This window comes from Alnus glutinosa, chromosome 6 (assembly GCF_958979055.1).
Source record: "Alnus glutinosa chromosome 6, dhAlnGlut1.1, whole genome shotgun sequence".
NCBI lineage: Eukaryota > Viridiplantae > Streptophyta > Magnoliopsida > Fagales > Betulaceae > Alnus > Alnus glutinosa.
In genome coordinates this window covers 10276060-10348148 of record NC_084891.1, presented here as the reverse complement: position 1 = coordinate 10348148, position 72089 = coordinate 10276060, and the positions used below count along the sequence as shown (strand labels likewise).

General features: G+C 38.7%; 2 protein-coding genes across 6 annotated transcripts; both read right to left on the bottom strand.

The window, feature by feature from the left end:
• Positions 1-30610: 30610 nt before the first annotated feature.
• Positions 30611-57971, bottom strand: LOC133871830 (uncharacterized). Of its 5 annotated transcripts, none has more exons than XM_062309266.1 (20): positions 57786-57971; positions 57376-57500; positions 42963-43090; positions 42655-42882; positions 42010-42096; positions 41767-41856; positions 41553-41679; positions 40933-41036; positions 40078-40246; positions 39208-39329; positions 38578-38706; positions 38370-38468; positions 38218-38275; positions 38063-38138; positions 37846-37975; positions 34443-34600; positions 33391-33463; positions 33101-33295; positions 31927-32020; positions 30611-31683 (listed from the first exon to the last, which is right to left on the bottom strand). In XM_062309266.1, exons 3-20 carry the CDS (start codon positions 43035-43037, stop codon positions 30788-30790), a joined length of 2910 nt encoding a protein of 969 aa, XP_062165250.1. In that variant the 5' UTR covers positions 43038-43090; positions 57376-57500; positions 57786-57971; the 3' UTR covers positions 30611-30787. The 5 variants fall into 5 exon arrangements, with proteins under 5 accessions (XP_062165250.1, XP_062165251.1, XP_062165249.1 ...); XM_062309267.1 differs by having other exon boundaries at positions 42963-43093; positions 57430-57500; XM_062309265.1 differs by having other exon boundaries at positions 57430-57500.
• Positions 49661-52911, bottom strand: LOC133871509 (uncharacterized). Its single transcript, XM_062308948.1, has 7 exons — positions 52523-52911; positions 52171-52320; positions 51894-52020; positions 51420-51739; positions 50496-50691; positions 49970-50453; positions 49661-49917 (listed from the first exon to the last, which is right to left on the bottom strand). The coding sequence occupies exons 1-7, from the start codon at positions 52909-52911 to the stop codon at positions 49661-49663; spliced, it is 1923 nt and encodes a 640-aa protein (XP_062164932.1).
• Positions 57972-72089: the final 14118 nt, after the last annotated feature.

Sequence of the window (72089 nt, the reverse complement as noted above, 5' to 3'; positions counted from 1 at the left end):
AAAAGCATGCTGTGTATTCATTCAGATATTTCGAACAAGCCTGATTTGACTGCTGATTTAAATACTTCTACTTCACATGCTTCTGATTCTGAATTAAACTCTGTTGGTATTAAGCATGTGATAGTAGATGCAGCTTGTTTTAAAAATTCTTGCTTAGATAAATGTACGATGCCTAACTCCAAGGATTCAGGAACACAAGGTAAGTTTGTTCCTATTTATCATAATTGTGGGAAAATTGGTCATATTAGACCAAATTGTGTTGTGTTTAAATCTCACAGACCTTGGAAGAAGCAGGAGGACTCCAAAAAGGGCGTTATTGAGAAAACCTCTTCAGATAAATATGTCCCGCCCTATAGGAGGCATATATCTCAAAGAGGTAAGGATTTTTTTGTTTGTGAAAATGCTAATCTTAAATTTGCAGAGCCCTTCAAGAAGCATTTCAGCAAACGAAATCAGCCTACCTGCTATCATTGTGCTGGCTCTGGACACATCAGGCCACACTGTCCTCAAATCTGACATCAGCAGCCTCGGATCAGGAAAACAAAGCAAAAGACAGTTAAGTCTAGCTCTAAACCTTCTAAGCCTCATCATGTTTTTCGGCAACAACGACATTATCCTCAAAGGGATTCTCCCTCATGCTATCACTGTGGTAAGTATGGCCACATAAAGCCGAATGCTTCAAAGTGAAGCCTCACAAGCCCAAGAAGAATCAGACCAATGAAGGGCTTGTCAACATGATGAAGAATGTCCTAGTCAGACTGATCAATTGGGACATGGCTCACACCCCTGCCTCATAGGTAAAGAAGGTATGGGTAAGGAAGGATGAGACAATTCACCCCTTAAGGGGGAGTGGACTCACCTAGTAGGTAAGGTCTCCCATGCCTATGATTTTGGTTCCTAAATCCTAGTGCATGTCAGGTATGTTTGCATTGCATTGTTTATCTTATCATATCGTACTCATGCCTTGCATTCTGTTTGAGGAACCGTTTATTTTATCCCCATATTTTCTCTTGTTGTCTTGAGAAACATCTGCAGATATTTTCTTTTGGGGATGACAGTTGAAGCACGTAGGGCAGCTGCTTTTCTGTCTTGGTATTTCTTAAACCTCTCTCCATGAGGACAGGTTTGGTTTACCTTATATGCTGGGATTAGATGTTATTTCCTTTTCTGAGAATGTGTTTGTTGTTTTTCTGTTTATCAGTTTTGAACAAAAAAAAAATATTGGGGAGAAGATGCGGAACTTTATTTCTTTCTTTTGATAGCTTTTCAGATATTGCATGTGTTTTTGCCTGATATCTCAATTCATTGTGCATTGATTAAATATGCTTATATATGATTGAGAGTTTATGCATGATATCTACTAAGTTTTCATGTTGCATCTTAATGATAGATAGTTACTTTCCTCATGCAATGAAAATGTGCACTATCTAAGACTCCCCTAAGGTACATCTTTTCCTTCTCTAACTTTTTGCTTCTAGAAATTCTAGATAAGAGAAAAGGTCTTTGATTAAGATGGTCAAATTGAGCACATGCTAGTTGAACCTAGAGCCTAAAAATTCTGGCACTCTCTAGGTTGTAGCACCATAAGAATCAAGCAGTAAATCATATGCATTATGCGCTTTTAAATTGTATATTCACTGCTTATGTGCTGAATTTACTATATGCCTTGCCCTCTACGTGCAAGTAAAAATTTTACTTTGTCCTTCATGGTACAAGTAAAACAATTAGGTGCTGCATCTTAAGGGGAGTGTATCAGATGAGGGTGGCTAGGCCCTAGTAAGATAAGGTTTGACTTTTGGCTGATCTTTCATTGATTTTCTCTCTTGTTTAGAAAATCTGGTTGCTTTTTGTCATATCAGTTGAATTCATACCTTTTGGGAAAAGTCTTCACACACACACACACACTCATTGCATGAGTTGAGTAATCTATTTAAAATTTCTATCTGCAAGGAAATTTGTGCTTATTGAATACTTAACTCTCATTTATATCTTTGCATATTTTTGCAATGCTATTTGACTGTTTTATTAGTTGATTATACATGCGTGTTCGGAAGCTAACTTTTGAGAAAAATATTTTTCTGCAAATTTTTCTCCAGTTTCAGATTTTCAGTGTGAAGCGTCCGGATTGACCTACTCTTACATCCGGACGAGCGCAGTCTTGCCATTTGCTGATCTAGCAGTTGTCATCCGGATGGTTAAGTGACACATCCGAATAGGATCTCTACAGGTTTAAGACTTGCGTCTCTTTTTCTGCCATACACACATCTTTTCATTTTTATTGATTTATCATGGCATGTTGTGTGGATTTCTCCCGAGATTTTGGCATTCTTTGTACATCTCTTCTCATGCCATGATCTTCATTGTGTTTTCCATTATTCATTTAAGTTTTTGTGCTTTTAGAATATTGAAATATTTGTTGGGATCTTTTCTTGAGATAGTGTGCATGAAAATCCTTCTATGTCGTTGGGCTGATCATGATATATTTATGCCTTATGAGTAGCTGTATTGCTTATATTTCTCTTTGGCATCCATTTGACAGCCGTGTTAAATACCACATTATGTTTGGAACTAACAGGATCTAATGGTATTTTTGGAGATATTTCTGATTGGTTTTTTTGGAATACGACATCCAGCGGCTCCTAGGACAGTGGTTGACAGATGCATCCTTTGTAAAAGTGACTATTGTTGAAATCGGATGTTCAATTTCCAAAGGTCTTGGGATTTGATACTTGGAGGATTTTTGTTCCTCTCTTTTGGGCCACTTGCAGACTTTTCTCTATTCTCCTATTGTTTTGGATTTTAGAAAGTTTTTGTCTGTGAATATTATTACTATATTTACCCTTGTACTTCTGAGACATTGAGGGGGAGTAATTGTTGTGTGGTTTTTCTCATTACTCTGTTTTACCCTTTGTCCCTTTGTGACAAAAAGGGGGAGTAATTTTTGATTTAGACCGGGATTGTATTTCCAAACCGGTTAAGTGATTTTTGTCCCAGAATGGCCAAAGGGGGAGTTTTTTAATATTTTGGCCTTATTCTATGTTTGGACAAAATCACTTATGTGTAATGATGCGGTTAATAGGGATTCCACTTTCAGAGTGATGTCAGAAGATTATGCCTGCAAGTCAAAATAATTTCAAGTTCCCTGTCAGCAGTCCGGACGATGTGTAATCTCGTCCGGACGCCCTTCTGTCTACTGTTCCATCCGTCCGGACGACGTGCCATTCCGTCCGAACATCAGATAGACAAGCATCATCTGTCAGGACGACGTGTTTCTTCCGTCCAGACACCTACATCGTATCAAGAAGCTTATGTGCCAGCTTGCTCCGTCCAGACGTTTCAGCAGCACGTCCGGACGCCTATCAATTCTCGAACAGTTCACTAATTCTTTCCAAGTTCAAGAAAGGGAAGATCAATCAACCGTCCGGACGGCTCCCAGGCATATTTTGCCTTACGCCCATTCTGACCCCCAGCCTATAAATAGGGGCCCTTGGGCACTTAGAGCTGCAAGAATTCAGTGTGAATTCCATTAGAGCTCAGAGACGTGATATTTCCTCTGAAGCCGTTTTTCAAGTGTGTTGTGCTGTAAACTGAAGTCTATCTTAGAGGTCGGCTCTAAGGTAAGGAGTTCCATTGCAGACCCCTTTCAGGTAGGTGAACCTGGTTGGGAAGCGTTCGTGTTGGGTTACACGTCAGAGATCAAGGTACGACCACTGCATCGGTACATGTGAGTGTTACTGTCTTGTATCTAGCTTTGTCTTCGGAATAGTGGAATTCCTGGGTTTGGCTGCCCCGGAGTGGTTTTTCTCTTAACCTAGTTTCCACTTCGTTAACAAAAATCTCTGTGTCATTTACTTTCCGCTGTGCTTTAATTTTTGTTGACACTTGTTGCACACACTTTACTTTTAGAAGTCATTTCAATTTTTCAAAGTGTGTGCACAAGTGTCAACAAAAATTAAGCGCAGCGGAAAATAAAAGGCACACAGATTTTTGTTGACGAAGTGGAAACTCAATCAAGAGAAAAACCACTCCGGGGCAGCCGAACCCAGGAATTCCACTATTCAGAAGACAAAGCTAGATACAAGATAGTAACACTCACATTTATCCGATGCAGTGGTCGTACCTTGCTCTCTGACGGGTAACCCAACACGAACACTTCCCAACCAGGTCTCCTACCTGAAGGGGTCTTCAATGGAATCCTTTACCTTAAAGCCGACCTCTAAGATAGACTTCAGATGTAGCGCAGCACAGTTGTAACAGCTTCAAAGGGATCTTGAACTTATCTAAGCTCTTGTGGAATTCAATACCGAATTCTTGCAGTTCTCAATGCCCAGGTTCCTCTATTTATAGGCTGAGGTGCAGAATGGGCGACTGCTGTAATATGTACGGACGCTGTCCGGACGGTGAACCTGGGCCGTCCGGATGGACAACAGTGCGACACAATTTTCTAAGATTTTCGCTGAAAATCTTTCCTGTTTAAGAGTCGCATCCGGACGGTGAGACACTGACGTCCGAACGGTCGTACATCCGCTGCAAGTAATTTCCATATAAGGCTTTGCGTGCCCGAGCGACAATTCTTCGACACACAATTTCCATATCTGTTATGCGTGCGTCCGGACCATGAGAGACAGACGTCTAGACGGTTGAAGTCGAATTGGCAATTTCCTTAACTGATGAGCGCGCGTCCGGATCAATGCTGACTGACGTCCGAACGGTGATATTTCAATTGCGATTCTTGCTTTATTTATGAGCGCGTCCAGACAGGAAACCACGTCGTCCGGATGGTGTATCAATCTTCCCATATTCTGAAATTGGAAAGAATCTGAAGTTGATCGATCACTGATGGACGTCTGGACGGTCTGCTGAGATGTCCGGACGGTCTGATAGGATGTTCGGATGGATGCAAGCTGAAACAGAAGCTTCTTGATACAGTGGAGGGTCCGAACAGAAAGATACGTCGTCCAGACGGGTGATGCTAGTCTGTCTGGCGTCCGATCGAGAAAGACACGTCGTCCGGATGGATGGAACAGTTGACAGATGGGTGTCTGGACGAGTGACACGTCGACCGGATGGCTGACAGGGAATCTAAAATCTTCTATCTTTTTCGTTATGTAGTCTTCTGAAAATGCTCTAACAAGTGGAATCCCTGTTTACAGCATCTTTACACATAAGTGATTTTGTCCAAACACCGAATGAGGCCAAAATACTAACAAACTCCCCATTTGGCCATTCTGGGACAAAAATCACTTGACCGGTTTGGAAATACATTCCCGGTCCAATAATAAAAATTAATCAAAAATTACTCCCCCTTTTTGTCACAAAGGGACAAAGGGTAAAACAGAGTAATAAATCAGTGACAGATTAGCCAAAAGTCAAACCTTATAACTTGCTAAGGCCTAGCCACCCTCATCTGATACACTCCCCCTGAGATGCAAGGCCTAAGTGATTTACTTGTACCATGAAGGACAACGTAAATGTTTTACTTTCACGTAGAGGGCAAGGCATAAAGCAAATGTAGCACATAAGCAGTGAATATATACTTTAAAGCATAGATTTCATACGATTAACTGCTTGTTTCTTATGGTGCTGCAAACTATAGGGAGTGCCAGAGTTTTTAGGCTCTAGGTTCAACTAGCATGAGGTCAATTTGGTCATCTTATCAAGGACTTCTTCTCTTATCCAAAATTTCTAAAAGCAAAAGGTCAGAGAAGGAAAGATGTACCTTTAGGGGAGCCTGGGATAGTGCACTTTTTCATCGCGTGAGGAAAGAAGCTATCCTACTTTTGCATAAATAGGAAAAACACTAGGCCAATATAGTCATAAACTCTTAATTATATCTAAGCAGAGTATATTAATGCTTACAGAATTGAGATATCAGGCAAAAATACATGCAATATCTAATAAGCCAAGAGAAAAAAATATCCTGCAAATTCTCCCCATTTTTTTTTTATTATTATTAAACAAAAACAACAAGCAATATGGAAATGACATCATATGCAAAGGCAAGATCAAACCTGTGGATGCTCAATGATGCCAATACAGAAAAACAGTCTCTCGACCTGCTTTTTCTGTCTTTCCCAAAAAAAAATACCTGCAAAGTTCTCTCAAGAGACATAGGGGGCAAACACAACTTGTTCCCAGATTGCTTATAAAGATGTATCAAGTTAAGATAAGCAATTAAACCTGATGCCATAGGATTAGGAACCAAATCCTAGGCATAAACACCTGAATCTGCTAGGTGCGTCGGTTCCCCCTCATGGGGTGACTGTCCTTCTCGACCCAAGCCTGCCTTTCAGTGGGTGGTTGCTGGCAGGACTGCATCATCCACTCCATCATGTTCTGCATCCAGATAGGAGGCTCACTAGAGTACTGCTCTTCTTTCATCTTCTGAGGCCTTCTAAACTGCTTGGGTTTGCTCTTGTAGGTGCCACTATGATTGGCTGGTACAAACCGTTGCTAAGGCCGCTGATGCTGAGGAGCATGAGACAAAGGAGCTTGATACTGATGCCATGGTGCTTGTCCCCATGGTACTTGGTAAGACGCCTGATGCCATGGAGTCTAATGCTGGACTACAGGTCTAGTGCCATAATGAGCTTGTCTGGGCACTTCTTTCTTGGCTTTGGCCTTTTATGCTTTCAGGAGGGAGCACTGAGGGCGAACATGCCCACTGAGACCGCAGTGATGGCAAATGGGAGGTCTTCTGATGGAATGAGGCTCCTAAGTGCCTGGAACATCATTGTTGACCTTTCCCTTCTTTTTATCTTCAACAGTGGGAGGAGGCTCTGGGAATGTAGGTTTCACAAACACAGTCTTTGAGGAAAAAGAAACATCAGAAGAGGGAGCTACATACCCGAGACCAGTCTTGTCATTTGGGCTCTTCTAGATAGACAACATATGAGTCAGCTTCTCATCAGTGACTCTCTCTAGCTGGAGTTGCATCTTAAGTAGCTTTTCCTCGAGCTCTTGTACTTTGAGCAGCAATGAACTCTTCTCGGTCTGCAAACTAATCAGATCATTAAGGTGCTGCTTTCGGCTTTCCTTTAGCTTCTCATACTTTATGTAGAGTGTCTTGTAGGCCTTCTTGAGCTCTTCCTCATTATCGCTATGCTCCGAGTAATACGAGTCTTCTTCTTCAACATGTGGGGCTACAAAGGCCAGAAATTTTTCAGACTCTGGAGCTTCTTCTTCTGACTTATCACTAAGAGTCACATTGTATGCTTTCCCCTTGCACTTTTTAAGATTCCCGCAATCGGCCCGGATATGCCCAAAGCCTGAGCATTCAAAACATCGGGGTCCTCTGGGATCTTTCTTATCTTCTTCCTCCGGTTTAGCTTCTCTAGGAGATTTCTGTACTCTTTCAGAAAACTTCTTCTTGAACCGATCATCTTTCATCAGTCTTTTGAAATTTTTGGCTAACATAGCCACAGCCTTTTCTTCATCCTCAGAGTCATCTTCAGATGATGCTTTTACCTTCTTTGTGGAAGCCTTTAGAGCAATGGTCTTCAATTTCTTGACCGGGGGCAGAGACAGCTCATATGTTTGAAGAGATCCCACCAGCTCTTCAATCTTCATCTCCTCAAGATCCTTGCTTTCTTCAATGGTGGTCACCTTGATTCTAAAATGCTCAAGCAAAGATCTTAGAATCTTTCAGATGAGTTTTACATCCGAGATAGGTTTCCCCAGACTCACCATGGAGTTCCTCAGGTAACTCATCTTGGAGTAAAACTCTCCAAAGATCTCTTCTTCAAACATCTTAATTTCTTCAAATCTTGAAATCAACATTTGAAGTTTGGCAAATTTAACAAGTTTCGTGGAATTCAATACCGAATTTCTTCAAATCGTGGAATTCGTGGAATTCAATACCGAATTCTTGCAGTTCTCAATGCCCAGGGGCCTCTATTTATAGGCTGAGGTGCAGAATGGGCGACTGCTGTAATATGTACGGACGCCGTCCGGACGGTGAACCTGGGCCGTCCGGAAGAACAACTGTGCGACAGAATTTTTCGAGATTTTCGCTGAAAATCTTTCTTGTTTAAGAGCCGCGTCTGGACGGTGAGACACTGACATCCGGACAGTCGCACGTCCGCAACAAGTAATTTCCATATAAGGCTTCGCGCATCCAGACCACAGGGGATGAACGTCCGGACGACAATTCTTCAACACGCAATTTCCATATCTGTTATGCGTGCGTCCGGACCATGAGAAACAGACGTCCGGACGGTTGAAGTCGAGTTGGCAATTTCCTTAACTGATGAGCGCGCGTTTGGACCAATGCTGACTGACGTCCGGACGGTGATATTTCAATTGCGATTCTTACCTTATTTATGAGCGCGTCCAGACGGTGTATCAATCTTCCCATATTCTGAATTTGGAAAGAATCTGAAGCTGATCGATCACTGATGGACGTCCAGACGGGCTGCTGAGATGTCCGGACGGATGCAAGCTGGAACAGAAGCTTCTCGATACAGTGGAGGGTCCGGACAGATGATGCTGGTTTGTCTGGCGTCCGGTCGGGAAAGACACGTCGTGCGGACGGATGGAACAGTTGACAGATGGGCGTCCGGACGGGATGACACGTCGTCCAGACGGCTAACAGGGAATCCAAAATCTTCTACCTTTTTCGCAGTGCAGAGTCTTCTGAAAATGCTCTGACAAGTGGAATCCCTGTTTACAGTATCTTTACACATAAGTGATTTTGTCCAAACACAAAATGAGGCCAAAATACTAACAGTGTTCTTTAAATTCTGCTTTTACAATATTTTGTTACACATTGTGCACACACACACGGTTAAATTAGAAGTCTCTTTATTTTTCAGGTTTATGAAAATCCTTGGAGATGTTGGATTAAAAATCCAACACAAACAATATAGCATAAAGCTGAAAAACATGAAGAACATGTATAAAATCTAAACCAAGTTTTCTTGAAATTTGCTCTGATAACACTTGTTTGGGATCATACATGTACAGAGTAGGCGCAGCGAAAACCGATCATAGGAAAAGTTTTTCTTCAAGATAAAGAAGGCTAGGTAAATCAAATACACAAGTTCATGGTACTTACAATCGAATTCAGACTCCTCGACATATAGGACAATTTAACTTTGGTTATGATTCACTTGCATGTTGAATGATCAAGAACACGGTTTTGATGTTCTTCGTGTTCTTGATTAAACCTCCAGATATTCTCTTTGACGACTGAATATGACCATGAATATGGATTCACAAACTATTGATACAGTGAATTGGTAAATTATGCTTCACTATGGTCCTCTATTTATATACTTGGGTTTACAATCATAATATGGTTAAGAGATAAACTTGAGCTATAGCGGAGATAGGACTGGAGTCATAGTAGAACTAGAACTCCAAGTCCTACTTTAAAGGGTGCACAACCAAGGGGAGTGAAACACTCCCATTGGCCCTGCACCACATGGCCATGGGGAGAATATTTTCTCCCCGTGCGTCTAGGGCTATGGTTTTAACTCTAGCTCACTATTACTAACTATTAAGCATGGGCTTAGGTTTTAACACTAATAGTCATCCTTAGAGAAAATAAGACTGAGACGAATGGGCTCAGTGCTTTTTTAACTCCATTTAAGTCTTGGAATTAATTCCAAGAGCCTAAAGCTCTTTAATTGCTTAAACCCTTAAGAAATATATTCATAAGCCCAATCTTCTCTAAGTAGTACGCCACTTAGGACTCATATTCCTTTGGCCCATGTATTATCAAATAAAACACTCCAAATAAATAAATGCATAACCGAGGCCAAAATCAAATGGTCAATTTACATCAGCTCAAATAGGGACCTAAAGGGAAAAATACAATTAGCTCCAATAAGTCTGTGGAAATACCACACGACACTATTAATCACAATTAATTCTACTAAATAAATGTGACTGCACTCTAATATATATTTTCAAATTAATGAATTAGTCCCAATGACATACATATTTATTACATATTACTCCTCCATGGAATCATTTCGTAGTTGAACCAAAGTCAAAACACTGCAACTTTGTTCACTACTTCTTTTCCTTGATAACCTGATTTAATTACATGATATATCCTTTTTGTACCTTTTGAGATTTCATCTCACTTTGAACAAAACAAAGTTTTAGTAAATACCACTGAAACACTCAGTCTAGAGCTTTACAATAATCATTCCCATTAAATCTAAATCAAGGGGAATATTCCTTATCGCTTTGTTCCATGACAAATGATTGGATTCCTTCTTGAAGAAAGTGTTCCCACAATGCTACATGCGATCACTGAACTCACAGAAGTGTTGACCAGTGATTTGATCTCATTCTTATGCATCAAAGTGACCTACACTTTACATCTGAGTTCACAATTTTCTCAGGATTGAGAGTAACTATTATAAGTCGTCGTGTACGTACATTATTCTTAATCACAGTGTTGAAAGAATGATGACGTGCATAATCAGTTCAGTGCATAACACTACCTTACTCTTACACCAACATATCAATCTGAATCCCTTCCTGTTTCTCCTAATCAAGATAGATAGTTAATGTTGATATGTTATAGTCTAAATAGATTTTACAGTTCCATTTACGACAATGAACAATCTTTTATAAGTTACAAGGACCTATGGTTATGATCTTCTGCGTGATAATCTCATTACTCACACCATAATGAAATACAATGTAACTTAGGGACCTTAAACATATATAATATGAAAATATTCAAACATATTTGTACATATAAAAAAATAATGTAGCGCCCCAAATTTTAAGTAATAAAATAAAATGTCTAAAATTAGGATTTAAGACTAAATAAAATAGACAAGTCTAGAATTGACGTTCGATTCCCAAGACTCGGCATTCGAACGGCTTAATACTGTAGGAAATAGTATTCACATCCAGTTGTTGATAAAAATATGTGGCTTCTGGCACATTAATAAATTCCTAATAAATAATAAGCAATATATGAATATTTATGAAAATAAATATTCCCTTGTCCTATTATTTATAAACCATGATTTTATAAATAAAGAATAATATTATTAGACTCTAATAATATTACAAGATTAATAAATAGACAAACTGAATTATTCAGTGGACTAATTAATATAATAATATTGAGGAATAATATTATTGTATAATATTTACTGTGTGTAATATTATTGTGTAAATTATATATATATATATATATGATAAATTAAAATGACTTCTAATATAAATAAGTATGTGTGTGCACAAAGTGTCAACAAAATAGTATCAATGCGAAATTTAGAAGACACAAGAATTTTGTTAATGAAGTAGAAACTCAATATGAGAAAAACCACTCCGGGGTGGCCAAACCCAGGATATCCACTATTCAGAAGACAAGACTAGTTACAAAGTAGTAACACTCACATACCCCTGATGCAGTGGTCGTACCTTGCACTATAACGTGTAGCCTAACACGAACGCCTCCCAACCAGGTCTCCTACCTGAAGGGGTCTTCAATGGAATCCTTTACCTTAGGGCCAACCCCTAAGATAGACTTCGGATCAGTGCAACAACAGCACACACAACAATGGCTTCAGAGAGACTAACTTAGCACAATAAATTTACAATATAACTCTCTAAGCACTAAGAAATTCAATACCGAATTCTTGTTGTTCTCTAGCCTAGGGACCTCTATTTATGGGCTGTAGGTTCAAATGAGCATCTGGCTTGATAAAACCTAGGCGTCGTCTGGACGATAGTCATAGGGCGTCCGAATGGACAACTGTATGATTGGCTTTCCAAAATTTCGCTCAAATTCTTTCATGATTTGAGCCGCCTCTAGACGGTGGTGCCTTGTCGTCCGGACAGTCGCACTTCCGCTGCACGCAATTTCCATATCAAGGCTTCCCGTGTCCGGACCAATGGAATGGTCCTCCGGACGGTTGATCTGATGCACACAATTTCCATATTTGATGCTCGCGCGTCCGGACCATGAGGACTGGCGTCTTGACTTCTGGATTTTGAATGCGATACTTGCCTTATGGATGAGCGCGTCCGGACGGTTTCAGCGATCTTCCCATATCTGTGTTTTGGAAGGAAATCTCATAGCTAGTATAACACTGAGTGGCGTCCAGACAAGTGCAAGCTGGAGCAGTTCGAAGCTTCTCGACATAGAGGAAGGTCTGGTCGGAAAGATCTCGCCGTCTAGACGAATGATGCTTTGGACAGTTGGGCGTCCAGATGGTATATCATGTCATCCGGACGGCTGCAAGGGATCCGATTTTTCTGACTTGTAGACTGTGTAGAATCTTCTGGAAGCACTCTGAATAGCGGAATCCCTGTTAAAAAGCATCATTACAAAGAAGTGATTTTGTCCAACATAATGTGGCCAATTACAAATTAACAATATATATATATATATATATATGGTGCTATAATATTATCAATGAAACGAACTAGACTCAAAACGGACTTATGTTATAATTTTAATGAGTTAGATTAAGATGGTAAAAATCCGATGTGAAAATATCTACGGTAAAAATGTAAATAGTAAGTTTTGAATAAATATCTATAAATTAACTCAGGTTAATTAACTAAGATAGAACTTAATCGTAGGTTAATCAAAATATCTACTGATATTTTATAAAGTCATCATTTCATTTGATGACTCAACCTATGACTCACCCCCCATGCTCCGTCTACAAACCAACGCACCACTCTTCTTCTTCTTTCTTATTTCTCTTCACTTCTTTCTCCTTCTTATCTTCTTCCTTCTTGTTCATCCGAATACAGAACAGAGAGAGTCAGAGAGATTAGGTGAAAGAGAGAGATTCATGGATGAGGGAGAGAGACTTGAGGGATCAAGAGAGAGAGAAGTAGAGATCGAGAGAGAGATCGGGAGAGTTGAGGGAGATGGAGACCGATTCTCCAGTGGCTCAGCAACGATGGAGCCAGAGGACACGATTTCTGAACGATCTTCCGGTAGTGGTGCTGAGTCATCGTCGGTGAGCCAAGGGTGCAATTTTCCAGTGGAGCCGTGAGACCCATGACCCGTTGAACCCGAGAGGAAGACCTAGTCCTCCGTGTGCATTTTCCAGTTGCTTGTGATGCGATTTTCAGCAGTTCTTGGGTGACTTTTCCAGTGGATTTATAAGAAATCCCCAAAGTGAGTGATTTTGTGAATTAAGCTTAAATTAGTGTTATCCTATGATGATTTAGTAGGATTGACAACATGAATGTTATTCGTTTAAATTTATGCTGAAATTTTATTGTGGGAACCGAATGGGTGATCGAGTGTTCAATTGCTGTGAGTGTGTGTGGATTTCAGTTTTTGGCCTGCTACTTTGATATGGGTGTTTTGGGTCCCTATTTTAGATTATGTTAAATTCTAGAATTTAGTTGATTGGTTTTGAGGTTGGAATTGTCCCCTGTTTTGGGTGTGTCGGCTGTGTTCATTGTTGATGGAGATTTTGGCTGAGTTTCTATGTGTGTTGATCTTGGCTGTTGTGTTGATGAGTATTCTAATTTGGGAATTATTGTGGATTTGGGTTCCCTATTTAGCAATGCTAACCAATTGCTTGTGTTCCCCTGATTTTGTGTGTTTTAGATAATTGGGTAGTTTGGTTGTTGATGAAGGGTTAGAGAAATATTATTTTAACGCCCCGCCTTTTACAAAAAGGCGTAAGTGAAATTTTTCAAATTTCACATGACATTACTACAACCTCTTCAGAGTTAAGATTTAGCAGCGGAATAAAAAGGTATCCAATTGGTTTGGAATAAATAACACGACAGAGCTTCTAACTGAAATACTTCTAGATGTTCATAAAGAAAATGTTTAGACAAATACATGTAAACATGTGTCAACAGTGACACAAGAAAATACATGGAAATTATTAGCAATCTTGTCAACATAAAACATTATAAACATAGAAAACTATAAACAAATGCAAACTATGCATCCTTAGCTTTAAAACGTCTTGAGCTTTATTCCTTGTCTATAAACCTGCACCAGTATACATATATATATATAGAAACAAAACACAAAACACTAAAGTGAGTTCACTATTTCCAATAATAATATGAGTGCTGGTTTATTTAATATATGCAACATAATGCAATAACTTTATAATCACATCTATGCGCAATATATGAACCATGGTAGCTAATCATAGTCATATATTGAATATAAACATAACCATAGAGCAATAATGTGATAGTTTTAAATGTAGAGTTTTAGGTATTTTCCTTTTCCACTCCTCTGTTGGCCTAGGCACGGTTAACGTGTTATTTGAAGCCTGGGCTTCCTCCCTTTAACTTTTAATTATTTTCTTTGGGAGCCTAGGCTCCTGAAAAACTTCGGAATCCCTGGTGACTTAGGTACACCAGTTTTTGTATTTATTATTCTCTTTTCAGGTACCTCCTCATTCACTAGGAACCTAGGAACTCACGTGAAGCCTCGCGTACCCACTGTGGATCTAGATCCAACAGCTTGTTATTAGACAGATTATTAAAATAATAAAATATGCAAAGCCACATGCACAAACAAGTAAATAAAACAGTAAACATAATATTATAAGAAAAGTCAACCAACTTCGTCCTCAGTAAGTATAGAGATACTTACAGCCTTTTGGTGCAGTTCTCATAATAGCTTATTCTCTGCAATAAATATATATTTATATACAAAGTGTTAACATCGTTACTTGTGATTATGCGCTTAGGTACACTTAATCATTTTAGTTTGGAAAACCACTTAACATAATATACTTTAATAAGACAATTACCAAAATACCCGATTCTAGACCTAACCAAATCACTCAATATTCACAACACCATTGTAACAGACCGGTCAAGACCCAAAATCACAAACACACAGCCACAATCAGTTTAAAACAGAAATTCAATCTCAATGCTCCATAAAATATCCCATGACTAAAACATCCACAGAACACTTGCCTTAAACTACATGGTTCCATTTAAAACATTAAACTCCAAACATCCAAAACACAAGACACAAACTACTCCAACCCATAAAGCTATCTTCAATTTAACACAATCCGTAACCCACACGGCTTCTACATTATCAAATCCAACTCAAACAAAACCACCCACATACGGCCAAATCCACAACAGAGAACATGGCCAAAGACTACTACAGCTCAAAATCGTCAATAAACCCAACAAGAAACCCATTCGGTTGAACCCACAAAAATACCCATTGATCAATTTAAATCAATAATTCACAATAGGATCTTAAGAAATCACCTTGAAGATCTACTCAGAAACTACCGAAAATTCCCCATCGGAATTGCACCTCTGCTTGCCGGAAACGGACTCGGGTCACCGGAAATCGTGTCCCCTGTTCCACCGGAGTCAACTCGCCGGAAATTGCCACTAAGACCGGCCAGAATCGCGCCTCTGGCCCATTGCCGATGCCCAGTACCACCCACCGGAGGATCGGCCTCCAATCAGCCTTCTACCCCATCGATGACAATCACCGGAAGCCCATCGAGAATCGGCCTCTCTCGGCTTCTTCTCTGGGTTTTCACTCTCGGCTCCTCCATCTAGTGCTCTCTCAATCTCTCGATCTCTTATTCTCTCTCTCTCTCACGATCTCTCCCTCTCTTCTCTGATCTCTCTGTCTCAGTCGGCTTCTCTCTGGCCTCTCGGTCTCAAAAAAGAAGGAGAAGGAAGAAGAACAGAAAAGAAGAAGAAAGAAAGAAGGGAAAGAAGAAAGAACAATAAAGGGGAAAAAGGATCGGGTCTTTCCTTTTTGGCTCTCCTCTCTGTCTTCCTCACTTTCTAGCTCTCCTTTCTCCCACGATCATCTCTTACTGAGAGACTCAGATGGAAAAAGTAAGAGAAAGAGCAAGAGGAAGAAAAGAGAAAAGAGGAGGAAGAAAGAACAAATAGAGAAGGAAAAAGAATCTCAGTAACTATAACTGAGTGGTGCAAATTTTGTTGAAAGAGAAGTGGGTTTAATTTATAGAGGTAGTAAACTATGGTTAATTTTTAACTCAGTTAAATTAACACGAGTTAAAAGTAAAATATCGAATTTAACTCATGGTTAAATTTACCTTAGTTAGACTAACTTTAGTTAACCTTAAAAATATCTAGTTAACCAATGGTTAACTTTTATCTAGTTAAATTAACTAGAGTTACTTTTTAATAAAAACTAATAATTAATAATCATGAGTATCTTTCTATAAAATCTTTTTCATTAATGACTCACTAGGGTGTAATTTTAAATCCGTTTTGAGTCCAGTTCATTTCATAAATAATGTTAATTTTTGAATAACATCATTAAACTAATAATATTATTATACTAAATAATATTAGGCTAAAATAATATTATATGTCAATAATATTATTACAAAAAATAATAATATTAGGAATGTTATTATTCCAATTAATTTACCAAATATTTAGGTTTTGGAACAAATGGCACATAAAGATACAATTATCGGAATAATGTCGATCGAGCGATTTTAAAGTCGATCGAGCGATTATCAATTGACAAGTCGATCGAGCGATGACAGAGAACTAAGTCGATCGATCGGCAGAAGTGGTCGATCGAGCGATTGATCACCTCGGGTCTTAAATTCTATTTAAGGCGTCCTGTCTTAAAATCTAGGGTATTACAATTATACTCTATCAATGTTATGGATCATGTTTAATTGTTAGTAATTAAAACGTGATGTTGTACCCGGTTTCTTGAGATGTTCTAGAATTGCATATTATTCTAAGGTATTGATTTTACTAATTGGGTTAATTGATTTGTGGTATAAATACTATGTATTCATGCTCTAAATGATTTTAATTGACTGGATATTTATGTGTGATATATTTGGTTAAATTGTAATGGGTTAAATTTAGTTCTAATGGATTGGTAATTGAATTTAAGTCCCTAGGTGGCATTTGTGTTTCAATATCTATCCTAGGATTGTGGTTTGGTTTTAAACTAATCAAAGGGATAGATTTGGATTGTTATATAGTTTAATATGAAGATATATTTATATGTTGAGTACTCTTTAATTATAAGTATGTTCATAAAGTAATGATGAAACTTCCTTTGACTAAAGTCATAACTATAGTATTGAGTTATTTAAAACTCATGTTAATAAATGTAAATGATTTTCCAATTAAAGAGATAATTGTTTCTATGTGTGATTAGGGCTCATGTTTAGGCATAAGTTTCTAAAAGTAATGATATTAACCTTCTATACACATGTATATGTATTTGATGCAGATGATGAACTGAGACTGGACAAAAGGGTTGTAAGTATAAGTTACTTACTGAGGGTAGTACTAGATTTCAATAGTGTTGTGATTATGTTTTATTTTAATTGGATGTGTGTGAATGATTATTGCATACTGTGAATAATCAACCTATTAATATTGGGAGCCACGTGTCCCAAAGGTTCAGGATGGGAATAGTGCTTGAACCGAAAACCCTAATAATCATATTGATTGGTACAACTCTCAAAGTGCTAGTAGAGTGACGTGGAACGTACTCTGCTAGTGCAAAAATAAGCTAATCAAAATGTAATGTAGAGGGTACAGCCTCGAGGTAAATCGCATTGAAGGGTGATGGCTCTAAACGAGTGGAGTGCAATGACTATATTGAACTGTTTAACACTTTGCATAGAAAACTGTCATCTCACCATTATATTATATTTGTTCCTTAAATAACACATAAATCATGATATTGTTGAATGACCATTAGCTCACTTATGGAACTATGGGGTTGTGGTGATAACCACCGTCTCATAGATGTTTGCACAGGTTCTGAAGGTTATGGATTGGATTAACTACTAGCTTATGAAGTAGATTTCAATGCTTTGTACCTATCAATGTTTGTACTCTTTTGTCTGTAACATATTTTGAATTCACTTGTACTCTTTTGTGTCATTTGTGACACGTATTTCATTGTAATTAGTGTAAAGAACATTATAGGACTTTTAATGTATGTCTAGAGGAATTTTAGTTAAGGCTCTGAATGTATTGTAAGGGAATTGTCCCTGATGTTTGAAAAGAAAAAAAAAAGAAAAAGATATTCGTATTTTTCCGCTGCAAGATTTATCGTCTCTGAAGTAGTAATGACACATAATTATCCAGATATAATTACTTACACCTTTTTGTAAAAAGTGGGTCATTACAAATAATGTATATGTCCAATGTTCAATATTATATAATTATAGAAAAGCATCATCAATGCAATTGAAATTTTGGACACCAGTCCCAACAGTGGAGATGCGGTTGAATTTGTGGTGGTCGGTGGGACACTGTTTGGATTTGCTGGGGATTGTAACGCCCCGCCTTTCACAAAAAAGCGTAAGTAATTAAATCTAATTAATTACATGACATTACGACATCAGAGATGAAAAATCTCACAGCGGAATATTTTTTCGACTTAGGAATTGACATAATAACACTTTGAGCTAAATGAATTACTTCTAGTCATTATTATAAGTTATTTAATTTCTTTATGCTAATTACATCGAAATATGCGTCACAAAGACACAAAAGCATAGACAGTGAAATATACTGATTACAAGCAATTCTCTAAACATTTTAGATACAAAGGAATTTAAACACAAATGAATACAATTAATTATAACCAGCTACACAAATGTTAGCTTTAAATTTTTACTGCTAGCAAATAATCTCTTCCATCATCTTCTAAACCTGCCACAGCAAATATGTGATTGCGGATACTTCCAAAATCCCATACTGTATTTGTTTGAGTAAGTTGACTCAGTAATGTGATGTTCACAAATTTATTTAGAAAATGAAAATAAACTATGACTTCTAATTAAGCGTGTGTGTGTGACAGTGTGCAACAAAATATCAAAATGCGGAAATTAAAGGAGACAAATATTTTCTTAAAGAAGTGAAAACTCAGTAAAGAGAAAAACTACTTCGGGGAAGCCAAACCCAGGATGCCAAATCCAAATACTTGAAGGACGGTGTTTTCCTATCGTCCGAACGGATGCACTAGCATAAGCTTCTCGACACTTGGGAGAGTCCAGACGCCTTCAATGGCCCATAAGGACAGTTACATGGGATCCGACTTGTCTGAATGGGATCTTGTGTAGAATCTTCATGGACATCTTCTAGAAGCATGTGAACTGTCACTTGTTTTGTCCATAACACCTAATGACTCTAAAATAAAACGACATCCCTGTGAAATAATGCAACCTTACAAACATAGTGTTTTTGTCAACAGAATGTAGCCAATCAAAAACTAACAAACTCCCCCTTTGTCCATTCTGGAACAAAAAACACTTGACAGGTTAAAAATACAATTCCGGTCCAAATATTACAAATACTCCCCCTTTTTGTCTCAAAATGACAAAGGGTAAACATAGCATATATAGAAAAACCACAATTTCTAAAATCCAAAACAACAAGGATAATAGTAAAGTGTCTCAACAAAAACTCAAATAACCAAAAGAGGAAAACAAAACCTCAAGACACCAAATCTTCTGAATTAGAGCCACTTTGGCTTCTTGCTCCTGAAGCTAGGAAACCATAGACTGAAAATTTTCAGTTACATGAGTCTTCTAGCCCGATCATCCACAAAATGAAATCCTCTAAATAACTGGTCTGCAGGATGATAAAAAAGATTCACCATTGAAACTCTAGCTGGTGCAGATCTGGAGGAAGAGGTTACGGAAGACTCTACATGAGCTGGGGGAAAAGTTCATCTAAATCCTGAGACCTTTGGAATTTGAACATAAGACTTCAACAACAGTCAGTTTTCCAAAGGATCCATCTATCAGATATTATGCTGGGAGCTGCTGGACAACATATTCCTGAAAAGATTTAACATAAATCTATCTAAAAATAACACCATAAAGAAATATTTGTTCCTGTTAGTTCCAAAAAGAATGTGATATTATGACAGCTTGCAAATTGGATGCGCAATAATTACAAAAGCAAATATAGCAATCCAAATGACCCAGATATATCAATATCAACCCAACACACAGACAAAAAAGGATTTTCAAGCACAATATCTCAAGAAAATATTCCAATCAACAAATATTCTAATATTCTTAAAAAGTACAAAAACTTAAAAAAACAAAGGAAGACACAGCAAATACCATGGAATGAGAAGAGATGTACAAAGAATGCCAAAATCTCGGGAGAAATCCACGAGAAAAACACACAACATGCCATGATAAATCAATACAAATGCAGTGGTGTGCGGATGGCAAAGAAAGCAAAGAGACAGATTAAAACTTGTAAGGATCGCGTCCGAACGTGATACCAATGCGTCCAAACGGTCCACTTGCCAAACTAGCAATTGACAGGACCGCATGCATCCAGACTCTAAGCCAAGTCCGTCCGGACACTTCACACTGAAAAGCTGAAAACAAAGGAAAATTTGCAGAAATAATAATTTTCCCTAAAGTTAGCTTCAGAACACGCATGTATAAAACACTAATAAGACAATCAAATAGCAAATCAAAAATATGCAAAGATATAATTGAGAGTCAAGTATTCAATAAGCACAAATTTTCTTGCAGATAGAAATTTAAAATAGATTACTTAACTCATGCAATGCATGTGTGTGTGAAAGCTTTCTCAATAAGGTATGATGTTTGCTGATATGATTTAAAGCAACTGAATTTTATAAATAAGAGAGAAATTCAATGTTGTATCAGTCAAAAGTCAAACCTTATTTTACTAGGGTCTAGCCACCCTCATCTGATACACCCCCCCTAAGATGTAGCACCTTTTCTTTTACTTAGTCCTTTAGTGACCATCTATTTCCGCAATGAATTGGTCACTGACTGTTTCTATAGGAACAAGTTTAAGAACAAATTTATAGCACAAAGCAGTGAATCTTTTTATTTATCCATATTTTTTGAATTTTAAATGCTTTTGATCACTTGGTGCTGCAACCTAGAAAGAATGCCAGGATTTTTAGGTTCTAGGTTCAACTAGTGAGTTGGTTAATTTGACCATCCTAGCACAAAAAATCTCTCTAATCAGAATTTTCAAAAGCCAAAAATCAGAGAGAGAAAAAATGTACCTTAGGGGAGCTTGGGATAGCGCATAATTTTTCATCGCATGAGAAAAGCAACTATCAAGCATTAAAATACACAGGAAAAATTGGCAGATATCAATCATAAACTCTCAATCATATATAAGCATATTCAATCAATGCACAATGAACTGAGGTATTAGGCAAAAAGACATGCAATATCTGAAAAGCTATCAAAAGAAAATATAAAATTTCTGTATCTTCTCCTTCAATTTTTTTTTTATGTTAAAAAATACGACAGAAAAACAACAAAAACATGCTAGATGAAAATAAATGCACAAACACTTCCTAGCATGTGTGATAAAATCAAACCTGTTCACACGAAAGGTTTAGAATTTACCAAGATAGAAAAAACAACAACCTAATGTGCTTTTTATGTCATCCCCAAATAGTACCTACAAAAAGTTCTCAAGAAAACAAGAGAAAATATGGGAGATAAAATAAATGGTTCCTCAAACAGAATGCAAGGCATGAATAAGATGCGACATATTAAACAATGCAATGCAAACATACCTAACATGCACTAGGATTTAGGAATCAAAATCCTAGGCATGGTGAGACTTCACCTTCACTAGGTGAGTCCACTCCCCCTCAAGGGGTGAATGGTCTCATCATTCGTAACCCATACCTGCTTAACCCGTGGAGGTGGTTTGCAGGTCTTGTCCATATTGGCCATTCTCATTAGCTTACCTTGCATCAAGCTTAGCAACTCCTCATAGCCATGGTTGCTATTGGGCTTCTGTGGCTTTCTCTTGTAGTGTCTTAATTTGTTCTTCTTTGGTTTGCCACTTTGATTGGCAGGAACAAACTTCTGCTGATGCCGTGGAGCCTGATGTGCCGTCGAAGGTAGAGTGCTTGATGTTGCTTTTGTTGGCAGCTTCCTTTGAACCTTCGTCTTGTGAGCCTGGAGCTGTGTACACTTGGGCTGGATGTGACCGGTGATGCCGCAGTGATGACAGGTGGGTAGGCTTCTATTGTTGGAATGTTTTTTGACAGTCTCTGCAGGTTTAAGGTTAGCATTCTCACAAATAATATTGCCTTTACCTTTTATATGTCTCCTATGCGAAGGGACATATTTAGATGAGGAGGAATTTTCAACTTTACATTTCCTCAGATCATCTTGCTTAATCCAAGGCCTGTAGGATTTCAACAAATAACAATTTGGTCTAATATGACCAATCTTCCTACAATTATGACAAGTAGGAACAAACTTACCTTGTGTTCTTGATTCCTTGGACTTTGGCATCACATGATTGTTTAAGCAAGAATTTTCTAAACAAACTGTATCTACTATCATAAGCTTAATATCTACTATCACAGGCTTAATAACACTAGAATCTGATTCAGAATTAGAAGCATGTGAAATAGAAGCACTTAAATCATCAATAATTAAATCAGGCTTGTTAGAAATATCTGTATGAATGCAAAGCATGTTTTTCGAATTATCACTATAGAATTTTTCCAATTTATTCTCAAGTGCATCAATAGTATTAAGCAACATGGTATTCTCAGATTTCAAATAGTTAATCAAAACATGTGATTCAGATAATTGAACAATCAAAGACTCTTTTTCTTGCTTCACATTTTTAAGCTCTTTATGAGAAACTTTAGAATTTTTAACATTCGTCAATTTATCAAAAACCTTAAAGAGGTTAATATCAGAATTCTCTTTAGATAACTGAGAAGAAGTCATGATAAAAGGTGTAATAAAAAAAATAGAAGTCACAAAAGACAAGGATCACACTTAGGAATTAAATCCTTTAAACGGAGTGTACCCGCTTTGATACCAATTTAAAATAAACTATGACTTCTAATTAACCATGTATGTGTGATAGTGTGCAACAAAATAACAAAATGCGAAAATTAAAGGAGATAGATATTTTGTTAACGAAGTGGAAACTCAATTAAGAGAAAAACCATTCCAGAGCAGCCAAACCCAGGATATACACTATTCAGAAGACAAAGCTAGTACATAGATAATAATGCTCACATACCCCGATGCAACGATCGCACCTATTACTCTGAGACGTAGCTATATGTGAACGCTTCCCAACAAGGTCTCCTACCTGAAAGGATTTTCAATAGATTCCTTTACATTAGGGCTCCTCCTAAGATAGACTTCACACGAACCAAAGAGTACACAACGGCAATGGCTAGAGAGCTAGCAGATCTTTAATATCTCCCTAAACACCCTCTTTGAGCTACAAGGAATTCACTACTAAATTCATGATTTAATACATGCCTATAGCCTCTTATTTATAGGTTTTACAAGTCCTAATTCTAGTCAAAATCGGAGTCTCTGGCACACGGGTTAGGACGGCAGTCTTAAGAGTCCAGACGATCAACTGTTTCCGTGTCTAAAGAGGAATTCCAAAACTTTTCAAATTATGGAGAGCGTCCAGACGCTTGATCTTTCTGTTCAGACGCTGGGCCGTTTGGAAATTTTTATTGGCCAACCGAATATTCAAGTGGTATCATTTTTTGTTAGCTTTCCAACAACACCAATTTTGTCTCAATCCGATACTTGAGCAAAATGTTATAATAAAAATACTGAGACGTGTTCATAAGCCTCCAAACACTGAGGGGCGTCCAGACGGCTTGACCGAGCATCCGGACGGTCAACTGCAACTGCCTTTCCAAAATAGTACTGAAAGCTTCCCATATCAAAACCTCATCCAGACGTGTTGCCCTAGCGTTTGGGCGGTCTAAGCTATAATTCCTTTCCGCATCAGTAAAGGAAAACTGGAATCTTCTAGAACACTAAAGAGTGTCCGAACGGTTGTAGAATACTTTCCCAATCAATGTCTTCTCAGAAATCCAAACACGTGAAGGACTCGGGAAGCTTGACCTAGCGTCTGGACGGTGTTGCCTTGTCGTTCGGACAGTTGTAGAATACTTTTCCAATCAGTGTCTTCTCAGAAATCCGAATACTTGAAGGACTCAAAAAGCTTGAATTAGCTTCCGGACGGTGTTGCCTTGTCGTCCGGGCGGATGCACTGGCATAAGCTTCTTGACAATTGGGAGAGTCCAGACGCCATCAAAGGCCTGTCCGGACGATTGCATAGGATCTAACTTGTCTGAGTGGAATCTTATGTAGAATCTTCATGGACATCTTCTAGAAGCATGTAAACTATCACTTGTCATAATATAAGGCACTGTCCAAAACACGTAAAGACTATGAAATAAAACGACATCCCTGTGAAATAATGCAACCTTACAAACATAGTGTTTTTGTCAACAGAATGTAGCCAATCAAAAACTAACAGAAAAGAAAAGCATAATGCAATATAACTTTATGTCTATATTGTTAGTATTTTGGCCTCATTCTGTGTTTGGACAAAATCACTTATGTGTAAAGATGTTGTAAACAGGGATTCCACTTGTTAGAGCATTTTCAGAAGACTCTGTACTACGAAAAAGATAGAAGATTTCAGATTCCCTATCAGCCGTTCGGACGCCATGTCATCCCGTCCGGACGTCCATCTGTTCACTATTCCATCCATCCGGACGACGTGTTCATCTCAACCAGACGCAACACAGATCAGCATCATCCGTCCGGACGACATATCTTTCCATCCGGACCCTCCACTGTATCGAGAAGCTTCTGTTCTAGCTTGCATCCGTCCGGACCTCTCTGCAGCCCGTCCGAACGTCCATCAGTGATCGATCAGCTTTAGATTCTTTCGAAGTTCAAAATATGGGAAGATTGATACACCGTCCGGACGACGCAGTTTCCCGTCCGGACGCGCTCATAAATAAGTCAAGAATCGCAGTTCAAATATCACCGTTCGGACGTTAGTCAGCCTTGGTCCGGACGCGCGTGCAACTAATATGGAAATTGCCGATTCGACTTCAACTGTCCGGACGTCTGCCTCTCATGGTCTGAACGCACGCATAGCAGATATGGAAATTGCGTGTTGAAGAATTGCCGTCCGGACGTTCATCCCCCTTGGTTCGGACTCGCGAAGCCTTATATGGAAATTACTTGCAGCGGACGTGCGACCGTCCGGACGTTAGTGTCTCACTGTCCGGACACGGCTCTTAAACAGGAAAGATTTTCAGCGAAATTTTCAGAAAATCCTGTCGCACAGTTGTCCGTCTGGACGGCTCAGGTTCACCGTCTAGACGGTGTCCGTACATATTATAGGAGTCGTCCATTCTGCACCTCAGCCTATAAATAGAGGCCCCTGGGCATTGAGAACTGCTGGAATTCAGTATTGAATTCCACAAGAGCTCAGAGAAGTTCAAGATCCCTCTGAAGCCGTTACAAGTGTGCTGCGCTACATCTGAAGTCTATCTTAGAGGTCGGCGCTAAGGTAAAGGATTCCATTGAAGATCCCTTTAGGTATGAGTCCTGGTTGGGAAGCATTCGTGTTGGGTTACACGTCAGAGAGCAAGGTACGACCACTGCATCGGGTTAATGTGAGTGTTACTATCTTGTATCTAGCTTTGTCTTCTGAATAGTGGAATTCCTGGGCTTGGCTGCCCCGGAGTGGTTTTTCTCTTGATTGAGTTTCCACTTCATCAACAAAAATCTGTGTCTTTTATTTTCCGCTGTGCTTAATTTTTTTTTGACACTTGTGCACACATTTTACTTTTAGAGCTCAATTTCAATTTTCAATTGGTATCAGAGCAGGAGTGTATTTATTTCCTGAGTGTGATCCTCATCTCTTTGTGGCTTCTATTTTTTTATTACACCTTTTATCATGGATTTTTCTAAGTCATCTGAAGAAAATTATGATATTGAGCTCTCTAAAGTTTTTGCAAAATTCGATAAACTTATTTCTCCAAAAGAGCTCAAAAAGGTGAAGCAAGAAAAAAAGTCTTTGATTGTTCAGTTGTCTAATCACATGCTTTGATTGACTGTTTGAAATATGAGAATACCATGCTCTTTGACATTATTGATAAACTTGAGAATAAATTAAAAGAATCTGAAGATCTCTTGAAAAAATTCTCTAGTGCTAATTTGAAGAGCATGATTTGTATTCATTCAGATGTTCCTAACAAGCCTAGTTTAATTGTTGATGATTTGAGTGCTTCTACTTCACATGCTTCTGATTCTGAATTAGATTCCACTATTATTAAGCCTGTGATAGTAGCGTCCAGACGGACAACTATGCGATCAGCTTTTCAAATTTCACAGAAATTCTTTCTTGAATTGAGCCGCGTTCGGACGGTGTTGCCCTGTTGTCCGGACGGTCGCACTTTAGCTGCACGCAATTTCCATATCAAGGCTTGGCGCGTTCGAACCATGACATATGTCGTCCTGACGATGAATCTGATGCAGGCAATTTCCATATATGAAGCTCGCGAGTCTAGACCATGAAGACCGTCGTCCGAACGTCTAAATTTTGAATGCACAACTTGCCTTATGGATGAATGCGTCCGGACAGGAATCCACATCGTCCGGACGGTTGCAGCTGTCTTCCCATATCTATGTTTTGGAAAGAAATTCCATAGTTGATCGAGCACTGAGTGGCGTCCGGACGTGCTGCTGAAACGTCCGAACAGATGCAAGTTGAAACAATTTGAAGCTTCTCGACATAGGAGAAGGTCTAGACGAAAAGTTCTCGTCATCTGGATGAAATATCACGTCGTCCGGATGGATGCAAGGGATCCAATTTCTTTGACTTGGAATCTGTGTAGAATCTTCTAGAAACATATCTCTGAAGAAGACTTCTGAAAACTGACTGAACCCTTGATTGAAAGCATCATTGTTTATGTTGCTGATTGATGAGTGTCCAGGTGTTTCACTAGGTCGTTCAGACGATAAGCTCGGGATCCGACTTTTGCTGAGCTATAGACTTTGCAGAGTCTTCTTGGAGTCCAAAAATTCCTTCTTGACACTTGTGACACTAATCTTGTCATAATAAGGCCCTTTCCATATCAGAGAAATAAACTCTGAATATTTGAAGACTCTGAACTGATACGGCATCCCTGTGAAATCAACAACAGTACATGATAGTGATTTTGTCCAACAGAATGCAGCCAACACAAAAACTAACACTGCTAAAGCCAATGTGGTAGCTGATGCGTTGAGTCGAAAGTATTGTGAGGATGAGACTGATCCAAAAAAGCTTATGGGCCAGCTGTCGCAGCAGTTTGCCACCGTACAAATTGATAATGTGATGACTAGAGGCCCTGTTATTGTAGTAGAACTAGTAGTTGAGCCTACGAGCGTTGACAAAATCAGAGTGCCACAAGGGGATTATCTTGAGCTGCAAGATCTCATGGATATAGCCAGACATGGAGAACCAACTGGATTCTATCTCACTGAGGTGGGACTTTGAAGACTAGTAGTGGGAGGATAGTTATTCCTAGTGATGTTGAGTTGATGAGAGATATCCTTAATAAAGCTCACTAGACACAATACATTGTTCACCCAGGTAATAACAAGATGTATCAAGACCTGAAGAAGAAACTTTGGTGGTGTGGCATAAATAGAGATATTGCTGAATATGTCGCACAATGTCATTCTTGCCAGCTTGTTAAAGCTGAACATCAGAAGCCTGCAGGGCTACTCGAGCCACTTGAAGTGTCTATGTGAAAATGGGATCAAATTGCTATGGATTTTGTCGTTGGTTTTCCAAAAGCACCAAGCGGACAAGATGCCATATGGGTTGTAGTAGGCAAGTTGACGAAGAGTGCCCATTTCCTCCCTATCAGAATCACGGACTCCATGGACAAGCTAGTAGAGTTGTATGTGTGGGAGATTGTGAGGTTACATGGAGTGCCTATCTGTATTGTGTCGGACTGTGATCCACGGTTCACTTCGAGGTTTTGGGAGAAGTTAGAGAGTGCTATGGGAACCAAACTGAATTTAAGCACTGCTTAACATTCGCAAACCAATGGCCAATCTGATAGAACCATTCAGACTCTCAAAGATATGCTTAGGTTGTGCGTGGTGGATTTCAAGGGGAGTTGGATACGTTATTTGCCTTTAGTTGAATTTGCCTATAATAACAGTTTTCAGACAACTATCGTCATGATACCGTACCGTATGGGCGTAAGTGTCGATTGTCATTGTATTGGGATGAAGTTGGCGAGAGGCAGTTATTAGTGCTAGAATTAGTGCAAGAAATGAAAGAGAAGATTGCACTAATTCAAAAGCGTATGCTCACCGCTCAAAGTTGACAAAACAGCTATGCGGATAAGCATCGCCTTGAGCTCGAGTTCGCAGTTGGTGACCTTGTGTACCTCAAGGTGTCGCCAATGCAGAATGTTTGGGGTTTTGGTAACATAGGCAAGCTTAGTCCAAGGTATGTTGGACCGTTCCAAGTGTTGAAACGAGTGAGTCCATTAGCGTACAAAATCGAGATGCCTCTTAATTTGGCAAGCATTCACGACGTTTTTCACGTCTCTTAGCTGCAAAAGTGTGTTCGTGATCCTTCGCACATAATCAACTACGAACCTCTTGATATTCAGCCTAATTTGGCATATGAAGAGTTGCCCGTGCAAGTGTTGGATCGCAAGGAACAACAATTGAGAACCAAGTCCATCCCTCTTGTGAAAATTTTATGGTGGAATCACGGTGTTGAGGAAGCCTCATGGGAGCTTGAGCAGTAGATGCGGGATAGATATCCCTACTTGTTCGAGTGAGCCCAGGTATGTTTATTTGATTCATACCTATGTGTGTTAAATTTGTGGTGAAAATTGCATATTTGCATGTTGGTATAACAGTTTAATGTTTAAATTTTAAGGATAAAAGTTTTAAAAGGAGGGAGGGATGTAATGTCCAGAATGTTATTTAATGTTTTAAGTGTAAAATCTAAGTAAATAAACTGTTAGGATTAATTAGAAGTGTAGAAAATGCAAGAAAACACTTAAAATGGTACTTCTAGCACTGGCGTTTGGACGGCATGGACTGGTGTCCGGACGGTCAGCAGACGCCCATCGAACGGGTGAGCGAACACCAACCACCGAGAGCAATTTTTGCTCTCGGGAATTGAACAGCCATTGAAAAAGTGCAATAGTGGACTAGCGTTTGGACGGTAGCAAATTCCATCCGAATGGTGTGTCATTTTAAATGGAAAGGCAACAATGTCGTTTTGTGTTTAGTTGTATGCGTTTTGTTTTAAGGTTGAGTGTATGGCAACTATATAAGGCCCAGTTTGTAGAATAACCTAGCTTTTGAATTGTATTGTTTGAGAAGCTTGGAGGGAAGGCACCCTCGAATTTGCCAACAATTTGCAATTAGATTTCTTTCCTTAATTTACTCGATCTCAATTGTTCATTCCATTTCCATTCCATAATCAATCCTAAATCCAAATACAGATGATCAAACTGTTACAACAGGCAACAAAATAATGGAACTCACGATGTGGGGAAGCTCAACAGCGGAGCCCAGCGATGGAGGACCGATGCATGCAAGTCCGAAATGGGTCGCAAGCCCAACCACTCCACCCTCTCTGTCTCATAGACTCTCGAATCTTTCTTCTTCTTTTTTGGGTTAGATTTTGGCAGATTCATTGAAATTTTGAATTTTAAATTTCAAATACTTGGCATTCTTTGGACTCTTAGATAACATGGATGGCCTAGATTTTAGAATTTGAGAAACTCTGATTTTAGAATAATATTTGGGGGATTCAAATCCTTATTATTCGACGGCAAATGATATTTGTACACACACACACACTCGCATTTGGTGTCTGACCCATTCAACATGCATGGGTCCCACACCAAATATGAGTGTGTACAAAAAAGTGTGGACAAATAACACATCTCTTATTCTATTTCTCCTGCATGCACTGTGACTTACATCATGTGGATCGACCCACTATAAATGGTTTTTTTTTTTTCCTGCAAATTTGGTATGGATGAAAAATCCGCAGGTTCCACGTGACTAATAATTTTAGAGTCTAGAGAATTCTGCTCTGTTCAACAAGATATGCAATAAAAAAAAGTTGGTTTAAATTATGTATATTATTGTATGGAACAAAACATACAAAATATGAACGTAAAATATATAGATCCTCTCCATTTCACTTTTCCATTGAAATTGAGAGATCATGTTCTAACAAGAGAAATGCTACATATTACTCTTATCTTACTTCGCTGATATAAATCAGCCATTGTTAAAACATTAAAAATCAGCCCAATAAAATAAAGGTGAGATGAAAGTGTAGTATGTAATATATAACATTACTCTTCCAACAATCACTCTGGAGGTTAGCTTCATAATTAACGCCTCTCCACAAAAGGGGAAACATGACAATTAGGCATCTTCATTACAACATTGACATGTGAGACATAATGCTAATTATTCATTTCAGAAGGCAAATTTGAAAAAAGGTTTTAGTAAATGTATTTTTGAATCTTTTATAATTTGGATTAAAAAAAAAACAAATGAGCCAATATTCACTGATGAATGTATTTTAGTAGATCTATTCTCGACGCATTAATTTGGCAAAGGATGAGTCCCATTTTATTGTTACACTGTATATTACACATTTCCAGGATTTAGCTTTCTAGTGAAACTTTTTAGTTATGAGAATTAGGTAAGAAGAAAAAAAAACCAGGTGCATGAATTTTTTAAGAAATGGTGCCCAACGGTTCTCACCCCGAAAAAAAAAAAAAACCATAAAAATCTGTACTGAAAGGAGAAAAGGGCTCTGATGTACACATTCTTTTCATTTTCTTGAATCCAGTGTATATATGTATATATTGTATCAATTAAGAACTGTGACATCTACAATTTCCTTTGGAGTAGCAATGGGCAGGAAAAACCTTTCCAGATCAGTTTGAATGTGAAGATAAATATATATATATTGGGAAAAAGTTTTCTCATCCTTAATTAATCAAAGGTCTCCCAATATTTAGCTGTGCATCGGGTCCGCTCTCACCGAATCTCGAGAATTCCTCCGGCACTGGGATATTCAACTCCGAACAAACTAACTGGATGATTTTTCCAGTTACACCGCCAAAAGACATTTTGTTCAGAGTCACAGCAATAGCAAACCTATTATTCATGTCAGCAAAGCCTGTTGATCCGCCCATTCCTGAATGCCCAAAGCCAATAAGGGACCCTTCCTTTGAATTAAACCTCCTAAACCCTAAGCCGAATTTCCCATTTGGCAAAACCAAGTTCTCATATTCACCAACACCCAAGAATACATCATGAATTCTAGGGTTGCTAAAAATTCTACTTGCAGTACCCTTTTGAAGATTACTATTTTCAATTCTGTCAGTCACACTGATACTATTGCTATTGCTACTACTACTATCATCGACAAGCCTCGTACAACCATTGCTGTTGGCATTGCTAATATGGCTAACATCATTGTAATCCGGTTTCTGCTCATATTCATTAGCTCTCTTCATTGAAGCAGCAGGTTGCTCCTTAGTTTTGCTACCTTTTTGCTTTTTCAAGGCATTTTCAGAAGAAAATTTGGGGATATGGGGATGGCTGCCAAGTGGAGGCTTGGAAGAAGAGGAATGAGGTTGCGGAACCACACCAGCATCAGCTAGGGCTGCATAGTAACGTGCAAGAGCACGGGCTGAGCAATGTCCATTAGCAGCAGGTAAGATGGCACGACGAACGTTGAGCATGTTAAATAGAGAGGGCAGGGTGGTTGCCATTTTGGAAATATCGAATGTGGAGGGCATGTCAGGACGACTGCTGATCCCTGAGAGCTTTTGCAGATCATCCGTATCTGGTGTGAGTGTTGCAAGTCGAGATTCCACACCTGGACAGGAGCAATAGTGAATGGTGATAAGGAAAATCATAAACCAATAATTAGCCACCAACACTAGTTTTCCCAAACTATCATTACCATAAATCCAAGTATCAGTAACACAGTTTCAAATTCATGACAAAATATAGAGTGAATTATAGTTCTACATAAACGAGAATGCAATACAATCATGTCTACAAATATATTTGTACATAATATATCAAGAAAATTAGCATAGCATAGTTAAACACTTGCCTGGAGGAATTCCAATATATAGCTCGCCTTCAATTTGGAGCGGATGAATGAACGCTTCCTCAAGAATCTCCTGGAATTTTTTCCCAGATGCATGCTGTGATATACAAACAGAATGTCAGAGCATGAGACAAGGTAGGTTCAAGAAGGAAGTTCACAAGAATAACAAAGCTCTTTGACCTCTCCTATAGTCCTGTCAATACAGATCATATTGACAATCAAAATACATTAGGAATGCCAGAAATCACAGGATCTGACAGATGCACCATCCACTGCTGATAGAATGAGGGAAGACATCATCACATGGGAGAGAGAGAGAGAGAGAGAGAGAGCTAAAATCTATCAGAACAAATGAAGTGGGGACCATTTATCGTGTAGAAAGCAGCGAAAGGAAATACTATCAAGCCTCAAGCCTCTTCTTTATCATCAAGGAAGTCTGACTAAATACTCTAGTTTCACGATGTCTAGGCATATTAGACCATGCTACTTAATTGAGGTGGTAAGACTACACTGTCTTGCAGAAATCAATTCAAATCTTCGTGTTGGGCCCAAGCCCCGATCATTCCAGAAAATTTCCAACCGGAGAACACCACTATAACACAGGATCCCTCCACCTGCCACCTCAACAACTGTCCCCTTTATTCCCGGCATAAGGTAAGGGGCACGAAGAGGGTGAAGGGAACGTGGGATTTCCGGTTGCAGGGAAATCTCCAATGGCAGGATGACACGTGACAAACGATTAGAGGCAATCCAATATAAGAAGTGGCAAACCTCAGGTAAAATGAGACTTTCATCTCCTTCCTTCTCGCTCAATATTTTGTTTTAGCCTTTACCTCTCTCTCATATGCTCACTTAAGCATCAAAGCGATCCTCCACCGACCCACTCCGGCAAGCTCTTACTCTTTTTCTCCCTTGCAGGTGCTCATGGTCGGTTTTTTGGCACATGGGTTACTGTATCAACACTTTATATTTGAGCCAGGTTAAAAGTTAGCAGGAAGGAACAAACAACTTCAAGCACCACTTCAGGGGAAAAAATGCCAGCATTAACAATTATTATGAATAACTTGAATAACCTAGATCACTCTGAGATCCATACAGGGAATAAAAAGCTCAGGAGAGAGTTTAGATAAATTGACACAGCATAAAGTTATTCTGACATGTTGGTAAGGAATTATACCTCAATAATGCCACCACATAACCAGCCAAAAGACAGATAGTGATACAATTGCTGCTGGCCAGGTTCGGTTTCAGGTACTGACATAGCAATACGATTCAAACATTCATCCCAGTCTGACATTAGTAGAGGATTTTCTCTAGTAATGTCGGCTAAAGCATTGTGAAGACCAGATGTATGGTTAAGCACATGATGGACCTAAAAGTAAAAATGAAAAAAAAATAAAAAATGATAAAAGAAATTAAAAATTTCAGTTGATACTAGATTATTAGGACTTGAGATAAAATTCAAACCTTGATGAGATCTTTCCTATTTGATCCAAATTCTCGCCAAATACTTGATACATTTTCCTCGAGCTCCAGCTTCCTGCACAATAAAATGTTCAGAAACAAATATTAAAGGCAGAAAATATGGCCAGAAAACAAATTTCGAAAACATTTCTTAATTTACGGTTTACATAGAAACAAAATTTTAGGTTTCAAACTTGTATACATTTGTTAGTGTCCAAGGTGGCATCAATATGTATATCATGAGAGAGAGAGAGAGAGAGAGAGAGAGAGAGAGGAAAGAACTCTGCCAAGTCTGACATGGGTCATGAAGCTGACGTGGGATAAGCTAGTAGCCCACAGATTTTTTTTTTTTTTTTTTTTAACAAAGGTTGATCCAAGGACTTCTAGCTCATGCCACATCAGCATATAGTGTGATTGTGGTGTGAAGAATAGCATTTCTCTTGAAGAAATGGTCAGTTATGTTCCCTGAAAATTTTGCAACTATTAAAGAAGTTTTGTTGTGGAAGAATATTTTACAAAATTTGTCATCCCAAGGTTTTTGTTTCTTCCTAAAGAGAAGGAATAGGAACCCCCCCCCCCCCCCCCCCCCCCAAATCCCCTCCCCACTTTTAAATATATTCCAATTATTTTGAGTACTATGGTTCAGATGATTGAGCATGCATGCTATAATTTTAAAAAATAAATAAATAAAATTGTGCGAATCATGCTATTATTATGACTGTCATGGACATTGGATACAATTCTCCATAATTCATCGAATTTCTGAGTGAACCAATACAGCCATCCACATTCAGACACAAATACATGTGGCTGCATCCCAAATCCAGATATTAGGCAAGAGTGCCACCTATACTGGCGTCTATATATCCAAAAGAAAACACTAGGTTTCATGCCAAGCTCAATATTAGAGTATGGAATGGACTAACAAAACCACTTGTGTAATGAAACATTGGTAGCTAGGCCATTTGTACATGAAAATAGAAAATGAGCAGATTATTGTCTTTGATTTATATGAAAAGGTAAAACTTTGAAGTTCACAAAATTCAATAACGCACTCATTGTCGACCAGCCAATGTAACATTCCCGCTGTGATGCCCTTTGTCACAGAAAAAACTGGAAAAAGGCTATCAGGCTGGACTGGACGAGGATCATATCTACCAAGCACTCCAGCAGCAGTGTCAATGATAACCTCTCCATCTTTGTAGGCACATACCTTTAGACAAAATTATGAATTTCATCATAAAAAAGCAAAATAGAAAATAATCGTAAGGGTAAATGCATTGAAAATCCAAATCACCAACCTCAATAACATTTTTAACAAAATACTTAATCAACAACAAATATAAACTGACAAACGATATAAAGGTTAGAGAAACACTAAGATATGTTGGTAATACTACCCAATTTCCTTTGTTAGCCATGGTAAATCTCTTGTTTCATTCACCAAATAGAAACATTTACCTAGGTCCATTTGTACATAGTAAATATACATACATTAGATTTTATACACATAGAGCTCTTTTGATTTTAACCGTACCACAGAATCCTCCGAAGGAAAGGAACTCAAATGAGGATTCTCCTTTTTTCATGTATTTTAAAGGGAAAACTTCTGCTTTCAGCCAAAGAGCTGAAAAAAGGATTCTCACATTTTGAAGAGTCTAACATACAATTACAAATAACCATTAGGGATGCTGGTGAATTTAACATAATCAAAACCAATGCTTCTATTCAGAACTTAGAAAGTTCAAGCACAAAAAATGAATATTGAAACCTGCAGCATAACCTAACTTTGTTCTTAACACCTAATCACCTGTATGCTTTTGAAGTTTTTCCTCACTTCTAGCTCATTCATATCAACTATCCTTATCACTAATTTCTATTTGCTACAAACCTACAAGACTTCCACGCTCATCAATTTCCATTCATCCTTCATAACTTATACGCTAAAACAGATAGATAGTAGCATACACCCAGTACAGATATCAAGCAACTATATACTGGCAGTGCAAGAACTCCTCATGACCTAATCTGCCTACAGGGCCCTATTCCAAATTCCAAGGCATGAATTAATAGCTTTTGTTGTTGAGTGTGCTCCCAGGAAACAAAACAGTCTCACAGATCTGTGATTCTTGGAAGACATTGATGAAGCAGTAGTAAGCTATAAAGGTAAAGGAAAAGGGCTCATGATATAAGTTTAGCATTTACTACAACCACCTTCAGTAATCATAGCTCCTTTCAAACGATGTAAATAATTAATAAATTCTGGCATTTCCAAAATGCCTCAAACGTTCCTAGCAGTTACTACAGCACCAAAATTCTGCCAGCAGTTAAAACTGATACTGAGCCCTCCAGCATGCCATAATGGAAGTCATGGAAATGACATACAAAAAGAAGTAGATGGCGAAACTTGATAAACTAAATAGAGGAAGGAAAAATGACCATAGCAATAAGGAAAGCATGCCTAACATGAAAAGCTCGTAATCCATGTAACAAGCATACTAAAAAGAAGTATGGAAAAATTCAAAAGGAACATAAATTCATGTGTCTACAATCTCAAATCCATCAAAATAGCTGATTACCACAAAACCAGTCATTTCATCTTAATTTTTTGTGGTGCGCAAGCCGAGCATGTTCGAAATTTGAGGTGTACCTTCTTATGTTTCAAAGCGGTTTCAGGGTTGAAGATGAACTTAGGCAAATCCGAATTGGTCCCCATTGGCGAGGTGGAAGATGTGGAGTCATTGGCACATATTCTGGGTAGTAGAATTGGGTCTTTGTTGATGACTTATTTGGGTTTGTCGTTGGGGGCGTTTAAATCTATTTCTATTTGGAATGGAGTTATTGAGAAGGTGGAACGAAGGTTGGCTAGTTGAAAGAAACTTTATTTATCCAAGGGTGGTAGGGTGACATTGATTCATAGTACTCTTTCTAGCATTCCTACTTATTATTTATCTCTGTTCCCTATTCCTGTGAGTGTAGCTAAGAAACTGGAGCGGCTTCAAAGGGAGTTTCTGTGGAGTGGTACAGGGGATGAGACTAAATTTCATTTAATCAATTAGCATCGAGTTTGTACTCCAATCAAGGCTGGTGGACTAGGAGTTCGTAATGTTATGAATTTTAATCAAGCCTTATTGGAGAAATGGATGTAGAGGTTTTCTCAGGAGTGCGATGCTTTGTGGAGATCGGTGATTGATGTGAAGTATGGGAGTGTGAGGGGAGGTTAGTGTTCATTACCGGTGGTGGGGTCTTATGGTGTGAGTGTTTGGAAGTTTATTCGAAGGGGGTGGGATACTGTTGCCAAGTACTTGTGTTTTGAGGTGGGTGATGGGTTTCATATTCGCTTTTGGCATGATTTATGGTGTGGGGATAGGCCTCTCAAGCTCTGTTATCCAGCTTTGTACACTATTGCTCGTTCTCCTGATGCTTGGGTGGTGGATAATTTGTCTGTGGTAGGAGGCATTGCTCATTTGAATGTTCTCTTTACGCGCTATGCTCAAGATTGGGAGGTGGAGATGGTTATGTCCTTTTATGAACAGTAATACTCTATTCGGATTCGGCATGGGGAGGTTGATAGGGTAGTGTGGAATCTTTCTAAGAGGAAGAGTTTTGAAGTGAAGACTTTCTATAAAGTATTAGTTTGTCACGAGGTGGCTTCTTTTCCTTGGAAGGGTATTTGACGTGTTAATGCTCCAAAGCGGGTGGCGTTCTTTGTTTGGACAACGGCTTTAGGAAAGATTTTGACACATGGCAATTTGCGTAGGCGTCGTATTGTGGTGGTAGAGTGGTGTTGTATGTGGAAGAAGCATGAAAAATCCGTTGATCACCTTCTACTTCATTGTGACGTGGCACAGGTTGTTTGGAGTTTTTTTTATAGCTTGTTCAGGGTGAAGTGGGTTATGCCTAGTAATGTCTTGGATTTATTGAGTAGTTGGGGCATTTTGATGGGTTGTGGTCCTGTTAACCGTATTTGGAAGCAGGTTTCTTTGTGTGTTTTGTGGGGCTTGTGGCATGAGAGAAATTCTACGCTTTTTGAAGATGTGGAGGTATCGGTTGGGGCTCTTTGTAGAAATGTACTTAATATGTTATATCTTTGGGTGTCAACGCATAGCCCCAGTAATATGTCGTTTGTTGATTTTTTATTTTCTTGTTCGTTTCTTTCCTCTGATTATGGGCACTTTTGTATACTTCTTGTGTACTAGGATTGCGCCTCTCTGCGCTTTTTATTGAATTCTTACTTATCACAAAAAAAAAAAAAAAAAAAACCAGTCATTTCATCCTTTAAGGGCAAAAGAAAGTCAACACTCTAGACAAATACACAACGCTAGCAGCTAGAAAAGTCTAATGTAGAGAACAGGATAAATGGAAAAATATATTAAGCTTCAGTAAATGCGACCTAAACATAAACAGACAGTTCAGATTATTGTCCTATCATACTAATATTTAAATATCACTGCACACCTGGATTCCAAGTATTTTATCACCATTCCCCAGCTCAACTAGGAGCTGCCTTAACTTGGCCTCCACATCAGAATGCACAGGTGTGTCATACATCCACCGATCATTAACTGCAGGTCCCCTATTAATATTTCTGAGAAAGCATCCTGAGTTCAATCAGAGATTACAACAGAAACAATAATAAAAACTATTGACCCACCGAGCTTCAGGATAGACTCACCCTTTCAAAACTGATTCTGCAAATGGCCTCATGATATCTAGATATACGATGCTAACATTCATCGTAGCAGAAAGCCCTAAATCCATGTAACAATCAAAATTATAATTCACAATCATTTGACCCAACGATTTACAATAGATATCTCAATTACAGACCTCTTAGAAGATTAAGGACCCGTGAAAAGATTACGATATCCCCAGGAAATGCATCAACCTGGAAAGAAAAGTTATTACCGAATTGAACATGGATGAAAATGGTCAATTAACATATCCAAGAAACAAGGATAGGAGAGAAGACATGAACTTACAGGATTAAAGCGTTTAACCTCTTTTTGGTTGAGTTTCATCTTTTCTTGTATAACCTTCATGTTTTTTGTTCTTTGCTCTGACAATGATTTCATGGTTTCCTCAAAGAACCAATAAATAAGTAAATAAATAAGTGGGACTTACCGAAGTCGCAAAAAAAAATGTAAGAAGCAAGAACTGCACACTCACAAGAGCTTATTGTATACTTACAAGAGATTCTCTTGCTGGCGTCGAAGTACGAAAGAATACAGTTGTTACCTCCATTGCCTGTTCTGGCATGTCCAGCCGCAACTTAAGTCCCATTTCTGCGAAAGCAGACAAAAGTGCCACGTGGTCCCCCTGTGGCAAAAGCATCACAAAATACTTCATCATTCAAAGAGAACAGTTTGAAGCAACTTTAAAGGAAAGAAAGGAAAGGTCAACAGCAATGAACCACTTCTATTAAAACAACTATAATTTAAAGTGCTATACCAATGCAATCAATATCATAATGATAAGTAATATTCTCAGATGTACTTCACATGGAAAACTGCACAACACTACACTTTATTTGAGTCATGTGAGTGAAAACAGATCATTCTCAATTATTCTAACGCAGCTTCTTATGATTACTTTAATTTAATTTTTAACACTCATCATGACAACCGAGTCGTACATATTAAACTTAACACAGAGGGAAATAAAAAGAGAGGAAAGAAGTAACTATGTTTCCCTCAAAGGAAAAGGCAAGGAGAAAAACAGAATGGTACTTTTTCATGTCTGATAGCATAGACTCATAAAGGCTAACAAAATCAAGGCCAGTACGTTAGAAAAAGAAGATTACGAAAAGTTCGTACAAACCTCTGCAGATGCCAGAAACATCTTTGCCAGTGCTTGCTTGATAGAGCTTGATAGAGCTTTCGTAAGCCCAAAGTCGAGCAAAATTGGACGATGAGGAGGCTCCTTGCTCACAAGAAAATTTCCTGCAATAAAGTTCCCAACAAAGCAGTTCATAAAGCAAAATGCATTATTTCATGAGCATCTAGATAGTTAAAAATAGATTCCAGCTACTATGAGGGGGCCCTTATTTACATTGTCATGGGTACTTATTTTTGCCATGCTTGCATAAACTTTATCATCACATGTGCCAAATGGCATTTTCCTTGCATAATTTTTTGTCTCACAGGCAACAAGTAGGTAAAGATTTATCAAGATCAGACAACACACTCTATTCCAATGTGATAAGGAAACATGATCAATTTAGCAACGAAGAGAATGTGTTGAAATTATAAACCGAGCATATGATTCCATTTAAAGATTTCATCTAAAATTTTGAAAATACAGCCGACTTAAGGATATCTACCGATCTGGGAGGCGCATGTATAAAAGTATGCATCAAAAGTTCAGATTTTAAGGGGAGTTTCATGAGAAGTTCACATTAACACATGCTGCTCCAAAGAAATCTCTCTCACTAAAAGAATGACGTGACAATGTTAAATCACCACTTATCCCAAAAAATTAAACTAATAGGAAATTGTGAATTTAGTTATTAAATTAATACTTTAATACTTCCTTCATGTGTGGGACCTGACAACACGTGGAATATTACTCTACTTGTACAAAAAGCTTAAACTAATAAGAAATGGTAAATTTAATCATTTAATTAATACTTTAATAAATACAATTCCACACTAAGCTCCAGTTAAAGAGAAGGAGAGAGAGAGAGAGTACCAGGATGAGGGTCACCATTAAAAAATCCATCAACATAAATTTGGTGGGCATATGCACGTGTAATTTCTTCTACAAGCTTTTGCTTGTCAACACCAAAAGCTTCCAGTGACTCCAAGTCATTCAAACGAATGCCATCCATGTACTCTAAAATAAGGACTTTCTCTGTTGACTATTATTTGAAGCAATATAATGCGGAGTAAGATACATGAAAAAAAAAAAAAAAAAAAAAAAAAAAAGCAACATTTTCCACTATAAGAGAGACAAAATAAAATCTAAAGTAATAATTAGGTCAATCATCCATACAAATCAGGTGAATTGTAATAAAGGAAGCACTTCTTTAACCCACTTCAAGATCTGTATTATTCCAAATGTATAACATTACATGAGAACACAATAGAAATTAATTCCAAGGAGCACCAAAAAAGCTTGCACAGGAGGGTAGGGAGAAATGTTGGATAATTATTGCAAAAAATAAGAGCTTTGTCATAGTGGATTTGTTGGATAGATGTTTTTAATACTGTGCTACTCCGTCTTATTTCACATGTACTCATGGTAACAAAGAAACTTGATATGTACTTTTATTTTTAAATACTCTACATTTGGAATAAATTTATAATTTTTCTTTTATCAGACCTTGATACAAATTTAGAAGACAACAGAGTCAATTTTTTAAAACTTCTACATGACTTCTAGGTTCTTCAAGTCTTTCGAATAGTCGATATAATGCTCGGGGTCATGTTTCTCTAGAGAAACCGAAAAAGGCCTCAAATCCGTATATGCTAAAATACATAACACCAAGTCCAACACACTCCTGGATGCAGACATGTAGCATTAAGAATTCGAGGGAAACTATACCTCAATAACTTCTGGAATTAAAACATCCACTTGATTGGCATTCGTGTTATCATCATGTCTACTATTTTTGCAGCCAAGATTTCTAGATACTGCACGAGTATTTTCTACAGACATAAAAGACAATGTCAATAATAACCGTTACTCAAAACAACAGGAAGGGGAAAGTGACAAGTTAAGCATAATTAACGTAAAGTGTCAGAATGATAAATGCCACAACCCGGATAAACAAGATAAGAATCCAGTATAAGAGACTAAATATAGAGTAAGCCAAATAGGACAGAAAATGGCTGTAACAGACTGAGACGGTTAGGTGAGACAATTTAGCCTAGCATAGCCAACATATACCACAACCCTGTTATTCAACCACTCATTTGAAAAAAAAAATATCTAGTTACATACTATCTGATAATATATAATATTTATCCCAACAACAAGATTTTGATACGATGGGATTTCCATTCCCTTTGAACTAATAATCCCGGGTAAATCCATAATCCTCATCCGTACAGACCCTCAATAACGCAAGCAATCAACAGTGCACAGTCATTTTCCTCTCTATTACAAAGAACTGCTAAAATCAGTTAAAAAAAAGGGCTAATACAGACAAGAGTTGGGAATACCAGCTTCCCGATTGAAGTCAAGTTCTTTGGGAGCTTCTTTGCACCATTCATTTATCATAGGACTAAAGTCGTACTGTGGCTCTGCCCAAGCTATCCAGTCAACAATTGACTTTGCATTCTTCAAGTCCTGTCACACAATAGTATGCACAAAAACTTTAAAACAACTTCAACTTACTTTTCATCCCAATATCTCAAAAGCCAAAGCATGCAAAACCTCCAATATGATTCTCTTGATGCCCTCATGCTGAACTTTAACAACCACTTCCTGCCCGTTAAGCAGAGTTGCACGATGGACTTGTGCTATCTGCACAGAATAGAATATGTAAATAATAAGATTATCCCAGAATCTACTTAAGCTTGCTACGCCCTCAAAGGAAGAAAAAAAATCAATTATTGATGATCGCAGTCCAGAATTCATATACAAGGCTGACAACCAACAAGAGTCTGAGGATCCTACTGATGCTGTTGCCAAAGGAGTTTTAACAAAATCTGAGAACAGATCATTCATTGATTCCCCCAACTCTTTCTCTATAGTCCTACAAACCTGTATAAACAAAATTGACCAGTCAACCAATGATATACCTAGAGGTTATCTTGATATAGGAAATATAAAGTGCATAAACGTGGACACCTAATACCAAGTGAGAGAGAGAGAGAGAGAGAGAGAGAGAGAGAGAGAGAGAGGTCAAATGGTAAAATATCCGATATATTTCCATTTACGTGAAGGGACATGGGAATGTTATTCTTGGATAAGAGAATCAAAAGCCAAGAATTCTGAATTTAAGAAGTCAGATGATGATTTCAAACCATTCTTATGATAGCAGTCTGTAAATTGTTTGACATTTAGCGTCACAAAATTTTACACTCTTTCAAATGAAATTTTTTAAAAAAATGTGGCATACTTGTCAGAACTACCACATTATCATAGACATTTGTGGGTACAATAACATTATGCAATATGTTATAGATTCCACATCATGGATTCTGATACCACCAATGACACACACAAAAAGTACAAAAAAATTCAACAAATCTAGTCTAGGAAAAAAGCCAATCAGATCAATTAATCAGACTTTGCCCAATTATGTGGTATAGACAAAACCTCTTGCAAGGGACGTGCAGGAAGAGAGTCCTGTAGCTGCTTGAGAAGGCATGTATATGCCTCAGGAAGCACATCCGCACGAGTGGATAAATACTGTCCGAGTTTCACCCACAAACCTTCCAACTGTATTATCAAACTGAGAACACGCTTAGCATTGCGCTCATGAGCTTTTTCCCATAAAGTAGATTTCTTAGCTCTGCTAGTCCATTTCTCTCTTTGCTGTAAAGCCTTCAAAAGATCGAAAAAAGAAAGAACATAATATGGTGTTCCATCTACGTAAAGCAATGAACCGCAATAAGAAACTTTACCTTATAATCTAGGTATATTACTAAAGCCACTGTGAATACTCTCATGCGTCTTCTGTAGATGTTTCCCCACCCCATTGGTGATAGCTATGCACAAAATGGAGTCAATATGTATTTAAGTCTACAGATCTCTGCTAGAGAAGGAAGAAAAAAAGATGATCAGGCTCTACACAAGGTGGGTCCAAGCAAACCAGCATTTACAGGATCAATCAATGCAGTGTACAAAGCAAAAATAAACTAGAAAATATGTTTATAGCAAAAGTATACTTTATGGTGTTGAAAACAATCAATAAGCTCGAAGCTCATAAGAATTTAGCTAAATAAAGTATCTGGGATTGAAAAAGAACAAAGAAACTCAAAAACACAAAAGCCTTATGCAGGCAACAAGGAGTTAGTTTTATTTAACATTAGGAGTCAAGGACACATCTATAACTTTATATTTCTGGACATAGATTGCACTTTTAGTCCATTAGGTCTTATTTTGGGTTTTATCATGTTATTGGGTTTCTATTTGTCGGTTTTACTAGTTCTTTAATTTGGGCTAATGAGTCAGAGAATAAGCCCAAATCATATTCGGTTTAGGTTTGGTTTTTTATAAATATTGATGTGGATCTTTCAATTCAATAAAGAACATGTTTTATGAGAATTTCACACTACTTATGCATTTTATATTTATGTGGTGCAAACCTTCTTCAATATGTAACATCTAGGAAAATGTAAATGTTTAGGAAAAATAGGTGCCATGCCTAGTTTATATTTTTCTTATTTTCCTCTTTGATTTTCCAATAATTTATCTCCTTTGAAACTGTAAGATTCTTGAAATAAAAACCCTAAATAGCTTCTAAACTACTCAAGAATTCAATTTTAATATCCTTTCAAACCATAAGGTCCTTAAGAAGGAAAAGAAAATAATAAGGAAAAAGGGGATCAGCGCTATGACTCTGACTCTGACTCCCCTCCTAAGAAGGAAAAGAAGATAATAAGGAAAAATGGGAAAAGAGAGGTCAAGAATCTAGAATGCTCATTTAATTTTGATGCTAGGAGTGTGGGTTCCAGCCGGGTTAGAGGCAAGAAGTTGGGGGTTTGATGTAGATTTTCTTCTGTCTTTTGGGTTTTTCGGGTGTTCTTCCTTTGTTTTTGTTTTTCTTTTGTGTTGGTGTCCTTTTTGTATACTTCATATATGCTTAAGGGCGCCAATACGCTTTTTTAATGCAATTTGTTTATTACCTATCAAAAAAAAAAAATTGCCCAAGAATTAAATTTTAATATCCTTTCAACTTTATTGTTCCCCTTGAAAAGTGTTTGGAAGGATAGGGCCCCGCCCCACATGGCTTTCTTTACATGGACAGCAACTTTGGGTAAAATACTCACGGTTGATAATCTTAGAAGGCGGGGTTACAATCTTGTAGTGGTGTTGCCTATGCAAAAAGAATGAGGAGATAGTCAAGCACCATCTCATTCATTGTAATTACACAGTGATCTTTGGTACTTTGTTCTCAACTTATTCGAAGTTTTCTAGGCTATGACGAGCAACATTCTAGATTGGAAAACTCAAGGGCGGGGACACCCCAAAGAGGGTATTTTCGAACATTAATTTTTCATTCCTTATATGGAGCATTTGGAAGTAAAGGAATCAGCTTCTCTTTGAGGATTGCGAGTCCAACATGCTTTGTCTAAAATCCTCGTTTTTGAGATCTCTTTTAGATTGGGCTGTAATCTATGTTCCAAAATTCTCTTCTTTGGGCCTTTTAGATCTTGTTCCTTCCTAGATTTTAGACGCTTGTAGGGTATTTGTCTCTCCTGTATACTTTTCATGTATGAAGGCTTTTCATTTTTCTTATAATAAAGTATTATTCATAAAAAGAAAAAAAAAAAAAAAAAAAAAAAAAAAAAAAAAAAAAGAAGTTTGGTCAAGCAAAGTGGTATTAAGTTGTGGTTGCGTAGAGGGTTATCTTTCTTTTTTTCTTTTTTTCTTTTTCTTAAGTAATCGAAATATCATTAAAAAGCAAAAAAAAAAATGCAACACAGGTAAACAGGAAATATACAAAAGAAACAACCAACTTTTTTTTTATAAGTAAAAGAAAATTTTATCAAAAAAAGCGTAAGACACTCTTTACATACACATGTGGTATACAATAGGAACACCTAACAAGAACGAGCAAAATAAAGACCTAAACAACCCAACACCAAATAGAACCCACCCAAAAGCCCTAAAACCCTATAACTCAAAACCATAGAACGCTCGCTGCTAAAAAACATGAACCTTGCATTTCCCGCACCTAGAGGACACGCCCGTATTATCATAACTTATGGAGCATTCTAAGTTTAAAAGTTCCCTTCTGCCTCTGGACTTAGAGTAGGTACCCTTTTCCTCCCGAGGATGATCCCCATCCTAGAATGAGAAAAAAGAACAAGAAAATAAAAAAAAACTAAGCAAATTAGGAAAGACAAACGCAGTTGTCCAAAGGTAAAGAGTATTAAACAAACAAACAAAAAAGACTTAAGCTCCACCACTGTTCTCTCGCAATCCTTGAAACTTATTTAATTTCTTTCCCTCCAAAGATACCATAAAAAGGCATGAAAGCACAATTTTCTACACAGTTGTATTCTAAGTGCTACCAAAATAAATCCCCCCTCCAACAAGCAAACAAGTTTACTACTCGTCTAGGCGTAGTCCAAGATAGCCCAACACAACTGAAAATAACATTCTATAGGGCATAAGCAACCTCACAATGGAGAAAAAGATAATCCACAGACTCCATATTCCTCTTCCACATACAACACCAATTGACCTCAATGACATGCCGCTTCCTAAGGTTATCCATAGTTATGATCTTCCATAGAGTGGCCGACCAAGCAAAGAAAGCCGCTCTCAAAGGAACATTAATCTGCCAAATAAATACTCTTCCAAGGGAAGGGAGTGCCATCATTATGAACAAGGATACTAAATAAGGATCTAACATTGAACAACCATTTTTTGGAGGGGACCCACCTAAGCTTATTTTCACCTCCCCATCTCACTCTAAGGGAGTACAACAAATTGAAAAATGAAGCAAATACATCCACCTCCCAATCATGGTCACTCTAATAAAGTTTGTGTTCCACTTTTGGGAGCCACTAGAAAGCTCCAAATGAACTGCTACGAAAACATCCTTTACACAAGCAATACTATATAAATCCGGAAAAGCTTTCTTAAGGGCCTTATCCCCACCCATATTATGCCAAAATCTAATCTTGAAGCCATCTCCCACCTCAAATCTGCCATGACTAGAAAACATCTCCTAACCCCTCCAGATATTCTTCCATAACTCCAGCCCATAAGACCCAAGAGGCTCATTAGAACACCACCCACCCCATGAACTGCTAAATTTGAAATCCACCACAATCTCCACCAAGCCTCTCTCTCATGCACATAACCTCCTAAAATAGCACAATTGAACACCAGCAAGCTTTGAACCCCCAACCCTCTTTCAAAGATCGGAGAATAAACATTGAACCAACTTACTAGGTGAAATTTGAACTCTTCACTTAGCCCACCCCATAAGAAATCTCGATGAAGTTTTTCTATGCGATTAGCAACACCAGCAAGGAGAGGAAAAAGAGGCATGAAATATGTAGGCAAATTGGAAAGGATGTTCTTGATAAGGGTAACCCTACCACCCTTAGACAAGTACATCATTTTCCGACAAGCCAACCAATGCTATATCTTCTCAATAACACCGTCCCAAATAGATTTGGCCTTATAAGAAGCCCCCAACGGAAGACCAAAATACTTCAAAGGCAAAAAAGAAACCATGTAACCTAGAATGCCAGACAATCAATCCACATTATCAACATCACCCACAGGAACCAATTTCGACTTAGCCAAACTAATCTTCAAATCGAAAATAGCTCCAAAACATAAAAATAGGGCACATAAATAGTGTAGGTGGTCAGGATTGGCCCACAAAAAACCAAACAACAGTGCCTAGACCCCACGGAAAAGCCTGTGAGAAATCCCACATTAACAGTTGCAGAAAGCATTTTACTCGGCCTCCATAGTGATAACAAACAGAAAAGGTGACAGAATCTCAAACCATGGGAGCTAATGAGAAAACCGGACAGATTGCCACTCACCAAAACGAAAAATACACACCGAAGAAATACAATGCGCCATTCAAGAGTGCCATTTCTCCCTGAAACCACACCTCCTCAACAAATAAAGTAAGAATTCCCAATTGACATGATCACAAGCCTTCTCAATATCCAATTTGCAATGCACCCTTGGCTCACCAAATCTGATCCTACTATCCAGACATTTGCGGCTTCGAAATAATCTTCTCCAAAAACCTTCTCAACCTATTCGCAAGGATGCAATAATATTGTAAACTCTACTCGCAAGACTAATAGGATGGAAGTCCTTAAGATTAATAGCCCCAAATTTCTTCAAAATGAGAGCAATGAAAATGGCACTAAGACTTTTTTTCAAACTTAGCATAAAAATTGCCAAAGTAAAACCATCAAGACCTGGTGCCTTATCACCGTCCATAGCTTTCACCACCTCAACAACCTCACTCTCCTCAAACGATCTCTCTAACCAATAGGCCTCCTCCGCATCTATCGAGTCAAAAGCAAGGCCATCCAGCTTGGCTGCCAGCTAAACTGTTTTGAAAACGTCTATTTTAGAATTGCACAATGTGTTCTCTAATAGTAGGTTGATCAAAAAATCTGAGCTATTTAATAACGACGACTCAATGGAGTTGTCTCTCCTATTCGAGTTAGCCACTCGATAGAAAAAAATTTGTGACCCTCTTTTAACCATAGAGCCCTTAACTTTTGCCACCAACTTATCTCCTCCAACAAAGTAGCTTTTTCCAACTCACTAACAACCATGATTTTCTTCTACTTCTCTTCAGCAACTAAAGCTCTCTCTTCCTCTAACCCATCAAGAATGCGCAACTCCTCCAAAAGAGTTTTTTTATGGGACTCTACGTTACCAAACACCTACTCCTTCGAAATGGGCTTTAACTTTGACTAGGGATATTTACACAGGATGGGCCTTTGAACCCTCTAGCCCAATAGAATTCAAATCCTCATCAACTATCTCTAGAGCCTGGTCCACTCCCCTTTTAATTTCTCCATATGGCTTCTCCAATTTCTAAGGTTCCCACAAATATCGACCACGTCACTCCTTTAAACAACCTCGTCTCCACCTATAACGCGAAAAAGGAAATGAACATGTCTGCACATGTACCTCAAGCAACATTCTTCTGACCCAAAGGTACATAGGCAGTGGTCCTTGCCTGACCCTTGGGGGTGGGACCAATAATTCTTATTCAATACTGAAAACTTGCTGAGGTACAAAGAGGTGCTTAAATAATCATAAGCAAACCCTAACACTAAAGTGCAAACCGTTGGGCTCAAGCCCATTATTAGATTATAACTTCATAATAAGACCTATGTAAATAACAACAAAAGAAAATGCCAAAACAATAAATACTTTATTATCCCCTAAGGATTGCTGACTCCGTCAATTCCCTCCCATCAGAAAAGAACTCGACTCCGACAAGTTGGTGGCAATGTAAGCATCAGAAAGCTCAGGGTGGAGACGTACTTCTTCAGTCTACAACCAACAACAATCTGAAAAAGGGCGATTTTTCCACTTAGCCAGAAATTTCTGGTATCCCCCTCGTCGAGTAGACACCATTTGATCTTCTAGGATAGCTTTGATGTCATCACGGGGTTTCACGCCTTTGGGCACATGCAAAGGCGGAGTAGGAACAATATCTTCTTCCAAGTGTGGTATATGCGGTAAGGCCGTCGACATTAAATATGGGACTTATATGGAGATCAGGAGGTAGCTCCACATGGTAGGTGTTGGGTCCAATTGACAAAGGATCTTAAAAGGACCAACAAATCGATGATGAAGCTTATGAACAGCTCCACGAGGAAACCTCTCTGGCCGAATACATACCATTACAAGATAGCCAACCTAAAATTCAACATGCCGCCTAAGTGGGTCCACTGCGGCCTTGTAAGAGTTCATGCTCAATGTGAGTTTGCGCCGGACTTCAGTATGTAGTTGCTGGATTTATCGAGAAAAATCTTCAGCTGCTTCACTATGGCGTGTGGGATTGGGAAGTGGAGATAAGTCATGAGGAAGGCGTGGCCTAGTTCCTATCACGACTTCAAAAGGGGAGAGAACCAGTACTCCTATTCACAGAGCTGTTGTAAGCAAATTCTGCTTGAGGGAGAAGCAGGTCTCAGGAAGCTTGATGATCCGCCACCAAGCAACGCAGAAGGTTACCAAGCTCCGGATGACGGCTTTGGTTTGGCCATCCGTTTGGGGATGGAAAGGACTGGAAAATTTCAGTTTTGTCCCCATCTTGGCAAAATTAGCTAACAAATTTAGCATCCGGTCAGAAACAATTGTCTTGGGCAATCCATGACGATGGATCACCATCGAGAAAAAGAGGGATGCGATTTTGGAAGAATCATAAGTTTTTGTGCAAGGAAGAAAATGTGCCATCTTTGAAAATCGATCCACCATGACAAATATGGAGTCATGACCATGCACCGTTCATGGGAGACCGAGGACAAAATCCATACTAATATCACCCCATGGCTGGCCCGAAATGGGTAGTGGGCTGTATAATCCAGCATTTGTTTTAGTACCCTTGGAGAGTTGACATGTACGACACCTTTTGATAACAGTGAAAACATCACTTGAGATGGGGCCAATAAAAACGATCCTCCACAAGGGCAATAATTTTACCGCGGCCAAAGTGTCCCACTAGTCCCCCAGCGTGGAGTTCTTGGATGACAAAATCTCGGATGGATGTGTGAGGGAGACAAAGTTGAGTCCCCTTAAAAAGATAGCCATCAAGAAGAGAATAGTGTCCATCAAGCCAATTAGGTGAAGTCAACAATGCCTTATAACAAGTGCCAAAATCCGGGTCATGAGGATAGGACTCTTTCACTGTTTCAAAACAAGTGATGTCAGTGGATAATTGGGAGTAAGGAGGACTTACGGCTAAGGGCGTCGGCCACAGTGTTTTCCATTCCCGCTTTATGCCAAAGGACAAAAGTAAACTGTTGGAGATAGTTCACCCAACGAGCATGTCGTGCATTGAGTTTCTTTTGGACATTTAAATGCCGCAGAGAGTCATGGTCAGTGAACAGTAAGAATTCTTGATGTATCAAATAATGGCACCAATGCTTGATAGTTATCACAAGAGCGTAGAGCTCCAAATCATATGTAGAATATCGCTTAAATGCTTCATTCAACTTTTCGCTAAAATAAGCGATGGGATGCCCACCTTGACTTAGAACGCCGCCAATGCCTGAATGTGAGGCATCGCAAGACTCTTCAAAAGGGGCTTCAAAATTGGGTAGCCATAAACATAGGTGCCTCCGTAAGGAGTTTCTTGATGGCCTTGAAGGCTTGTTGGGCAGCAGTGGTCCAGAGGAAGGAGCCTTTCTTGGTGCATTCAGTGATGGGGGGTCATCACGGAGCTAAATCCATGCACAACCGTGGAAGCTGTAGACTTCATGTACATTATTGGGGTTGGGCCAGTCCATAATGGTGCGAACCTTCTTCGGGTCAGTGGTTAATCCTTTGGACAATACAATGAATCCTAAGAAAATCACATTGTCTTGTGCAAAGGTGCCCTTCTTGAGATTGACAAAGAAGCTTTCAAAACGGAGTGTTTGAAGTAACTGTCGGAGATGGTCAACATGATCGACTAAACTCCTGCTGAAAATAAGAATATCGTCAAAATAATCGACAACAAACTTATTGATGAATGGTTTAAGCACTTGGTTCAAAACCCGCATAAATGTACTAGGGGCATTGGTGAGCCCAAATGCTATGACAAGCCACTCAAATAGCCCACCGCATTTTTTAAACGTGGTTTTCCATTCATCCCCAAGGTGGATAGGTATCTGGTGATACCCACTACGAAGATCAATCTTGGAGAAAATGGTGGCACCGCATAGCACTAAGGTTGGCAATTTTTTACACGACCCACGAATCCGACACGAACACGACACGAAGTTATAGGGTTTGGGTTTAGGCTAAACGGGTTGACCCGTTTATGACACGTCAACCCATTTATGACCCGTCAACTCGTTTATGAACCTTATAAACATGTCGTGGTCGGGTTTCATGTCTCAACCCGTTTAACTAATCGTGTCGGGTTCGGGTTGGTGGGTCAACCGAGTCGACCCAAACCCGACATGGCAAACCGTTTTGCCAACCCTATGTTGCACATGAAGCGTGTCATCAAGACATGGAATGGGAAAACGGTACTTCACGGTGATTTTATTGATTGCTCGACTATCGACACATATACGCCAACTCCCATCTTTCTTTGGAGTCAATAACGTGGGCACTGCGCACAGGCTCAAAGAAATCCGCGATTAAGCAACTCTTGGACTTGGTGTTGGAGTTTTTGGTGCTTGGTGGGGCTCATCCAATACGATGGGAGGTTTGGTAGTGATGCCCTTGGAAACAAGTCAATTGCATGTTGTATATTCCTCATCGGTGGCAAGTTGCGTGGAAATTCGCCAGGCATGACATCTTGGAATTCTTTCAACATATCCTCAATTTCGGTGGGGAGCACGTAGCGAGCTTGGATGGATGCACTTGGGTATGCCCCCAAAGCAATATACAAGCCACATTCCTTACAAGCTACAGTGAACTTGCATAATGTCAACACTCGTACCTCGACGATTTGGCTCTCCGCAGTCGGTTGCTCAAACTCTTGCACGTTCATGGGTTTCAACACCAATTTCTTTCCCTTATACAAGAAAGAATATGTATTCCTATAACCATCGTATTGCACCTTTCGATCAAAGAGCCAAGGTCTGCTGAGAAGGACGTGACAAGCTCTTATGAGAATAATATCACCACCACACAACTTCTTTGTAGGAGTTGCCCAATGAGAAATTCACCAAGCATCTCTGCTTCACGGGGATGGTAGTATCATCTACCCAACTGACACGATAAGGTTTTGGATGCTTCTCCATAGGTAGCTTTAACTTCTGCACAGCTTCAAGGGATATAACATTCATTCTGCTCCTATTGTCGATTATCATATTCAAGACTTTGCCATTGTGGCCAACTCAAGAGTGAAAGATGTTCGCCCTCAACCACTCATCTCCTTCGACCTCCTCCACACGTTTGCCGGTGAGGATTCAACGTATCACACATAAGGGTAAATCGGCGTACTCTAACGTCTCCTCAGGAGTTTCCACGTCATTGGCAGGAGTGGCAACAGGGGAATGCTGTTCAGCCTCCTCTTCAGGGGGATTCTCTTCGCAGTATAAGCTATGGCGCTGCTCACGGGTGGGGCACATAAAGGCATAGTGACCACGACCCCTGCAATTGTAACATTCCCCACTTCTTTTATCTTCCTTACCGTCCATCATGGGTCATCCACGTCTTTCGCCTCTATCAGTTGGGGCTCTCTCTGATGGCATGGGAGCCTTTGGGAATGCTATATCTCCTTGAAGTAGTCCTCTACTCATTGCAGGGAAGATCCCTCTAGGGGGGCCCACTACTCCAGCCAGATGGAGTGCACCTTGCACTCATAAGCTTGGCTTGTTGCTCTAACCGTAGTGCTAGTTGATAAACCTTGTCAAGACTCGTTACTCGAACGTTGATCAACTCCCTACTGATGTCTTCTTGACGGCCAGCCTTGTAACGAGTGAGAGATTGACGCTCTGTCTCGGTGAGGCGACTACAAATACTCAACTCGTGGAAACGATGGGTGTATTCGTCCACCGTTGTGGTCCCTTGCTTGTGTGCTAATAAATCGACAAAAATCGAATCCTCATAGTCCATAGGAAGGTATTTTTCCTGTAACTTGAGTTTCATCTCCTCCCAATCGGATATGGGTGGAAACCGGAGACGGTGCAGATATTCTTTGACACTATGCCACCAAACACGTGCTTGTCCCTTGAATTTCATCTTCACGAAACGCACTTTGCGGTCTAGAGAGAGACCAAACCAATCAAAGTAATCCTCCAAGGCGGTGAGCCAATCCTGGAACGCGTATGGATCTAGTTTGCCATGGAAGTCCAACACATCTACTTGTACTTGCTTTGTGATTTCATCTCCTCAATAATCTTGGGCTGGTTGATGGCCCGTAAAGGGTGGGTGTTCAAACCGGGACAAAGGGTGGTAAATCCCACATATGTGTGTAGGGATTATGCTTGGCTATATGATGTGGAATGGAGTTTAGGGGATGCTCTTCTTCTGCTCAGTAAGTCTTTGAGCCATCAGTAGATTTCTCGGCATCCTCTTCAATTTTCACAAACTTCCCGCGATCAGCCAACCCGTCAGGTTTGGGAAACAAATGCTCCCACATGAAATCCGTACGTTCAGACATGGTGCTAAACTTGTCAACCAAGTCAAAAAGCGCATCGTCACGTTGTTGCTGTGTGTAACGATGATCTCCATACATCTTGCCACTCCTGGTTTACATCTTGACAGGAAGAAAAACGAGAGAAAAAAACAAACAGCAAAAAAAACCAGAGGATCCTTTATGCTCTGACACCAAATTGAAGCCGGGTGAGGATAACACACCAGAATATAAATCTTATTTCACACACGGATGCGTTACAGTGATGTATCACCCTTGGGGGTGAGAAGTCTCATCTCAAAAATTGGCCAATAATTCTTATTCAAAAACTGAAAACTTGCTGAGGTACAAAGAGGTGCTTAAATAATCATAAGCAAACCCTAACCCAAAAGTGCAAGCCATTGGGTTCAAGCCCATTATTAGATTACAACTTCATAATAAGAACTACGTAAATAACAACAAAAGAAAAGGCCAATACAAAATTTCCTGTTGAGACAAATAGGATCATTTAAAGAGAAACTACAAGGTTGGGAAAACAAAACACAAAGAGGAGAAAAATCAGAGGAAAACAGATTATCAAAATACCACAGTCAATGTATCAAATGAGGAGGTGTTAGTGCCCTCTATAAGAGGGGAAAAGTGGTGTTATGTTGGGGATCATTAAATTGAGTTGGTGATTGAATCGGCTACTCATATCATGTCACTCCAAGGAAGTTAACTCTAAATTTTTACAAAGTGGGAAATGAATCAAAAAGAAGCTTTGCTACACACTTCACAAGGCGCAAGAAAAGTTATGCAGGGAGGCATTAAATACAGGTGAAGATGGTATCTTATCAAACTTATGGCATAGATGCTTGCTCATACGAATGAAAGGGGATTCCAAGTTTTAGCAAAGACGTCTTTCCCTTTGTCAAAAATACGCTCACTCCCTATGATTATTGTATTTTTGGCAAGCATCATAATGTGCATGGTCCCATTGAGGTGGAGTCCTTAAATGGCCATAAATACTTTGTTACTTTTATTGATGATTCCTAATGAAAGGTATGAGTGCATTTTTTAAAACAAAAGACCAAGTATTTCAGCACTTACAGAGGTTTTATGCACGCTGGAAAAAGAGAAAGGAAGCCTTTGACACGTGTTATACTGAGAAGGAGGTGAATGTACATATAACAAATTTGAAAATTACTACTCAGATTGCAAAATTACACACGAAAGGGTAGGTCCTAATATCCCACAACATAATGGTGTGGCAAATGATTAGCCGTACTATTATGGAGAAGATCATATGTATGTTAACGATAGCTAAATCGCCTAAGCCATTCTGAATTAAAACTGTTAGTATTGTATGCTACCCGATCAATCGATCTCCATAAATTCCTTTGGGTCTCGATTTTCTAGAGAATGTGTAAACAAAAGAAGATATTTTTCACTCTCACTTGAAAGTGTTTGGATGCAAGGCATTTGCCATGTGCCTTAGGAACAAAGGTCAAAAACTGATCATAAGGTCATTTCTTGCAAATGTGTTAGGTATAAAAATGCAGAGTTTGGCTACAAACTATGGGATCCTTGAAGAAAAGTTTACTAGAAGCACATATGTGATTTTTCATGAAAACTAGACTTTGACGGACATTTAGAAATCTGAAAAATCAAGATGTGCTAATGAAGTTGTTCCTAACCTAATACTTGTTTCTTCTTCCACCGATACTGTCATAGATGGAGGAGCGGTGTAAGTTGAAAACTATGGTGATGAGCTAGGAGCAATTGACGCGGATGATGCAATAGATATAGAGGGTAATGAGCAAGGGGAGCAACTCTCTCCACCAAAGATGGCCAGAAACCAAGTTAGGACGTCTACCAGAGAACATCATCCATCAACTAGATATTTCGCTTAGTATTATATTTTGCTTACTGATCAAGGGAAGTCAAAGAGCTTTCTAAGGACACACATAGTTGGATGAATGCTATACAAGAAGAGGTGAATTTTTTGTTAAAAATGACATTTATGAGGTGATGGAACTTCCTAAAGACAAAAATGGGTGAGGAACAAATGGGTGTTCAAGCTAAATAAAGATGATGAAAAGTTAGTGCAGTACAAAACTCAATTGTTGGCAAAAAGTATTAGTCAAAGAAAAGAGATTGATCTCAATGAGGTATTCTTTCCAGTTGTAAAATGAGCTCCATAGGTTTAGCAGCTAGCTTCAATCATGAGCTTGAGCTTTGTACTAACCGGCTGGCATGTATTCGAACTCAAGAGTTGGATTCTAGTCTCCTTCCAAATGGGCTGAAGGGGGAGATTGTTAAGGGTGCATGGGTACCACGTGGTCCAACCCTTTTCTCTAGGAGTAGATCATGGGTGCTACAACTACAAAGTATTGCAGTATTCGCAACAGGGATCTCGCTTAAGTATTGATTTCGTCAGGTTTGCAGTATTTTGTGGTGAGATTGTATTTTTCCTGAAGAGGTAAAATTCTTGTTTACCCAATTATTGTGAACTCATCTTTTAGGGCATAAACTTGAGTACTGTAATCTCTACACTATTCTACGAGCTTAATCGGATTTTAACTTGGGAGTTTTCACATAAATTTGGTTTGGTCTTGTGTAATTGCTCTCTTATTTTTATTTTTTTTTTATAAGTAATTGCTCTCTTATTGTTTGGCGAACTAAGTTTCCATTGAGGGTAGCCTTTTTGGTTGGTCGGCGGCCCTAGGAAAGATCCTTACCATGGACAATCTTCGAAAGCAGTACGTCATTATGGTTAATTGGTGTTATTTGTTTAAAAGGAATGGGGAGCATGTGGACCATCTTTTGCTTCATTGTGACATTGCTTGCACCATTTGGAATGATTTCTTTAGGTTTGCAGTATTTTGTGGGGAGATTGTATTTTTTCCTAAAGAGGTAAAATTCTTGTTTACCCAATTTGTTGTGAACTCATCTTTTAGGGCACAAACTTGAGTACTGTAATCTCTACACTATTCTAGGAACTTAATCGGATTTTACCGTGGGGGCTTTCACAAAAATTTGGCTTGTTCTTGCGTAATTGCTCTCTTAGTGTTTGGCGAACTAAGGTTTCACTAAGGGTGGCCTTTTTTGGTTGGTCGGCGGCCCTAGGAAAGATCCTTACGATGGACAATATCCAAAAGCGACATGTCATTGTGGTTAATTGGTGTTGCTTATGTAAAAGGAATAGGGAGCCTGTGGACCATCTTTTGCTTCATTGTGAGGTTGCTTGTATCATTTGAAATGTTTTCTTTAGTCGATTTGGGTAGTCTTAGATAATGCCTAGACGAGTAGTCGATTTGTATGTTTGTTGGTGCACTGCTAGCAACACTCAGAGTGCTGTTGTGTGAAAGATGGTACTTTTGCGCCTTTTGTGGTGTTTATGGAAGGAAATGAATGACATAACTATTGACGATCGGAAGAGGACTATAAAGGAGATTAGTAAGTGTTTATTTTTCACGCATTGTATCTTTGAACAGCTGCTTTTGTTTCTGTTTTGGTGATTAAGTATCATGATTCTCTTATTATTCTTTTTACCCTTACTAGTTAGGTGACTTCTTTTGTATTTTTTTTGTATACCTATGGCGCCTTACACTTTTAATGATATTTCGATTACTTATAAAAAAAATTGCTCTCTTGATACTTGATTAATTACTTGCATGATTTTAGTTTTACTTTTTACTTGAGCTTGTTGAATCTAATTCACAAACAGACAATAGTTTGGTCCGACAGTTCCGTTCAATTAATATAAATTTTTGAAAGAGAAAAATAAAACTATATATTCCAATTCGACCATAGATATATGTAACAAATCCTTAATATCTCTGCAGACCTGAGTTTTCTTTGGCATACTCTATATATATGTCAATTTCCGAGGCATGTTATAAGAAAGTTATCACCAGAATGTTTTCTACAACATTAATCTCCAGAAATACAATATTAACGAAAATGGAAAAGAAAATGAAACATATAAATAAATAAATATATATATATATAATCATCATCATCATCATCATCATCATCATAAAAGAACAACATTTCTGTCATATACTTCAGCAAAAAATCAACAAAACCTCTGCGTTGACAACTCCAACTTATCATCCACAGGGAAGTATAGAAGGAAAGACCTCAATATTATGTGCAAAAAAGGTAGGTTGCTGCCTTCTTATGGCTTGTACTGAGGAAGTTCATAGCAGTCCTAAAAGAAGGAAAGAATCGTAAAACTCCCAACAAGCCAAAACTAAAGTCATTTTATCCAAATTCAGCAGATGATGAACCATTAAGAATTTAATACAGAGATACAAAATTGACATAGAAGCTCCTCCATATATTTATGCACGAATAATGGGAAGAAAAAAAAAATTGATAATACATATGAATCCAAGAAACATGTATCAAAAATATCGAATTCCTAAACATCAACAATTTATGCACAAATTACATAACAAATTTTTGTTCTCGGAAATCGAAGAAAAGTCTTGACCTGAGTTCCCAATTTGACTCGATTCGAACGAGAGAGAGAGAGAGGGGGGGGAGCCGTAATAAAAGGGGACAAACTTCTTCGAAACGATTGGAATTTGGGGTCGTTCTACTTGTGGAATGCGAATCTCTCTTTTTTTGCATCGGATTGGCGTGGCGTCGCTCACCTCCAACGGAAAGTGTGAATAAAATTGACCATTAATACTTTGGCGTTGGTTAATAAAAAAAAAAAATTGGCGTTGGAACCCGACCAATCGGGTGAAGACACGTTGACACGAGTGCTTACGTGGCAGGCTGTGGTTTTAGTTCTTCGTGTACTGACGCATAGGCTTTGTGCTCTTGGTATCGGGGACCAAACCGAAGCGAAAAAGTAACGAAAGTTGCTGGCAAGTAGACAAAAGCAGTCGCGTGGAATCAACTTTCAAGGGGTGGATTTTGTTCGTTTTTTCTTTTTCCTTTTTTTAAATAAAATCAAGGGGTGGAATTTGGCCGTTGGATTGGTTGAATCTGGGCCGTTGAGTTATCGAATAGCGTGCCACATTAGTCGGCGCCTCCTTTTGTAGATAAGTCAGAGAAACAGAGTTCATCAGTCAACGTTGGTTTTCAAACCCTTGAATTAAGACTAGGAAAATGATAAGTGTACTATGAGTGCACAACATCAAAGCATATTGGAAAGGACACACATGTGTGAACCTCACCCTAATGTGCATTGATATTATGCATTTGTAGTGCATGTATCATCTCCCTTAATATTATGATTTGCAACCATAATGACATTAACCGAACAATTACCCCATAAATTCTCTTGGACACGCCTCACCTTTAGAAATGGGTATTGAAGTCTGAATTTTTTACTTATGTAGTGCTTTATATATATATATATATATATATATATATATATATATATATATAGAATTTTAGCTACTTAAAAATCAGAATTTTTGGGTATTACAATATATATATATATATTGTAAGTAATCTTTTAAGGAAATCAGATTGCCCGATCAAATTACAAATAATAATAATAATTTTGTTTTCCTTTAAAATAAACCCTGATCGAACATTCGATGACCCCTTAGAAAGTTCGACATGGATCCCCATCGAAAGTTTGAAGCATCTTCAGAACGTTCGATGTGAACCACTTATGCGCGTGTTCAGAACAATACATCAAAAGATTGAAGCATCTTCAGAACGTTCGATATGGATCACTTCTGTGCGTGTTCAGAACAGTGTATCGAAAGTTCGAAAAGCATCTTCAGAAAGTTCGATGTAGACCCCTTTTTCAGGACAGTACACCGAACGTTCAAGATCGTATACTGATCGTTCAAGATTAGATGCCGAACGTTCGATGATACTTAAAAATCAATTTTAACCTACTATCCATATCATTCGGCCTTGTCTCTTCTAAACTAGTCTGTATAAACCACCACCACAACCTTCAAATGTCTCCACACCTCCATGCATCCTTGTTATCTTATTTATTGAGAGAGAGAGAGAGAGAGAGAGAGAGAGAGAGAGTTATTATAAAGAAAATAGGTGTTTTTGGTCTTGTTCAACTTCATTCGAGGTAAACCCTAAACTTTATAAACTCTTTTTCATAATGCATCATAACTATGTGTTGTAATGAGCCTTAAACATATCATAGTGTGTTCATAATTCATCTCTCTTAAAAGGGAATATTTTTTAAGAAAGTAGGAGTTTACACTTATTTTTCATCACCATTTACGTTAACATGATTTAACATGTTGTATTGAAGCTATTTTGAGTCTTGGTTCTAGAAGAAAATGGTTTGAGTTTGAGTTTCGAGTCTTTCATGCATTCTAGTACTTCTTGAAAGTTCGCTATACTAGACCGAACGTTCGATCCTTGTCATGATCGAATGATCAACCTCAATACCGAACGTTCAATAGTGGCCAGAAAGGGGTAAGTAGGGCTTTAATGATAGATAGAATGCTTAAGTCATATTTAGAGTTTTCTATGCATGGGTTAGCACTCTCATAGTGTTTTGTTTAATATTAGGTCATGATTTCGCAGTAGTGGGAGTTCGAGATGTCTGAGGCTTTGGATAAATGTTTGAGGTAAGTAAATACTTACAAAACTGGTATTGTTTTGACGTGCGATATGTCAAATGACTGAACACATTTTGTTCTTCATAAAATATGCTGAGAGCCTACTGTTTTTATACTGCTTCGTGATGAGTAATACTTATTTTATAGTGCTAACAAATTAACAATATCTGCATCGTATGACACGGTACACCGATACGTGCAGTAGAACGACCATGGGCTTACTATATAGGCTTGACCCTATGGTCACAAAGGTTACTTGGAATGATGTTTGGCCTTGGATCCACTACTTATGATGACCGGCACAATCATGTTTGAGTGGTGGTCATTATAGACGGATGTCATTAGTGGCTTGGGCCACCCAAGATTGGAATCAATCGGGCACCGGTGTTGTATTACAGGTCCTTCAAGATAATGTCAACCTTACCGGGAATGGATAATATCCTCGGTAGACCATATGAAGAATAACTATAATTTATATAATATGTAGCATGTTTTCTTTGCATTAAAATATTAAAATATTAATATTATTAATATTGCATTAAAACATTTATATAATATGTGTTCTTCAAAATAAATTACTTTTCTACCTAGGTGTAATAACATAAGCAATATACATCATTTGTGTTAGTTTTTGTGTTGGCTGCATTCTGTTGACAAAATCACTTCTATGTAATGTTGTTGTTTTCATCAGGGAAGCTGCCTTATCCAGAGTCTACTCTTCAACCATGTCCTTCAAGAAGATTCTGTGAAGTTTGGAAGCAAGTTTATTTCGGTTCCTTGCTAGCCATCCGAAAGACGTGGTATTCCGTTCGGACACTCATCAATCAGCAACATCCATTTGGACGACAAGATCTTTTCCGTCCGGACATCCATCAGTGTCTAAAAGCTCATCAGAGTTCGAGAAGATCCCAGTGTTGCAATGCATCTGTCCAGATGACGTGGTTATACCATTCGAACGCCATTCAGGGTTTGACAAGCATTAGGGTTTCTGCCTCAAGACACAGTTATGGGTAGACGGCTGCTACCGTCTGGACGATGTTTTCTATAAGGCAAGATGTGCACCAGTTCAACCGTTCGGACATCAGTCTTTAGGGTCCAGACGCTCCAAGCCTTATTATGGTAATTACGTACAGCCGAGATGCTGTAAACAAGGATTCCACTATTCAGAGTGAAGTCAGAAGAAATTCAAATTCCCTGTCAGCCGTCTGGACGATCGTGCCATCCCGTCCAGACACAGTCAGTCCAGCATCATCTGTCCGGACAATGTGCTTCTTCCGTCCGAACACCTACACTGTATCGAGAAGTTTCTGTGCCAGCTTGCTTCCGTCCAGACGTTTCAGCAGCACGTCCGGACGCCTATCAGTTCTCGAACGGTTCACTGATTCTTTCCAAGTTCAAGAAAGGGAAGATCAATCAACCGTCCGGACGATATGGTATCCCGTCCGGATGAGTATCTCCGTAAGGCAAGAATCGCAGTTCAAAATGAACCGTCCGGACATCTGACAGCTGTGGTTCGGACGCTGGTGCATCGTATATGGTAACTGACGATTCGACTTCAACCGTCCGGACGTCTCCTCCTTATGGTCCGGACGCACGCGTATCAGATATGGAAATTGCGTGTTGAAGTTTAGCCGTCCGGACGCTCCTGCCCCTTGGTCCGGACGCGCGAAGCCTGTTTTGGAAATTACTTGCAGCGGACGTGCGTCCGTCCGGACGATCGAGCCATCCAGTCCGGACGATGTTCTTATACAGGAAAGATTTCTCCGCTGAAATTTATGGAAATCCCTGTCGCACAGTTGTCCGTCCGGACGGCCTTGGTTCACCGTCCGGACGGCTCACAGGCTTATTTTGCCTAACGCCCATTCTGACCCCCAGCCTATAAATAGGGGCCTCTAGGCACTTAGAGCTGTAAGAATTCAAAGTGAATTCCTCTAGAGCTCAGAGAAGTTACAAATTCCTCTGAAGCCATTCAACAGAATTCGGTGGTGAATTCTCTACTGCTCAGAGACGTGATATTTCCTCTGAAGCCTTTGCTAAGTGTGCTGTTGCTGTGCTAAAACCGAAGTCTGTCTTAGAGGTTGGCCCTAAGGTAAAGGATTCCATTGAAGACCCCTTCAGGTAGGTGAACCTGGTTTGGAAGCGTTCGTGTTGGGTTACACGTTATAGAGCAAGGTATGACCACTGCATCAGTATATGTAAGTGTTACTGCTTTGTATCTAGCTTTGTTTTCTGAATAGTGGATATCCTGGGTTTGGCTGCACCGGAGTGGTTTTTCTCTTAATTGAGTTTCCACTTCGTCAACAAAAATCTCTGTGTCATTTATTTTCCGCTGTGCTTTAATTTTTGTTGATACTTATGCACACACTTTACTTTTAGAAGTCATTTCAATTTTTCAATTGGTATCAGAGCAAGTACACTCTGTTTAGGATTTATTTCCTGAGTGTGATCCTCATCTTCTGCGACTTCTATTTTTTATTACACCTTTTATCATGAATTCTTCTCAGTTCTCTAATGAAGATTATGATATTATGCTCTTTAAAGTTTTTAATAAATTGAAGAATGATGAACATTCTAAAATTTCACATAAATAGCTTAAAAAGGTGAAGCAAGAAAAAGAGTCATTGATTGTACAATTGTCTGAATCACATGCTTTGATTGACTCTTTGAGATCTGAAAATACCATGTTGTTTAATCTTATTGATACACTTGAGAATAAATTAAAGGAATCTAAACATCTCTTGAAAAAATTCTCTAGTGATAATTTGAAAAGCATGCTTTGTATTCACTCAGATGTTTCTAACAAGCTTGATTTAACTGTTGATGATGTAAGTGCTTCTACTTCACATGCTTCTGATTCTGAGTTAGATATTATGCCTGTGATAGAAGATATAGCTTGTTTAGATAATTCTTGCTTAACTAATCATGTGATGCTAGAGTCCAAGGAATCAGGAACACGAGGTAAGGTTGTTCCTGCTTGTTGTAATTGTGGGAAAATCGGTCATATTAGACCAAATTGTTACTTGTTGAAATCCCACAGGCCTTGGTTTAAGCAGGATGCTATGAGGAAAAGTGAAGTTGATGATTCTTCCTCATCAAAATATGTCTCTCCGCATAGGAGACATATGGAAGGTAAGTGCAAAGTTATTTGTAAGAATGCTAATGATAATTTTGCAGAGAATACAAAGAAGCATTCAAACAAAAGAAGCTTGCCTACCTGTCATCACTGCGGTATTACCGGTCACATCCGACCTAAATGTCCTCAGCTCCAGAAGTTGAAGGTTCAAAGGAAGCTGCCAACAAGAGTTACACCTCCGATGGGTCTCCAGGCTCTACGGCATCAGCAGAAGTTTGTTCCTGCTAAACAGAGTGGCAAATCAAGACGCTACAAGAGAAAGCCGCAGAAGCCCAATAGTAGCCATGGCTATGAAGGATTGCTGAGCCTAATGCAAGGTATGTTTAGGAGTATGGCCAACATGGGCATGACCCGCAAACCATCCCCACGGGTTAAGCAGGTATGGGTCAAGAGTGATGAGACCATTCACCCCAGGAGGGGGAACAGACGCACCTAGCAGATTCGGGTGTCCATGCCTAGGATTTGGTTCCTAATCCTAAAGGCATCAGGTTTGATTGCTTGCACTTTTTCTTTGTATATTTGTGTGCTTACTATGCAATCTAGGAACCAGTTTGTTGTGGCCCCTGTTTCTCTTGAGAGAACTTTGCAGGTACTTGTTGGGGAAGACAGAAAAAGCAGGTCGAGCGACTGTTTTTCTGTATTGGCATCATCAGGTTTGATCTTGCCATGCATATGATGTTTTCTTTCCATATTGCATTTTTTTTTAATAAAAGAAAATAAAAAATAAAAAATGGGGAGAATTTGCAAGATATTTTGTTTTCCTTGGTTGTTTAGATATAGTATGTGTTTTCACCTGATATCCCAATTCTGTAAGCATTAATCTACTTTGCTTGGATATAATTGTAAGTTTATGACTATATTGGCCAAGTGTTTTTCCTGTTTATGCAAAAGTAGGATAGCTCCTTTCCTCATGCGATGAAAAAGTGTACTATCCGAGACTCCCTAAGGTACATTTTTTCCTTCTCTGACTATTTGCTTCTAAGAATTTCTGATTAAGAGAAGAGGTTTGTGATAAGATGGTCAAATTGACCACAGGCTAGTTGAACCTAGGATCTATAAACTCTGGCATATCCTCTAGTTTGCAGCATCATAAGTTATGAGTAGTTATTCATATGAATTCTTGTGCTTTAAAATTGTCTATTCACTGCTTCTGTGCTGAATATGCCTTGCCCTCTATGAGCAAGTAAAATTTATCTTGTCCTTCATGGTACAAGTAAAACAATTTGGTGCTGCAACTCAAGGGGAGTGTATCAGATGAGGATGGCTAGGCCCTAGTAAGAGTAAGGTTTGACTTTTGACTAATCTATCACGGATCCTCTCTCTTCTTTAGGAAATCCGATTGCTCTTGTTATGATTTGTCAAACCTTATGGGATAAGTCTTCACACACACACGCATTGCATGAGTTGAGTTGTCTATTTGAACTTTCTATGTCCAGGAAAATGTTTGTGCTGATTGAACTCTCAACTTTCTTTTATATCTCTGCATAGTTTTGAGATGCTCCCTGATTGTGTTATCAGTGGATTATACATGCGTGTTCTGAAACTGACTTTGGAAAAATTATTCTGCAAATTTTTCTCAAGTTTCAGATTTTTAGTGTGAAGTGTTTGGACGGACTTATTCTTATGTCCAAACGAGAGTAGTCTTGCCATTTGCTGACCTAGTAATTGCACATCCGGTCAGGATCTCTATAAGTTTAAGACTTGCTTCTCTTTCTCCGCCATACACACATCTTTGCATTTTTATTGATTTATCATGGCATGTTGTGTGTTTTTCTCGTGGAATTCTTCCGAGATTTTGGCATTCTTTGCACATCTCTTCTCATCCCATGATCTTCATTGTGTCTTCCATTATTCTTTTAAGTTTTTGTGCTTTTAGAATATTGGAATATTTGTTGGGATATTTTCTTGAGATAGTGTGCATGGAAATCCTTATCTATCTGTGTGTTGGGCTGATCATGATATGTTTATGCCTTATGAGTAGCTGCATTGCTTATATTTCTCTTTGGCATCCATTTGACAGCCGTGTTAAATACCACATTATGTTTGGAACTAACAGGATCTAATGGTATTTTTGGAGATATTTCTGATTGGTTTTTCTGGAATACGACATCCAGCGGCTCCCAGCACAGTGATTGACAGATACATCCTTTGGAAAACTGACTATTGTTGTAGTCGGATGTTCGATTTCCAAAGGTCTTGGGATTTGATACTTGGAGGACTTATGTTCTTCTCTTTTGGGCCACTTGCAGACTTTTCTATATTTTCCTATTGCTTTGGATTTTAGAAAGTTTTTGTCTGTGGATATTATTACTTTGTTTACCCTTGTACTTCTGAGACATTGAGGGGGAGTAATTGTTGTGTGGTTTTTCTCATTACTCTGTTTTACCCTTTGTCCCTTTGTGACAAAAAGGGGGAGTAATTGTTGATTTGGACCGGGATTGTATTTTTAACCAGTCAAGTGATTTTTGTCCCAGAATGGCCAAAGGGGGAGTTTGTTAGTTTTTGTGTTGGCTGCATTCTGTTGACAAAATCACTTCTACGTAATGTTGCTGTTTTCATCAGGGAAGCTGCCTTATCCAGAGTCTACTCTTCAGCCATGTCCTTCAAGAAGATTCTGTGAAGTTTGGAAGCAAGTTTATTTCGGTTCCCTGCTAGCCATCCGAACGACGTGGTATTCCGTTCGGACACTCATCAATCAGCAACATCCATCCAGACGACAAGATCTTTTCCATCCGGACATCCATCAGTGTCTAGAAGCTCATCAGAGTTCGAGAATATCCCAGTGTTCCAGTGCATCTGTCAGGATGACGTGGTTATACCATTTGGACGCCATTCAGGGTTTGACAAGCATTAGGGTTTCTGCCTCAAGACACAGTTATGGGAAGACGGCTGCTACCGTCTGGACGATGTGTGATCCCGTCCGGATGATGTTTTCTATAAGGCAAGATGTGCACCAGTTCAACCGTCCGGACATCAGTCTTTAGGGTCCAAACGCTCCAAGCCTTATTATGGTAATTACGTGCAGCCGAGATGCTGTAAACAGGGATTCCACTATTCAGAGTGAAGTCAGAAGAAATTCAAATTCCCTGTCAGCCGTCCAGACGATCGTGCCATCCCGTCCGGACACCTACTGTTCCTGCTTCTTCCGTCCGGACGATGTGCCATCCAGTCCGGACACAGTCAGTCCAGCATCATCTGTTCGAACGATGTGCTTCTTTCGTCCGGACACCTACACTGTATCGAGAAGTTTCTGTGCCAGCTTGCTTCCATCCGGACGTTTCATCAGCACGTCCGGACGCCTATCAGTTCTCGAACGGTTCACTGATTCTTTCCAAGTTCAAGAAAGGGAAGATCAATCAACCGTCCGGACGATGTGGTATCCCGTCCGGATGCATATCTCCGTAAGGCAAGAATCGCAGTTCAAAATGAACCGTCCGGACATCTGACAGCTGTGGTCCGGACGCTGGTGCATCGTATATGGTAACTGACGATTCGACTTCAACCGTCCGGACGTCTCCTCCTTATGGTCCGGACGCACGCGTATCAGATATGGAAATTGCGTGTTGAAGTTTAACCGTTCGGACGCTCCTGCCCCTTGGTCCGGACGCGCGAAGCCTGTTATGGAAATTACTTGCAGCGGACGTGCGTCCGTCCGGACGATCGAGCCATCCCGTCCGGACGATGTTCTTATACAGGAAAGATTTCTCCGCGGAAATTTCGGGAAATCCCTGTCGCACAGTTGTCCGTCCGGACGACCCTGGTTCACCGTCCGGACGGCTCACAGGTTTATTTTGCCTGACGCCCATTCTGACCCCTAGCCTATAAATAGGGGCCTCTGGGCACTTAGAGCTGCAAGAATTCGAAGTGAATTCCTCTAGAGCTCAGAGAAGTTACAAATTCCTCTGAAGCTATTCAACAGAATTCGGTGGTGAATTCTCTACTGCTCAGAGACATGATATTTCCTCTGAAGCCTTTGCTAAGAGTGATGTTGCTATGCTAAAACCAAAGTCTATCTTAGGGGTTGGCCCTAAGGTAAATAATTCCATTAAAGACCTCTTCAGGTAGGTGAACCTGGTTGGGAAGCGTTCGTGTTGGGTTACACGTTATAGAGCAAGGTACGACCACTGCATCGGTATATGTAAGTGTTACTGCTTTGTATCTAGCTTTGTTTTCTGAATAGTGGATATCCTGGGTTTGGCTGCCCCGGAGTGGTTTTTCTCTTAATTGAGTTTCCACTTCGTCAACAAAAATCTCTGTGTCATTTATTTTCCGCTGTGCTTTAATTTTTGTTAACACTTATGCACAGGCTTTACTTTTAGAAGTCATTTCAATTTTTCAATTTGTGAAAAACTCATGTCTAAGATTCCAAAGGCATAAGATAACAACTCAAGGCTCGTTGAATAGTCATTTTTGTAATTATTTATTTACTAATTCGTTGACTCACGTAGTTATTTTTCTTCCATTGTGAAATACCTCGGTATTTTGTAGATTAGTAGGTCTTTTGAGGATATGGTAAGGAATTTGCTGAATAAAGATGCCAAACAGATGACTCATATTGTCTGGATTGGGTAAATAGAATTTAATTATATAGCAGGTCTATTTGGAAGCTCTGAGTCCAAGATGATGATACATGATAGTCTGATGGTAAATTTAGAACTAAATCCAAGATCATGATTTCCATTTTTCCATGTACCTTTTTATTCTAATTCAGTTTTAGGGTAACTTCTCCAGTCAATTACCAGTTAATCGAATTGGGGAAATTGTTAGTAACCATCCCAGTTAAATAAATACAATTACCGAATTTTGAGATTCGCTGATATATATATTATTCTTCCATGATCATGATATCTAGTTCATAAGTCTAGCAATCACCAATACATACTTAGTCTGAAACATAACTTGATACATCACTACATGATTAAGTAATTAAACCCATTACATAACAAAAAGGCACTAAACACTATCCAACTTTTTTCATAACCATGCTAAAGTACTCCCAAGATAAATCAAAAGATAGGTGAGCATGGTGACATAAGTAGTTGGGTTTGCCTTTGGATCCTTTTGCCTGTCTCCTAACTTTGCGCCATTTGTAAAACAATGTTTTACATGTGGAAGGTAAATCCATGGCTTAGTAAGTAAACATCATATGAAAGAGATATACGAAATGAGCCCTCATTGAAAACACATGAAAACATTTCTTAAAACTCTTCATTGGTAAGGTAACAAAAATCATAAGTGAGGAACATGAAGTAATAACATTTTCCATTCATGCATAGATTCATAACATACATATATATACATACATCGTCAGAATTTTTCTTCTTGCCTGTGTTACCTAGCTAAAGAGATAAGATGTTAGGTGAATAAGAGAATTATCATATTTAGTATTTAGTATTTTATTATCTTTATCGTTATCTTTATTAGTAGTTGTTAAGTGTTTAGTGATAGGATACACCTCTATGAGAGTAGTTTATCTTTATCACATTTCTTTGTAACTCTATATAAACCCATTGTGTAACGACCCGCTTTTTACAAAAAACGTAAGTAATTATATCTGGATAATTACGTGTCATTAACCATTCAGAGATGATAAATCTGGCAGCGGAAAATACGAATATCTTTTTTTTTTTCAAACATCAGGGGCAATTCCCTTACAACACATTCAGAGCTTTAACTGACATCCTCTAGAAATACATTAAAAGTCTTTACACCATTTACAAAGAAACATGTGTCACATATGACACTAAGCATACATGGGACTTAATAAATACAAGTAAATGTCTAAACATGTTACACGCAAATAGTACAAACATTTATGAGTACAAAGTACTGAAATCCTAACTACACAGCTTTAAATCTCTTAAGCTAGCAATTAATCCAATCCATAATTTTCAGAACCTGCGCAAACATCTATGAGAAGGTGGTTACCGCCACAATCCCATAGTTTCATAAGTGAGCTAACTGTCATTCAACAACATCATGATTTATGCGTTATTTAAGGAACAGAAATATGACATAATGATGTAGTGATAGTTTTCATGCAAAGTTTAACAGTTTAATATAGTCATGACACTCCACTCATATAAGGGCCGTACCCCCGGTCAGCGTATATCTCGAGGCCGTACCCTCTACATTACATTTTATTAGCATGGTTTCCGCACTAGCAGAGTACATCCCACGTCACTCCACTAGCACTTTGAAAGACAGTAGCAATCAATATGAATTATTGGGTTTTCAGTTCCAGGCACTATTCCCATCCTGAACCTTTGGAAGACAGTAGCAACCAATATTAATAGGTTAATTATTAAATGTATGCAATGATCAATCACACGCATCCAATTAAAATAAAACATAAACACAACATTATTGAAATCCAGTACTACCCTCAGTAAGTAATTTATACTTACAGCCCTTTCGTGCAGTCTCAGTTCATCATCTGCATCAAATACATATTTATATGCATAGAAGGTCAATAACATTCCTTTTAGAAATTCATGCCTAAACATGAATTCCATTTTTATACATATGCACATACATAGAAGCAATCATCTATGGAACACAATCTACATTAATTATTACTTAACATAACATGGTTAAGTCTTAATATTTGCTCAATCAATTAGCAAATCAATACCTTAGAATAATATCGAATCTAGGTCTCAAGTAATCACTTGAGTACAATCTAAAATTCTTAATATCATTCTCTATAGCATAGATAAATCAACCAACAAGAAACCTATGCATATTTCTAGCAAGATATCCATATCACACTGTCAATTTTGAAAGCTTTAAACCATAATACTCAAGTCCTAAAACAATGCATTACATGATTAAACTCATAAAATCATTCTTTAATTCTAGAGCTTTACAACTAATAAAGCACTTAGTTTAAACATCACATATACATTATCAATAATCAAACATTATCTACAACATGGATAGAATATAGCAATTCTTCCTTTGTCAATTAAAACGTATTAGTTTATCATCAATAACCAAAATTGAGGAAGAACCTCCAATTCCTAAAACATAGACCCATAGTTAACACATAGTGAATTTACCCCCAAATAACTTAAACAAATATCATGCTTCACATGGATTCGGTCAACACATGATATATGACTTAACATCAAATAGCCAAGCAATAATAATATATTATCAAATTAATCACCAAATACCATGGTCATGTACAAGCATTCCTTCAATAAGCTAACAGAGAAACACCCCAAAATATTACTACCCTCCTGTACACTTAGCAAACCAAAACGTCTTAATTCAAGAACATATTCCAAAGTAGTACACTAACAAGGCCACTGCCATCACTCTCATAAACACACCCTATCCACTAATCCATCATCAACCAAGGACAATTAATACTAAATTAGGGAACAACTAAACTCAATGAATATCTTAAGAACATGGAAATCCACACTCATCTAAATCAGGTCTTCACTAAATACCGTGGCCAAACAGTCCAAATGATCAGTCCTCCAACATCAATACACGGTTGGCCAAAACAGGGGATATAATGAACTATAACACTCCCTGCCGACACACACCAGCCCCAATACTCATCCAATATTCAGAGATCCCATCATCGCAGTCCAACCAAAACACTGCAAACCAAGGTACTGACCGGAACAACACACATGCATAAACCTTAAATCAAAACAGGAGATTCATCCAAAATCACCTACACACATCACTGGAATTTACAGCCACCGAACACCACACACGGCACACAATCCAAACCATTCGACCAGCAACAACAGGGGAACAACAACCAAAAAAATACCCCATCATAAATCAATAAAATCCCCTAATCAATCCATAGAAAACCCCCAAAATCATAAACCCTAATTTCACAATAATCCAATCACAAATCAAAATACCCAAGCTAAATCATAGGGTTTTTATACCTTGAAGATTTAATCAGAAAATCCATCGGAGAAAGCCACCGATTCCGCCGGAAAACGCAAAGGAAGAACCGGGTCTTCCTCTTTGTCTGACGGGTCACCGGGTCGGGTTTTGGGTCACGGGCCTTCGGGTCTTCGTCTGGGTTGCTGCACACAGGTCACGGCTCACCGGAAACCGCCGGACATGGAGGATCGGACCTCCGGAAGGATCGGGTCACACGGATTCTCCCGGATCCGTCGGGTTTAGCTTGCGGGTCGCGGGTTTTCTGGGCTAATGGGTTGTGGATTCAAACCCCTGGGTTCCGCCGATCGTCGGCTTTGGCTCTGCCGGCGACGACCCAGCACCACCCACCGAGAACCGGACCTCTGAGCAGTCGGATTTCCCTCCTGCCCCGTTGGGTCTCCCACTCACGGATCCTCTCTCTCCCGATCTCTCGGTCTCTCTCTCTGACTCTCAGCATCTCTCCCCCATTCTCACTCTCTCGTCTCTCAATCTCTCGCATCTCTCATCTCAGTCTCACTCTCTCTCGCTGTCTCTGTTTTCAGGCAACAGAACAGAGAAGAAACAAAGAAGAAAGAAATAAGAATAAAAGAACTAAGGGAAGAAAAGAAATAGGAACCGGTTGCGAATCACTGAAGAGAGAGAGTGGTTTGATTTTATAGAATAATTAGGATATTATTTTTCTTGTAATCATTATCTCAGTAAAATATCACTCGATATTTTGAACATAACTTAGTAGTTAAGTTTTATAAAATTATCTCCTATAAAATATCTCTCATAGAAATATCTCTCTAGATATTTTACATTGGTCTTTACCATTATGTATAATTTATCAGGATTACAATCTGAGTCCGTTTTGTGTCTAGTTCGTTTCATCGGTAATATTATTATCTCAATATTATTATAACACCTTCAATATATACATTGCAAACATATATATATATATATATATATATATATATATATATATATATATATATATATATATATATATATATAATTTATACAATAATATTACATACAGTAAATATTACACATTAATATTATTTGATAATATTATCGCATCAATTAATCCACTGATTAATTCAATCTGTTTATTAATTAGTCTCGTAATATTATTAGAGTATAATAATATTATTCTTCATTTATAAAATTACAGTTTATAAATAATAAGACCAAAGAATATTTA

Excerpts from the sequence above, each read along its gene's own strand:
- LOC133871509 (XM_062308948.1), bottom strand. The coding sequence starts at position 52,911 with ATGAAATTCAAGGGACAAGCACGTGTTTGGTGGCATAGTGTCAAAGAA. Across the intron at positions 52,321-52,522 it reads GCCAAGCTTATGAGTGCAAG|GGGTCGTGGTCACTATGCCT; the intron begins GTGCACTCCATC and ends TTACAATTGCAG. Across the intron at positions 49,918-49,969 it reads TGTGGCCGACGCCCTTAGCC|TGAAAGAGTCCTATCCTCAT; the intron begins GTAAGTCCTCCT and ends GTTTTGAAACAG.
- LOC133871830 (XM_062309266.1), bottom strand. The coding sequence starts at position 43,037 with ATGGGGTGGGGAAACATCTACAGAAGACGCATGAGAGTATTCACAGTG. Across the intron at positions 42,883-42,962 it reads TAATATACCTAGATTATAAG|GCTTTACAGCAAAGAGAGAA; the intron begins GTAAAGTTTCTT and ends GATCTTTTGAAG. Across the intron at positions 41,037-41,552 it reads TGACTTCAATCGGGAAGCTG|AAAATACTCGTGCAGTATCT; the intron begins GTATTCCCAACT and ends TTATGTCTGTAG.